The sequence below is a fragment of the Musca domestica genome, unplaced genomic scaffold (assembly GCF_030504385.1).
Source record: "Musca domestica strain aabys unplaced genomic scaffold, Musca_domestica.polishedcontigs.V.1.1 26, whole genome shotgun sequence".
Lineage (NCBI taxonomy): Eukaryota > Metazoa > Arthropoda > Insecta > Diptera > Muscidae > Musca > Musca domestica.
In genome coordinates, this window is record NW_026712283.1 from 6,615,140 (window position 1) to 6,668,656 (window position 53,517).

The following is a 53,517-nucleotide window of genomic DNA, read 5'->3' on the forward strand; positions in this document are numbered from 1 at the left end:
TTTTTATCTCACCCTGTATATGGATCTTCCTATCTCGCCGAGCTGAGTCGATCTAGCTATGTCTCTCCTTCCGGCTGTCTGTCCATGTTAATTTGTAATCACGAAATTGAAAATGGAGGTGGAGTTAGGATCAGAATAGCCTATTGTATTTGAAGATGATCGCAAAATATTTAGGGGTTGAAAAACTGAAAAAATTTGTGATTTGCTGCTGCTTTACAGACCACAATTATAAACCAATCGACGGAGAATTTTGCATGAAGTTAGATTTTAGGGCTGGGCCGAAGCCTACTGATTTAGACGGTTATCGGACAATATTATCAGCATTAAATTTTTTGTCAAAAAATTCGAAAATATCCAACACTATGTCTTGAAGGCATTATATACACGTCGCAATTTCCGTCTAATCCTCACGAAATTTTGCATGAGAATAGGATTAGCGTCAGAATTAAAGCCTATTTTTTTGAAGATGTACATTTATGGATTCAAATGGACCAAAAAATTAAAAGTTTCCTGATTTTGCAGTCGCTCTACAGGTCTCAATAGAAAACCAATCGACATGAAATTTAGCATGAGAAGAGAGTTAAGGATGCATAAGAAGTCTAGCATTTTAGATTTGGATAATATTTAGCCGTAAAATGGACCACAACTTTCGTGAGAAGTTGGTTTGAATATCTAACAACACAAGGGAGTGCGTAACTATTGGGCGAATGCCCCTAGTCAAAAAGCTAGTATAACATATTTTCAGAAACGAAATCTTCCAAATGAATTTGGACACAATGGAGGGGGCTCCGCACGGCTATAGCCTTTGCTTACTTGTTTTATTTAGAATTAATTTGGCCTGAAAAAATTTCGAACATGTGTGGAGGAGGAGGAGTGGGCCGATTTTGCCCATCCTAACACCAGAGCTTGGTTCGATAAAATTATTGGGATGTGTGAAATTTGAAGACAATGGGACTCTACACAAATCTCAATACTGAAGGGATGGGTTTATATTGACCGTTTTTCCACCTGAGATGTTACGATGCTTCAAGAGATATCAGAATATGTCATGTTTGTACCAGCCCGGTTACTTTCTTGGAGAGCTATTGGGTACAACATTCAGGACTCAGAATGGACAGGACTTCAACCAAAGAGACTTAAAGTCCAAAACCATTATTTCGATGAGGTCCATCTTGGACATTTCGAATAATAGATGGCCATATGTGGCCATAGGGTAAAACGTTTTTGAACCCAATCATAATATTGTCCTACTCTTTTAAATATGAACATTTAAAGTCCATTTATTTTAGAAAGCTAAGCGTCTGTACATTACCACACATTCTCTTCTACCCTCATAAGATTTTAAGCCGCAGGCTGACATGTTTAGCCTGTTTCCTGACGTCTGCTTTTCACGTAACACGTTATCGCACATAACAAATATGTTACGTTTCCTGTAACATTTATAATCGTTAACATTTAAAATACTCACACACATCCACAAATCAAATTGTAATTCGAGCAAAACGACCTGTTTTCGAATTTAATTTTAACTTTACAACAATTGCCACAATAATAACAATGTTAAAATATGGCCTCCGTTTTACAGTCGTATATTTAGAATTTTCATTTAAGTTTTGCTTTTCATGAAATACAATATGAAGAAATATGACTTTAAAGTTAAGAGAAAGTTAAAATTTATAACTGCGGAACATGCAATATAACGTTTGAGGATGTTTTATTTTTCAGATGAAGGACTTTTTTCGGAACCAAAAGTCAAGTTATAAAAATAATTGTGGCCATACGACACGAAAAGGTTAATGAAAACAAATATTTGAAATTGGGTCAGTTAATTAATTTTGAAATATCATCGATGACATCAGGTAATAAACAAGGAAATGGCAATCGTATGGCATTAAATATAGTAACTTTATCCTTGAAAAATATTCTTTAAAAAATCCACGTTTCTTTTGGAGCTTGAAAAAATATTTTTTAAAAATCCACGTTTCTGTTGGTCCTTTTGAAAAATATTCTTTAAAAAATCCAAGTTTCTTTTGGTTCTTTTCAAAAATATTCTTTAAAAAATCCAAGTTTCTTTTGGTCCTTTTCAAAAATATTCTTTAAAAAATCCAAGTTTCTTTTGGTTCTTTTCAAAAATATTCTTTAAAAAATCCACGTTTCTTTTGGTCCTTTTCAAAAATATTCTTTAAAAAATACACGTTCCTGTTGGTCCTTTTCAAAAATATTCATAAAAAAATCCACGTTTCTGTTGGTCCTTTTCAAAAATATTCTTAAAAAATCCACGTTCCTTTTGGTCCTTTTCAAAAATATTTTTAAAAAATCCACGTTTCTGTTGGTCCTTTTCAAAAATATTCTTTAAAAAATCCACGTTCCTTTTGGTCCTTTTCAAAAATATTTTTAAAAAATCCATGTTTCCTTTTCAAAAATATTCTTTAAAAAAATCCACGTTTCTGTTGGAGCTTGAAAAAATATTCTTTAAAAAATCCACGTTTCTGTTGGAGCTTGAAAAAATATTCTTTAAAAAATCCACGTTTCTGTTGGAGCTTGAAAAAATATTCTTTAAAAAATCCACGTTTCTGTTGGAGCTTGAAAAAATATTCTTTAAAAAATCCAGGTTTCTGTTGGAGCTTGAAAAAATATTCTTTAAAAAATCCACGTTTCTGTTGGAGCTTGAAAAAATATTCTTTAAAAAATCCAGGTTTCTGTTGGTCCTTTTCAAAAATATTCTTTAAAAAATCCACGTTTCTGTTGGTCCTTTTCAAAAATATTTTAAAAAAATCACGTTTCTGTTGGTCCTTTTCAAAAATATTCTTTAAAAAATCCACGTTTCTGTTGGAGCTTGAAAAAATATTCTTTAAAAAATCCACGTTTCTGTTGGAGCTTGAAAAAATATTCTTTAAAAAATCCATGTTTCTGTTGGAGCTTGAAAAAATATTCTTTAAAAAATCCACGTTTCTGTTGGAGCTTGAAAAAATATTCTTTAAAAAATCCACGTTTCCGTTGGAGCTTGAAAAAATATTCTTTAAAAAATCCACGTTTCTGTTGGAGCTTGAAAAAATATTCTTTAAAAAATCCACGTTTCTGTTGGAGCTTGAAAAAATATTCTTTAAAAAATCCACGTTTCTGTTGGAGCTTGAAAAAATATTCTTTAAAAAATCCACGTTTCTGTTGGAGCTTGAAAAAATATTCTTTAAAAAATCCACGTTTCTGTTGGAGCTTGAAAAAATATTCTTTAAAAAATCCACGTTTCTGTTGGAGCTTGAAAAAATATTCTTTAAAAAATCCACGTTTCTGTTGGAGCTTGAAAAAATATTCTTTAAAAAATCCACGTTTCTGTTGGAGCTTGAAAAAATATTCTTTAAAAAATCCACGTTTCTGTTGGAGCTTGAAAAAATATTCTTTAAAAAATCCACGTTTCTGTTGGAGCTTGAAAAATATTCTTTAAAAAATCCAGGTTTCTCTTGGTCCTTTTCAAAAATATTCTTTAAAAAGATCTACGTTTCTGTTGTTCCTTTTCAAAAATATTCTTTAAAAAATCCAGGTTTCTTTTGGTCCTTTTCAAAAATATTCTTTAGAAAGATCTACGTTTCTGTTGTTCCTTTTCAAAAATATTCTTTAAAAAATCCAGGTTTCTTTTGGTCCTTTTCAAAAATATTCTTTAAAAAATCCAGGTTTCTTTTGGTCCTTTTCAAAAATATTCTTTAAAAAGATCCACGTTTCTGTTGGAGCTTTAAAAAATATTCTTTAAAAAGATCCACGTTTCTGTTGGAGCTTGAAAAAACATTCTTTAAAAATCCACGTTTCTGTTGGAGCTTGAAAAAATATTCTTTAAAAAATCCACGTTTCCGTTGGAGCTTGAAAAAATATTCTTTAAAAAATCCACGTTTCTGTTGGAGCTTGAAAAAATATTCTTTAAAAAATCCCCGTTTCTGTTGGTCCTTTTCAAAAAATATTCTTTAAAAAATCCACGTTTCTGTTGGTCCTTTTCAAAAAATATTCTTAAAAAATCCACGTTTCTGTTGGAGCTTGAAGGAATATTCTTTAAAAAATCCACGTTTCTGTTGGTCCTTTTCAAAAAATATTCTTTAAAAAATCCACGTTTCTGTTGGAGCTTGAAAAAATATTCTTTAAAAAATCCACGTTTCTGTTGGAGCTTGAAAAAATATTCTTTAAAAAATCCACGTTTCTGTTGGTCCTTTTCAAAAAAAAATTCTTTAAAAAATCCACGTTTCTGTTGGTCCTTTTCAAAAAATATTCTTAAAAAATCCACGTTTCTGTTGGAGCTTGAAGGAATATTCTTTAAAATATCCACGTTTCTGTTGGTCCTTTTCAAAAAATATTCTTTAAAAAATCCACGTTTCTGTTGGAGCTTGCAAAAATATTTGTTAAAAAATCCACGTTTCTGTTGGAGCTTGAAAAAATATTTGTTAAAAAATCCACGTTTCTGTTGGAGCTTGAAAAAATATTCTTTAAAAAATCCACATTTCTGTTAATCCTTGAAAAAATATTCTTTAAAAAATCCACGTTTCTGTTGGTCATTTTCAAAAATGTTATTTAAAAAATCCACGTTTCTGTTTGTCCTTTTCAAAAATATTCTTTAAAAAATCCACGTTTCTGTTGGAGCTTGAAAAAATATTCTTAAAAAAATCCACGTTTCTGTTGGTCCTTGAAAAATATTCTTCAAAAAGCAAATTTTAATTTTTTATTTATTTTTATTTTTATTTATTTTTTTTATTTAGTTATTTTTTTTTTGTAATTTATTCACCATTTAAGAACTACTTATATTAAAATTCCTTAACCCAGACTACATCACAAAATTCTATTACAACTACATACTATTTACAGACATATATACATGATCTATAATTAATTTGAGAAGATTTTGAAGTAATCCATTTTTTGTGCACTATTTTCCTGAGCATTTAATTCTCGAGTCTCCTAATCAGTCTTTTTGCTTTCATTTGTTTTATCTTTCTCCGAAATTGTATCGACAGTTGTGTCCTTTTCGGTTTTTGGTGTCTCTTCTGGTGGGTCTTCTCTCACAGTTTCCGCTGGGGAAGAGGATTCCTCGGAAATTTCTGTTACCCTTGTTAGGGTTTGAATATTTTCTGATCCAGGCGGAGTTTCATTGGTATTTTCGGTGTCACCACTTTGGGTTTCCTTGTTGTCAGTTTCGATGGCAGGACTTTCTGTGCTTTCGCCAGGATAAGAATCTCCACGCCATTTATGCGTTTTGGTTACATAAATACCAACAACAAGCATGACAACACCAATTGTCAGAAATGCCGCACCTATATACACACCGATAGAGGGGACATTTAAGAGAAGCTGTAAAAAAGAGGGGGGATGTTTGAAATAAATTTTAAAAATTTTAAAAATTTTAAAAACTTTTTATGTCCAAATTTAAATCCTTACCTTGACCAAATCCAACATTTCATCATTGATTTCGGCATCCAGAGATATTCTCAAAAGCGGAGCATAGAAATTGTGACCCAAATCCTTGAGAATTCTGGAAAATATTTTCAAAATTATTATCAAAATTTATTTTTTGTTTGCTCTCCTCCTCAAAACTCACTCCATCTGGTCGTCCTTTTCATACAAAATACTGGCCATCATTTGACCCTTCACCTTCATGGGTATACCCCATTTGGGTTCGAGTACAACATAAGTAGCATGCTCCGGCACTGGTTCCAGACCTGTTATATTTTCCCTATATCTCTCAGATGCCATATAAAAATGAGGATGTGACATATAAACAGGGGCTCGAAAAGCCTTTGGCGAAAAATCCAGCACCCCATTTTCGGGACACTCATTGCGTTTGACACAAAAACATTTGGTATCCTCCACAATTTGGCCATTATCAAGGGTCCGATTTGTAGCCTCATAACGCCGTACATCAATACCCCGATAGGTTTCATTTCTAATGGGGAAAATATTAAGGAAACGTCCTGCATCGTAAAGGAAAATTGAGGTAGGATCATCCCATGATTTTCCAGGAGCCCATAAATCGCCCAGACTGCCATTGACACGACCACATTCGCCTTCCCAGAATTTGGTGTGATCAGAGCCATTCCACATCTTCGATTCACCCATATCCTTTAGATTACCCTTGCCCGTGTAAATGGTATACGAACCCTCCGCCTCCTTGGAATTGTTGCGATCATAGAACCAGCCAAAACGATTTGAATCCAAAGCAAACAATGGTGAATGTAAACGATAAACAAAATCCAACAAATTGTCAATGAAACCATCAAACAACCACTCCAAAGCGGTATGGGTCATGGTCATGGCCCCACCTTCTCGTTGCAGGCCAAAGTTGACAACTTTTCGAATTATTTTATGCCATTTGCGGGTGATTCTGGCAGCAGCCTGAAAAATAATTTTCATAAAAATTAAAATGTTTTTTAAGAAAAATTAAATTGTATTCCACTCACCGCCGTTGGAAAGTGTGGCATTCTTATGACATCATCCAGGCCACCACTGGATTTTTCTGGTACAAATGTCCATGTATTTGTTGAAAAGAAAGTCACCGTATGATCTTCATTATTCCATTTTAAATCCTCCTTAACTTTGACATTCTTAAAGGTATAGGGACCAACTTCTTTAAAATTAGGTTTTATTCGGGTATTATTGACTTCTTCCGGATTCGTCCAATTGTACATGTAAAAGCTCATATAGATTGGTAGCGGTGTAACAACCCATTTGTTATAGATAACCGATCCGGGAGACAATGGGAGTATCTGAAACATAAAAGAATTATTAGAAAAATTTCTAAAATCGGAGGAGAATATATATAATGGCTATTTCAAAATATGTGTCCCTTTTCAAATATTTGCTAGGATTTTTATACCATATTCAAATATTGTAGGGCATACCTTTTAAGTAAATTAAGTCCTTGAAAAAAATATTCCTTAAAAAAATCCATGTTCCTGTTGGTCCTTGAAAAAAAAATGTCCATAAAAAATTCAAGTTACTGTTGGTCCTTTTCAAAAATATTCCTTAAAAAAATCCACGTTTCCGTTGGTCCTTTTCAAAAATATTCTTTAAAAAATACTGAACAAATATTCCTCAAAAATATTCCTTAAAAAAATCCACGTTTCTGTTGGTCCATTTCAAAAATATTTTTTAAAAAATCCACGTTTCTGTTGGTCCATTTCAAAAATATTTTTTAAAAAATCCACGTTTCTGTTGGTCCATTTCAAAAATATTTTTTAAAAAATCCACGTTTCTGTTGGTCCATTTCAAAAATATTTTTTAAAAAATCCACGTTTCTGTTGGTCCATTTCAAAAATATTTTTTAAAAAATCCACGTTTCCGTTGGTCCTTTTCAAAAATATTCTTTAAAAAATACTGAACAAATATTCCTCAAAAATATTCCTTAAAAAAATCCACGTTTCTGTTGGTCCATTTCAAAAATATTTTTTAAAAAATCCACGTTTCTGTTGGTCCATTTCAAAAATATTTTTTAAAAAATCCACGTTTCTGTTGGTCCATTTCAAAAATATTTTTTAAAAAATCCACGTTTCTGTTGGTCCATTTCAAAAATATTTTTTAAAAAATCCACGTTTCTGTTGGTCCATTTCAAAAATATTTTTTAAAAAATCCACGTTTCTGTTGGTCAATTTCAAAAATATTTTTTAAAAAATCCACGTTTCTGTTGGTCCATTTCAAAAATATTTTTTAAAAAATCCACGTTTCTGTTGGTCAATTTCAAAAATTTTCTTTAAAAAATCCACGTTTCTGTTGGTCCTTTTCAAAAATATTCTTTAAAAAATCCACGTTTCTGTTGGTCCTTTTCAAAAATATTCTTTAAAAAATCCACGTTTCTGTTGGTCCTTTTCAAAAATATTCTTTAAAAAATCCACGTTTCTGTTGGTCCTTTGCAAAAATATTTTTTAAAAAATCCAGGTTTCTGTTGATCCTTGAAAAAAAAATTCCTTAAAAAAACCACGTTTCTGTTGGTCCTTTTCAAAAATATTCTTTAAAAAAATCCACGTTTCTGTTGGTCCTTTTAAAAAATATTCCTTAAAAAAATCCACGTTTCTGTTGGTCCTTGGAAAAAAAATGTTCTGTTGGTCCTTGAAAAAAAAAATGTTCCTTAAAAATCCACGTTTCTGTTGGTCCTTGAAAAAAAGTTCTGTTGGTCCTTGACAAAAAAAATGTTCCTTAAAAAAATCCACGTTTCTGTTGGTCCTTTTAAAAAATATTCTTTAAAAAATCCATGTTTCTGTTGGTCCTTTTCAAAAATATTCTTTAAAAAATCCACGTTTCTGTTGGTCCTTGAAAAAAATGTTCCTTAAAAAATCCACGTTTCTGTTGGTCCTTGAAAAAAAATGTTCCTTAAAAATCCACGTTTCTGTTGGTCCTTGAAAAAAAATGTTCCTTAAAAAAATCCACGTTTCTGTTGGTCCTATAAAAAATATTCCTTAAAAAAATACACGTTTCTGTTGGTCCTTTTCAAAAATATTCATTAAAAATTCCATGTTTCTAAAAAAAAGTCCACGGTTCTGTTGGTTCTTGTAAAAAATATTCTTAAAAAGATCCATATTACTGTTGGGCATTTTCAAAAATATTCTTAAAAAAACCCACGTTACTGTTGGTCCTTAAAAAAATAATCTTTAAAATCCAAGTTTCTGTTGGTCCTTGGAAAAATATTCTTTAAAAAAGTCATGTTTCTGTTGAATCTTGAGAAAAAAATTCTTTAAAAAATCCACGTTTAGAAGAAATTTAGTTCCTTCCATACATTTTTTCGCTTGGATGTTATTTAGGTACATTTTTTGTAGGTTTCAAAATATTATTATGCATTTCAGGGACATTTTTAATCAAATTTTAATCTTTCAAGCATTTTAAGAATTTTATGAAAGACGAACACCGTTCAGATTAAGACAGTTTTAATATGTTTGGTTTATCAGTTTCGCGTATTAGCCAAAATAAATTTTATAACAACATATTAGTAGATTAAACACTTTCAAATCGCATATTTCTCGGAATTTTATATACACCTGTTTTCACTTATTTCCAATTATTTCACATATTTTTATTTTATGTCTAGGATTTGTTTTATTATTTACCGATTTAATAATATCCTCTGACCAAATGGGCCACATCGGTATCAGTATAGCACCCAGGACCGTTAGAATAGTTCCAATGGAGAACGCCCATATTTTCTGTTGTCTCACACTACAACAATTGCAACACATTTTTTTATTTAAATATTTCAGATTTTTCTTCGATTATTTCACCACAATCTAAAGAAATTTTCTTTAGTCCACACAACACTTCAAAATTATTATTTTTTTTTTTTTTTGGCTCCTCCTTTTTGGTTCTTGCTTGCCAAAAAGTTCTTAGCCAACTACTAATCTTTGTTATTGGGTCGTTTAGTTAAATATATTCTTCAAAATTGCAATATTTGTTGATAGTGGTCGCCTATGTACGTAGACCCCACCGGGTTTATTATTAGCAGATCTTTATCGGATTATTTGTATTTTCAAAATTAAAATATCTCAACGGGCAATTGATTGAAGGTGTATGCATTGTGTTTTTCGATTTTTTATTTATATGCAGAATAATCGACGACTGTCACACTTTCACTTTCCACGACTTGCTCAATGCCCTACTAAAAAGTTTGTGAGCAATTAGTTTGAACAAAAACCTCAACATAAGCTCAACCACTTCAAACTTTGTTTGGAAAATACGCATTTGTTGTTACAACAGCCAAGTGGTTATTGTTTAGATTATTTATATCAATCGTCGCGATCTCGAAAAAAGTTTCCCATTTAAAGTCCATATGATAATACAGCACGGGTACCATTTCACTTAGATTCACGAAATAATTGAATTTGAAACTATCGGTCGACATATATTTGATAAAATTCAAGGTTAGCAACTTGATGGGAATTCCAAATCGAATTTTTATTGTTAAGTGTCTGTCTCACCACCGAAGCTATTAGAATCGTGGAAAACATAAAATCTGATATTTAGAAAAAAAAAAAAAAAAACAGAAGTTGTATCCAAAAAAATTGTCATAGAAAAGAAATGCTACTATGGGAAATAAAATTATACACATCAAAGATTTTTAGATATTCGTAGAGATACAATGTCGAGACCATTGGTATCGAAAGATCGAAATAAACTGGAATTGTAAACTTTTGTATGAAACAGGCAAACACACGACAACCTCATATAATTCTGAAAAAATACTAAAAGGCTCTAAATCATGTACGTACAGGGTGAGATAAAAAAAAAAAAACTGCAACAAAGTCACGGACCATAAGTTTTACATTTTTTTAAAATTTTATTGAATGAAAGCAAAAAATGTCGTTAATGGCATCACATTTTAGAATAAGTTTAGATTTGTTCGAATTGGTCACCTTTGGCACGAATTATGGCCCCTTGACCTGGGGTTATTGACCTTGACCTGAGAGAGGAAGAGGGAGGGAGAGAGGGCGATAGAGGGAGGAAGAGAGATAGAGAGGAAGAGGGATAGAGGAAGACGGAGAGAGGAAGAGCGCGAGAGGAAGGGGGTCTTGGGAGAGTGAGAGGAAGATAGAGAGAAAGAAAGATGGAGAGGGTGATAGAGGGAGAGCGAGAGAGGAAGAGGGAGAGAGGAAGAGAGAGAGGAAGAGGGAGAGAGAGGGGGAGAAAAAGAGAGAGAGGGGGAGAAAGAGAGAGAGAGGGGGAGAAAGAGAGAGAGAGGGAGAGGAAGATGGAGAGAGAGGGAGACTGAGTAGAAGAGGAAGGGAGAGAGGAAGAGGGAGAGAGAGTGAGTGGAAGAGGAAGGGAGAGAGAGAGGAAGAGGGAGAGAGAGAGGAAGAGGGAGAGAGAGAGAGGAAGAGGGAGGGAGAGTTAGTGGAGGAGGAAGGGAGAGAGAGGAAGGGAGAGAGAGGAAGAGGGAGAGAGGAAGTGGGAGAGAGAGGGAGAGAGAGAGGAAGAGGGAGGGAGAGAAAAGAGAGAGGAATAGGAAGGGAGAGAGAGAGGAAGAGGAAGGGAGAGAGAGGAAGAGGAAGGGAGAGAGAGGAAGAGAGAGAGAGAGAGGGAGAGAGAGAAAAGGTCAATGACCCCAGGTCAAGAGGTCATTGACCCCAGGTCAAGAGGTCATTGACCCCAGGTCAAGAGGTCATTGACCCCAGGTCAAGAGGTCATTGACCACAGATCAAGAGGTCATTGATCCCAGGTCAAGAAGTCATTGACCCCAGGTCAAGGGGTCGTTGACCCCAGGTCAAGGGGTCATTGACCCCAGGTCAAGGGGTCATTGACCCCAGGTCAAGGGGTCATTGACCTTTTCTCTCTCTTTCTATCTTTCTCTCTCTCTCTCTTTTTTTCTCTCTCTCTCTTCCTCTCCCTCTCTCTTCCTCTTCCTCTCCCCTCTTGATCTGGGGTCTCCCCCCTCTCTCTCCCTCTTGACCTGGGGTCAATGACCTTTTCTCTCTCTTTCTTCCTCTCTCTCTCTCTTCCTTTCTCTCTCATTTCTGTAATTTCAAAACACATACAATAACAAAATAAAAACATGCTATAAAAACTTTTGAGTTTCTCTGCCTACCCCTGCTCTGTAGATAGAACACATTTTAGTACTCGTCTATAACCTACTTAAAGCTCTCCAAAAAGCAAAGACTGACTGCAGGTGTTACACTGTCTTAGCATGACTTTTAAAACTGATGATTTTCTATCAAATCTTCTTTGAATAGAAAATAAATCATATGACTTCCTAAAATTGGTAACATGTGGGAGTTCCCTTTGACACCATTACTTTGAATAATGCCGAATATAGGGTACCAAATAATTGATGTCTCTTACTATATTGTCATGCTTTGCATTGTTATCTAAATTATCCATACAGTTTATTTTTCTTTTCGAGTAATTTTTATCCCAAAATTGAAAATTTTTATTGGAAATAAATTTTTTGAACAATACATTTAGCGAGATTTTTTTTTATAAGAAATTGATAAAAAAAACTATAACTTGTTCATAATTTGTATGATTATTTGTATTCAAATACGTGTAAATTCAGTTAATAATCTCTCTTAAATCCAAATAATACCATTAAAAAATCAATTGAATATAAAAATAGGCAATTAATTGTTCTACTACATAATAGTTTATTATTATTTTTTTTACTTTTTTTGGAAAACTACATTTATACACCATTCCATTCCAGTCCATTTCTGGTCCTTCTGTCCATTCCTGGTCTTTCGGTCCATTTATTTATTTATTTTTTGCATAGGGTCTTATGTTGAAAATTCTGAAAGTTAATTTAATATAATTTTAGGAGACAGCAATGTCACAAGGGTATTAAAGAGTTGGGGAAGAAAAAGTGTGTGGCGGCTAAGTACCTTTTAAAATTCCAGGAATCGGCATTTGCAATATTATTTTGTTTTTTAAAATTTGAAATTCTGTAGGTTCCCGAAACAACGCCAAAAAGAGGGTGAGAAAAAACTGCAACCAATTTCAGACTGCTGTCATTTCTAAGCCACTCGTGCGACAGCTGTTTCAATTAATCCAGTGACAGCTCATTATGTTGGCTACGCGCGTACAAAAGCATTTTGGTGAGAATTTTCCAGAAAAAAATTTATTCGTGATAGAATTGAAGCCTGATAGTGTGATTTATATTTGGCTGGAAAACCACAAGTGACCAACGTTAGAGCACTCCAGCATTTAAATGTGAATAAATCGTTTGTGTCTCGTACCATCGCTCGTTACCGTGACACTGGTATCGTAGCCCGACATCAAGGAAGTGGACGGAAGAAAGCAGTAACATCAGCAGAAATGGTTCGAAAAGTAAAGAAGCGACTTGATCGAAACCCGCGTCGCTATGTACGATTAATGGCTCGTGAGCTGAACATATCGCAATACTCAATTCGGCAAATATTGAAAAATGAGCTCGGGGTAAAGCCATTGAAACTCCAAAAAGTGCAAGAACTTACACCGCAACAGAAATAATATAGACTCAAAGGAGCTAAAAAGTTGCTTCGCTTGGGCGCAGAGAAAATACCAGAAAGAGGTAAAATGACGAATTTGGTTTCTCCGATGAGAAAACATTTGTTGTCCCGCAGTTTGTAAACAAACAAAATCATCGTATTTGCTTGCCAAGAGGTCAGCTGAAAATGTGCACCATCGGTTGGCCATCAGAACTCAAGCGCCGGCCATGATGATGATGGTATGGGCCGCCATAACAGCCGATGGTCGCTCTCCGCTTGTATTAATCGACCGTGGCATCAGAATAAATGCCGAATATTATCGCGAAAATATTCTGTAGGGTGTATTAAAGCCTTGGGCACGCAAACATTTTGGCCGCAGACCTTGGACATTCAAGCAGGACTTAGCATGCGCCACCCAAGAATGGTTACAAAATGAGATTACTCGCTTCATTTTCAGCGAACAATGGCCACCAAAATCTCCGGATACCAATCCGTTGGACTATTGTGTCTGAATTATTTTGGAAAGCAAGGTTGGCACTAAAAATACCAAAGTGTCGATCACCTCAAGCAAGCGCTTCGCCTGGAATGGGCAAAAATACAGCAGAGCAGAATTCGGACAGCGTGTGACGGTTTCATTGGCCGTTTGAAGACCATAATTCGTGCCAAAGGTGACCAATTCGAACAAATCTAAACTTATTCTACCATTTGATGCCATTTCCGACACTCTTTCCTTTCATTCGATTTTCTTGCAGTTTTTTTTTTATCTCACCATCGCACATTAAAATTTTTTATAGGTGACACAATTATGTTTCAAGCTCCAATCAAACGATAACAGCCTTTCAAAAATTTCACAAGTGCAGGTGCAAATTTAACCGAACTAAACTCTGTAGAGCTTTATCAAAAAATAGTAGCAGATTGCATTACCACATAATCTTGAATTTTTTTTCATTTATTAATTAATCTAATCGCTGCAATAAATTGTTAATGGTCCTTATGTCTAGGCTAGTGTTTTTTGGTAATCTTTATATCTGGAATGATAAGAAATAAATGTTTTTCTCGACACCAACATAAAGATTAGGCGGATTGCATGCATCCCTCTGTAACGCATAAACATTGTAGTTGCTTGGAGCTGATAGGGGATCAAGGTGAACATATGGGTAAAATTGAAAGCACATATGAAGCTCCTGCACCCATACCATAAGTGCTGTAGAACCAAAAGATTTACAGATAGGCGAAGGGCATACAGGTGGATATGTCTTTATTAAATTAGAATTTTGTTTTATAAAAAAAACATTATTGTTTTTTGTGTAAAGTTATTAATAGAAATGCTGCAAAGACCGACGTTTATGGAAAATATTGATTTTTCTAGTGTAAGTGCAATTTTTGTTTTCTAAACATATTTAAAAAAATAATTCTATATTCAAATATACATCGAATTTTCCCTTCCGCTTTACACGCAGTAATAAAATCTCGCAATTTGTTTTAAAATTAATAACTTTCTTGTGTCCCAACTATTAGTATGTACTGTAGAAACACCAGTACATTTTTGTTTTGTTAAAGCATACCATTAGGCGAAGAAATTTAATGAACGGTATGAAAAAAATTTGATGTTTATTTAATTCACAGGGTGGCCCAAAAATACAAATTTATGCATTGATATATTGTGACCCTGTTTAGAAAATATCTGCTCATCTATAAAATTTGCGAAAATAAATCCGAGTATAAAATAATATTTCTCATCTTTAGAGTCAACAATTATTATAACCTCCACCATTCTATGGAGGGTATATTAACTTTGTCATTCCGTCTGTCTGTTGCAATCACGCTATCTTTCGAACGAATTGAGATAGAAGGCCAATATTTTGCATACAAGCATAGTTTACCAGTAGGCAGGTTAAGTTCGTAAATGGGCCATGTCGGTCCACGTTTTCGTATAGCCCCAATATAACGGTAGCTCCCGATATTCGGTATTTTGATGATTTCAGCAACATTATTCACCGGAATCGTTTCAAATTTCGAATTGGGAGATCTTAATGGTTACCACAACCTATGGAAAGAAAATTTGTATCCAGGTCCACGTCTTCGTATAGCTCCCATATAACGGTACCTCCCGATAATGGGTATTTTCATGATTTTAACGACAGAATTTACCAGAACTATTGCAAATTTCGTATTTGAAGTTCGTAATGGATACTACAGCCTATGACAAACATTTTTGTACGTAGGTCCACGTCTTCGTATAGCCTCCATATGACGGTACCTCCCAATATTCGGTATTTTGATGATATTAGCGACATTATTTAGCAAAGTAGTTTCAAATTACGCATTTAGAGTTCGTAATGGATACTACAGCCTATGACAGAAAATTTTCTGAGCAGGTCCATAACTTCGTTTAGCCCTCATATAACGGTACCTCCCAATATTCGGCATTTTCATGATTTTAGCGACAGTATTTATGGGAATTTTTGCAAATTTCGTATTTGAAGTTCGTAATGGTTACTACTGCCCATGACAAACATTTTTGTGTGCAGGTCCAAGTCTTCGATAGCCTCCATATAACGGTACCTCCCCGATATTCGGTATTTTGATAATATTATCGTCATTATTCACCGGAGTAGTTTCAAATTACTTATTTAGAGTTCGTAATGGGAACTACAGTCGGTGACAGAAAATTGTCTATGTAGGTCCTGGTCTTCGCATAGGCCCTTATATATCAGTACCTCCCTACATTCGGTATTTTGACGATTTTAGGTACAATACTCACCGAAATTGTTTGAGATGTCGTATTTGAAGTTCGCAATGGATGCTACAGCCTGTGACAGAAAATTGTCTATGCAGGTCCAGGTCTTCGTATAGCTCCGATATAACGTTACCTCCCCAAATTCGGTATTTCGAAGATCTGAGCGAAATTATTCACCGAAATTTTTTCAAATTTGGTATTTGAAGTTCGTAATAGATTCTACAGCCTATGACTGAAAATTCTCCGTGTAGGTCCACGTTTTGGTATAGCCGCCATATAATTAATGGTACCTCCCTTTAATCGATATTATTAGCTACATTATTTATTCACCGATTTTTTTCAAGTTTCGAATTTGAATATGGTAATGGCTTATGATAATGGCCTATGAAGGTCCACGTAGTACAGAACCAAATATAACGGCAATATTCGGCACTTTTAAGATTTTAAGCAAATTCTTAACGGATTTTATTTTTTGAAAATTTCCAAATTCTGTCCAAATGGTGGAGGGTATTCAGGTCTTTTTTGGTATTGAAAATGGGTCATGTAGGTCCATGTTTTGGTATAGCCCCCATATGGTATGTCCCTCTTTTCAGCATTTTAGTGATTTAAGCGACATTATTCACCGGAAATCCTTCAAATTTGCCATTTGAAGTTCGTAATGGATACTAAAGCCTATGACAAATAACTCTCCGTGCAGGTCAGGTATGGCCCATCTATAACGTTACCTCCCGATACTCGGCATTTTGGTGATTTTAGCGACATTATTCACCAAAAAATTTTCAAATGTGCTATTTGAAGTTCGTAATGGATATAACTGCCTATGGCAGAAAATTGTACGTGCAGTTCTACGTCTTCGTATACCTCTCATATAACGGTACCTCCCGATATTCGGTATTTTAATTATTTTGGGCTACATTATCCATCGATTTTTTTTTTTTTAATTTTCGCATTTGAATATTGTTATGGCTTTTGACAAAAGTTGCCTAAGCAGGTCCACTTCGTCGTATAGACCCTAAAATAACGGCTATATTCGTTATTTTTAAGATTTTAACAGAATTTTTAACGGATTATATATTTTTTGAAAATTGCCAAAATCGATCCAAGTTTTTGAGGATATTCAAAGATCGGCCCAGCCGAACTCACAGCTTTTTTACTTGTTATTTTTTTTTTATTTCTTGTTCTTTCGAACAGAGATCTTATGTAACAATAGTATTTCATTTGGCAAGGATACAAAAAAATTAAACTATAAAATAATAATTAAAAAAGCGGTACAAAAACTCTTATGACTAACTTAAAACTATAAATTTGTTCTTAACTCCTGCAAATGCTTTAGCCCTAGTAAATGCTTTGGTGCAGAGTTGGGAATTGTTGATCCTTAAACTAGTGATTATTAATGATGGTGTTTTCATCACCGATGGGTTCATACCATCGCTTGGTAACCGTAACAAATATGCCCACAGATGCTATTAAAACGGCCAGGCATGTTATGCCGATGCCGGTGTATAGGCCAATGTTGGGGATATTGAGGGCGAGCTGGAAAAGAATTTTTAAAAATTAAAATTATTATTTGAAAAAAAAAAAAATATTTATTTAAAAATTAATACCCCATACCTTAACTTCCTTGGCAATATCGGGTGTAATTTTGGCAATACTGTTAATGGTGAACAGAGGGGCATAAAACGAGGGTATGCCCCTGAGTAGTCTGCAATTAAAAATAAATATATATTTTACAAAATTTAAGCATTCAAAATATACACCGCGAACTTACGATATATCCCTATCCGGTTGAATGTACAAACTAATCTGTATGGCCACATTTACATCCAAGGGTACACCCAATTTCGGTTCCATTGTTATGAAGAATACATCCTTTTCCGGATCTGCCTTGGTTCCCGTTGTGGTATTGGCATAGCTTGGATCGGCATATAAAAATCCGGGATGTGACATAAACATTGGGGCACCGTCAGCACAACTGCGTATGTCTGTAGCACCATGCTTCGGGCAATTATTTGGCATCAACTCCCGAGGACAATAACACTTCATATCCGGATTAAGGGTACCACTATCATATGTATCCGGTTTTGTTTCATAGCGTATACCCTCAATACCCTCAATTGTAGTCCGACCTGATGGCACCAAATTGATGATGCGACATGTGTCTTTCATGAAAATCGTTATCCACTCATCGGGCTTGCGATTGGGTACAAACAAATCCGATGTGCTGCCATTCACCCGACCACATTCGTCCTTAAAATATCCTGTGTGATTAACACCATTCCATAACTTTAATTCACCCATTTCTCGTAGATCTTCGGCACCGGTGTTGATCGTAAAAATTCCCTCGAAATCTGCCGAACCATTACGATGCAGAAACCAGGCGAAATGATTGTCCTTAATGTCACCCGTCATTGAGTTGTTCAGTTTCATGGCATAGTCCAGAAATTCATCATAGAAACCCTTAAACAGCCACTCATCGGCTGTGTGCGTCTGATACAGGGCACCACCATTGCTATTTAGAGCAATGTTGAAGAAGACTTTTATAACTTTGGGAAAGTCGCGAGCTATGTTCGAGGCAGCCTGAAAATATGAACAAAGACAGATGATATTTTAGGATTATGGTTTTCAGGAACATAGTTCGTACTATAATTAAAATGACAAATATTTTCAATAGTTGATTGATATCAACAAAAATTGGTGATTCGAAAATATTAGTGCAATTTTGGACCCATTCGGTGATTTTTGAAAAATAACAACCCTATCACAAAATGGAGCGTATATTAAATTTGTCATGCCGTATGCAACATCTCGAAATATGTCGAAATATCTATCCTCGGAGAATAATTATGATTAACGTTAATTGAAGTCTCGATAGAGTTCCACCTTGAAAGATAGAGCTTTGAAATTTTGTACAGACATTTATATTATCTATAGGAAAAATCGATTCGGGCTAAGGTATAGCACCTTTCTATTTTTATTTTCGTTTTTGTTTTTCAGGTTTCTGTCCATATTTCAACAAGAGCAGACACAATTCAAGATTTGGGGGCCTCAGTAAGAAAATTAAATTTTACGTAAATATTCAATTTTGCTATAGCTCACTTATTACAGTGGCTCCTGATTTGTTGGTATTTTAAAGGTGTTGGCCCACTTTTGTAGCTTATTTTAGCCAATGCATTTAATATAGGTTCACGTATGGTTTAGTCCCCTTTAAGCGGTTCCTCCTGATTTTTGAAGAATTTTAAAGACTAGTTTTCAACCAAATTAGTTCTCGATGAGAGTTTTATAAAAAGTTCGGACCGACGGAACTTAACGTCTCTTTTATTTGTTTTTGAGAAGAAAAAACTGCAACCAACTTCAGACTGCTGTCATTTCTAAGCCATTCGTCCGACAGCTGTTAAAATTATTCCAGTGGCAGCTCATTATATATTGTTTACAAGAGTACAAAAGCATTTTTGGTGAGAATTTTCCAAACAAAGTTATCTGTGATGGAATTCAAGCGTGATAGTGTGATTTCTTTATATTTTGCTGGAAAACCACAAGTGGCTATCGTTAGAGCACTCCAGCATTTAAATGTGAATAAATCTTTTGTATTTCGTACCATCGCTCGTTACCGTGATATTGTAGCGTAGCCCGACGTCAAGGAAGTGGACGGAAGAAAACAGCAACATCAGCAGAAATGGTTCGAAAAGTAAAGAAGCGACTTGATCGAAACCCGCTTCGCAGTGGCTCGTGAGCTGAAGATATCGCAATATTCCATTCGGCAAATATTGAAAAATGAGCTCGGGAGCTATTGAAATTCCAAAAAGTTCAAGAACTTGCATTGCAACAGAAAAAAATTTGACTCAAATTGACTCAAAAGATCTAAAGAGTTGCTTCGCTTGGCCAAAAGTGGTGAACTGCCGAATTTGGTTTTCTCCGATGAGAAAACATTCGTTGTCCAGCAGTTTGTAAACAAACAAAATGATCGTGTTTTCTTGCCAAAGAGGTCAGCTGCACCTTCGGTTGGCTACCAGAAAACAAGCGCCGGCCATGGTGATGGTGTGGGCCGCCATAACAGCCAATGGTCGCGAAAATATTCTGGAGGGTGTATTAAAGCCTTGGGCACGCAGACATTTTGGCCGCTGACCTTGAACCAAGCATGGTTACAAAATGAGGTTCCTCGCCTCATTTCCAGCGCACAATGGCCACCAAAATCTCCGGATACCAATTCGTTGGACTATTGTGTCTGGAGTATTTTGGAAAGGAAGGTTGGCACTAAAAAATACCAAAGTGTCGATCACCTCAAGCAAACGTTTCGCAGGGAATGGGCAAAAATAACGCAGAGCAACATTCGGGCAGCGTGTGACGGTTTCATTGGCCGTTTGAAGACCAAAATTCGTACCAAATATGACCAATTCGAATAAATCTAAACTAAATCTTAAATTTGATGCTATTTTTGACATTTTTTGCTTTAGTTCAATGAAATTTAAATAAAATGTAAAAATAAAAAAAATGTAAAAATTGTAGCGTTTGACTGTGTTGCAGTTTTTATATCTCACCCTGTATAATTAAAATGATATATATTTTAGCCTATTATTGATATTAACAAAAAATGCTGATTATGATAATCTGATAATAAGTAAATATACCCTCAGCTATATATTTGTATGGGCAAAATTACAAGAAATTATCTAATTTTACGCGAAATTATGAATTCCGATAAAATCCATATTCATCCCACGTTTTTGGTTGAGAGAAATATATTTAAATATAGCTACGTTGTAAAGAATCGCTGGTTTAAGATGGGATATATCGGTCCACTCCTTTTGGTACCTCCCCAACATAGGGTCAAAATTTTGAGTATCCATGAAGGTCATAAAACGCGAAATTAAAATCCGATTCCATTCAGACTTGGCACATGTCAATATATCCATCAACACAAGATCTGTTATAAAGACGATAGAGATCGGACAATTTCTTCTGATACCTCCCCCACATAGGGTTCAAGATTTTGAGAAACCAAACACTGAAAGAAAACGAAATAAGCATCCAACTCTGTTCTAATTTCAGACATATAAACCTGAGATGAATTTGGATTTTATGATTTCGAAAAAATTGGATATAAATATTCGATTTTCTTTTTATTTTGCTCATACCAATATTTTTATCTGTATTAGATGAAGTATGAAAATGGAATACTCCGGTCGACATATCTCGTACGTCATGCACATTTTAACATTTTCAAAATTTTTTAACATTTTTTCTCATATAAAGTTAAGGAGGCGGTTGATGTATTCGAAACCTGCCACGTCGCAATATTTATATCGAATTTATTTAGGTCCGATACGAAATTGATAATATTGACCCATGCCATCGAAACCTACTCCATAGAATATATATAATCATAACAGAAGTCAAAATATATTTAAATAATCGAACATTGGCTAAGGGTATACATCTATCGGCAAAACCGCCTGATACTTTTTAATTTGTATTTAAAGTGATTTCAGCATAGCACCGCTGTAATTTTTTAATTCTGTGAAATCCCAGCAGATAACAAGCTTTGATTCAAATCTAAATGAAGCCGTCTTTACAACTTTTCGTTTCTTAAATACTGATATATTAAATAATGTCATTTCTGTTTTTGATTAACATCTTAACTGCCGGTTATTATTTTAGAAACGTGACCGCAAAATTTCACGTAATAAAGTTAATTATTTTTATAATTATTTTAATGTAATTGCTAATTGAGAAATACAATGTTGTAATTTCAAAGATTTTGTGGACTTGGAATTTCATCACGATTTTGTGAATTTTAATACAGCAGATTGTAAGTATACCCACACACACAACTGTAAAAAAATAAATTTTGGCCAGAATATAAGCTTATCGCATAATATTTAGGGGTTGAAATGGACCAAAAACTGAAAAATTTCCTGATTTTGCAGTTGCTCTGCAGGTCACAATTGTAGACCAATCGATGCTGAAGCTAGTATGGGGCTAGAGCTTAGGGCTGGGCAGAAGCCTTTCAATTTTCATGGTCATCGCGTAATATTTAGTGGGTGAAATAGACCATAACATTTGTGTTAAATAAAAGTCAAATTTTCCATTCAACCACGAATATTTTTAATCCCGGCCAAATCACAAATAGACGAACAGGTCAATTCTGACCGTTACGTAGATGCCGATAGTAAATATATATATATAAAATCGCATAAAAATATGCCAGTAATGATGTTAACATAGATTTTTTAGTATTTTGTGAATTTTTTTATTTTTTCATATTTTTTATCGCATGCGATTTTTTCAATTTGATTTATAACATTGAAGTGTATATTTTGAAATGTTTTTTCACCTTACAACACAGGTTGGGGTTATATACAGATTGCAATTATCGTCCGATCCTCACGAAAATTTTCAAAAGAGTAGGGTTACGCTCAGAAGGGCTAGCCCTATTGTTTCCAAAGATGTCCGCAATATATTTAGAGGTTGAAATGAACAAACAACTAAAAATGTTCCTGATTTTGCAGCCGTTATAAATCTCACAAATAGAAAGCAAAGGATACCAAATCTCGCACGAAGTTAGAGAATGTGAAAAATACCAACACTTCCATTCTAGCGAAACGCTGAAAATAACTTACAGACAATATCCAAAATACACAAAAAGGCGAACTTCTGGCTTTTTTATGCTGATTTCGTTGACGAATATAGCCAAATATCACAAACAACAAATCATATAGATGAGTCTAAATTAAAGGGCCTCTTGCTTTTGGAGATGATCCCAAAATATTTAGGGGTTCAGTCACCCAATAACAGAAAAAATTTCCTGATCACACAATTGAAACCAATCGACACGGAATTTTCCCTGAGAAAAGAGTTAAGAACAGGGAAGAAGTTTAGTTGTAAAATGGACCAAAAGAAATAGCATCACGACGGAGTGCGTAAATATTGGGCAAATGTCCCTGGTCAATATGTTAAGGGTAATATCTGGGCAGTGTTCCGTGACATAATTTCGAATGCGAAATCTTACAAAATGGATTTGGACATAAGAGAGCTTCTAACATATTGTAGTGTTGTAGGGTATCACATGGTCGGCCCCACAAGGCCTTTGCCTCTTTTCTTATTACATAGAGGTACTAAAGTTCCTTTCCTAAATTAATATTTGGATGCGTTGGTGCAGCAAATTCAAATATTCGATTTCAATGATGATAAGCAATATTGTGTGAAAAAATGGTCTATGGCCTATGACTTATGTCTCCTTAGTTAATTGAATTTATTTTAGCCATTTTTTAGAAATCTATCCCACTGTACAATTTTAATTTGCTTTGCAAGATAAACTCAGTTTCTGGGAATCCCATGAATATTGGGATTTGTAGAAACTTAAATGCATTGCTTTCTATAATTTCAGTTTTATAGATTTTCTCAATGTTCAAATGACACAATTGCAAAACAATGTAATAACTGGTTCTTAATGAGTTTTGCTGTGTCGCCGACATAAAGAATGACAAATTCAATATCGACAGCACACATTTTCCTAATATTGACGAACAATATTTATAGTTTATCAAAAGCTTTTTCTTATGCAAGAAAGTTCAATTGAACAACACATTTTATAAAACATCACAATATCGTTTCTTAGGAACACCAGAGTCGTTTATGAATTTTGTAAGTTATTTAAAATTTTTCGCATTATCAAAATTAAAAATCATGACAAAAATCTAATAGGGTCTTGCATAAATTGATCTAATGTCATTAGCATATTTTTCATCCCCCAGTCCGAGTCTGATAATCGTATTTATTAATGTTAATATGCAATTCTATGTCATTCACAAATTTCAAACAATAACAAAGCCTAATTTATAGATAATTATTGTAGGACAAGCATACATCTCAATTCATGGGTTATCATCTACAATAGCTTATGGTATTTTTCATTGTGATTTCATAAGAATACTAGTATTTTCTGTATATATGTTTATAAACATGATTTTTTTATTAATCAATGGCTATAGCTATGCTGTGTTAAGATTTCATTCACAAAATATTTATATTTATAAATATTTATATTATATACAGGGTTGCCCATATTCGACGGACCCATGATGACTCTTTGGGCCCATTCCAATCGACGAGGCTTGTCCGCAGGCAACATTCTTTGCGTCAATTTAATTTTGTATGGGAACAAATGCAAATCAATGCGAATAATCCGTTGTAAAGTGGACCGAGCCATGCCCAACTGCTGAGAACGGCGTTTTTGGGATGTTCTTAGGGATCTCTCAACACTGGCTCGTACGGCAGCGATATTCTCGGCCGATCGCCCTGGTCGACTTTCAAATGGCCTCTTCGGATTAGAAAGAGCCTTACCAGTCGAAAAAAAAACGCTTAATGGTGTTCTTAGAAGGCGCACTTCTCACATTTTTTAAAAGCACGTTGAGTTTTCACTTCTTCTGTTGAATGTAAATTTCTACTATTTCAGAGCGCTCGCGTGGCGTGTATTGGTTCATGGTAAAAATCTGCTTGGACTGACGCTTCAAACGCGGTATGTCATTAAGCGATGTGACATCTCTGTCAAAAGTTATGGCGTTGCCAGATGGGTCCATCGAATATGGGCAACCCTGTATAATATTTAAGTTCAAAATGTACTTGAGGCATTATGAGTGTTATGGAAGCAAATTTTTGGTAATGAGAGGAAAATAAGTTAGAAAGTACAGGGTGAGATGAAAAAACTGCAACTAACTACAGAATGCTGTCATTTCTAAGCCACTCGTCCGACAGCTGGTAAACTTAAACTTATTCCAGTGACAGCTCACTATATTGTTGACAAGCGTACAAAAGCCCTTTTGGTGAGAATTTTCCAGAAAAAAGTAATTCGTGATGGAATTCAAGCGTGATAGTGTGATTTCTTTATATTTGGCTGGAAAACCACATGTGGCTATCGTTAGAGCACTCCAGCATTTACATATAAATAAATGTTTTGTGTCTCGTAACATCGCTCGTTACCCTGACACTGGTAGCGTAGCCCGACGTCAAGGAAGTGGATGGAAGAAAACAGCAACATCAGCAGAAATGGTTCGAAAAATAAAGAAGCGACTTGATTGAAATCCGCGTCGCAGTGGCGGAAAAATGGCTCGTGAGCTGAACATATAACAATATTCCATTCAGCAAATATTGACAAATGAGCTCGGGGTAAGCCATTGAAATTCCAAAAAGAGCAAGAACTTACACCTGCAAGAGAAAGAAAATAGACTCAAAAGAGCTAAAGAAATGCTTCGCTTGGCCGAAAGTGGTGAACTGCCGCACAATGGCCACCGAAATCTCCGGATACCCATCCGTTGGACTATTGTGTCTGGAGAATTTTAAAAAGCAAAGTTGGTACTAAAAAATTCCAAAGTGTTGATCAGAAAAATTGGATGAGGGTCCACTGTGCGATGGTTTTTCTAATATCTTCCAAAAAACTAAAGATTTTCAAGACTTTTTGCTTTGAAGGTAAATATTTATTTTTTTCGAAAAAGGAAAAACTTAAAACTTAAAAAATTGAGCTTTTGAGTACTAAAAAAGCCTTACATTAACTAGTGAAAATAATCTGAAATGTTAAGGTAGATTTTTCGCTAATGAAGTAGATTTAAACTAGACGTATTTCGCCGGTGAAATGTGCGTTATCGAAACAATAGATGTATTTGGACCAAATACCTTTTAGGATATTTAAAGTATTCAAATTAGTCCACATTTGGTACATCGTAATATTTTATCCAAATTGGGATCGGAGATCAGAAGCATTGATCCATCTTCTCAAATGTTTATAACGTTTGGAGAAAATTAATTTCCCATAACTCAATACTTCTACTTGAGGGTAAAGGTCTTCCGAAACACCACTGAAACCTACATTTTTTTTCTTTTTTGATAGAGCGGTAGAAAGTCTCGTAACTTCTATCTTTACTATAGATCTAGCAGTGGTAGAAATATTGAAATAAAAATTTTCAAATTTGGAAAATTTTCGGAACAAAAGAAATTAATTTTAGATCCTTTTTAAATAACCGACCTTCGGTCAGATCTTGTGATTTTCTTCTCTGGGGTATGTCCGGCTTTGCGAGCCAAAGTTCATCTAAATTGAATATTTTTTAAATAAGCGACAAAACATAAGGAACATTTTTTTAAAATATGAAGCCTGGAAGTATGGACCCACATCCCCCAACAATGTTTTGTTTTTCTAATCAGGATACAAAAACCTACCTGTAGTGACATTTTGAAGTTTTTATTCCGATTATTAAACAGCAAAGTAACAAGTAAAATGTAGCGGTCGGTTTTGCCGACAGATGTATAACCTCAGCCAATGTTCGATTATTTAAAAATATTTTGACTTCTTTTATGATTATTGAAATGTTTAACCCCTTATACAGTAGGTTCTAAAGGAATGGGAGGTACCAGAAGGAGTGGAACGATATTGTCAATTTTCGCACCAGACCTAGCACTGACGCAAATATTAGGATATGCAAAGTTGGAGCAAAATCGGATTATCGTTTTTCTTCCTGTGCAAAAAATATGTATTTTTTTAAAAAATATCGACCACTTGTGGGGAAGGTACCAGAAGGAGTGGACCGAGATATTCCATCTCAACACCAGATCCTGGGTTAATATAAATATTGGGATGTGCGAAATTTGAAAACAATCGGACTCTTACATCACATTTTATGAGAGTTGTAATTATTCAAAATTTTGACCATTTGTGGGGGAGGTACCTTATGGAGAGGACCGATATTTTCACACCTGACCTAGCACTGACGCAAATATTAGGATTCTCAAAGTTGGAGTAAAATTGGCTTATTATTTCTCTTTCTGTGCAGAAAATATTTTTTTTTTTTTTGAAAATTTCGACATTTTGTCGGGAAGGTACCAGAAGGAGTGGACCGACATTACACATGTTCGAACTCGATCTATGTTTGACAAAAATATTACGATGTACCAAGTTTGGACCAAATCCGATACACCCTTCGAGAGTTATCTTGCGCACCAGCCAGCCTGACAGGCAGACAGATAAACGGACGTACATCGCTAGATCGACTCCAAATGTCCTGAAAGGATTTGATCCAAAGAGACATAGTGCTAAAACCGTTATTTTGAGGGTATAAAAAAGGGACATTTTTGTAACTTTGGAACCTTATACCTCGGAAAGAATTGATATAGTTGTGATTAGGACAACAAGAGCTAACGTCGGTAAAATTTTCAGAATTTTCAATAGCTGAAACTAAACTCAATTTAAGCCAAATTTTCAACTGCATTGGCAACATTTCAAAAATATCAAATTTGATCTCAATATTTTTTTAAGGCACAGAACACTGAAATTTCTCCCAATACCTGGACTGCAGATTTTGAATCTTTCGAGACGAGTTAGAATTTTTACTTGTCAAAAGAGTTTAACTATTTAAAGGATAGATGTAACTTAATTTTTTGGTTAGCACGGTTTGCATTTCTAGGTACACCTTCTTTAATTCTTTTTAAGATTTATTCAGATTTTATATGACGTTTTCCTTTTTATGGTCAGTCCTTATATTTATAATTTGCTTTTTTTTAATTTGCCTATTTTTATACCCTCCACCTTGGAAAGGAGGGTATATTTATTTTGTCATTCCGTTTGTAACATTCTTAAATATTCGTCGTAGACCCCATAAAGTATATACACTGGTGGCCAAAACTAAAGCAACTTAAATCGCAAAGACAATAAATGTCCTGTAACTTTTACAAAAATAAACAAATCGTAATTATTTTTCCAGTTTTAAATGAGGGGTTTAATTCACTTTTAAGAAACTAAAAATAAAAATACAAAAATAATTTTGAACGAAAAATAATATGTGGAAAACTAAAATGACCCAATTTTTGTTTGGTCAAAACTAAAGCAACTTTTGATTTTTTATTTTAAAATAATTAAATTTTGGCTAGTAGTCGATAGCATAACCATTATTTTTGATAGTAGCTGCACACCTACGAGGCATTGAATCTATAACACGCTCAATTTGATCCTTGGGTATGCTTTCCCAGGCACCCCGAATTCTTTGGAAAATGTTGTGCTTATTTCTTTCCGAATCTCGCTTGATCTTCCTGTCTACGATACTCCAAAGGTTTTCTATGGGGTTTAGGTCAGATGATTGTGCCGGCCATGACAAAACAGTGATTTTTGACTCCCGCAACCAACCTTTGACAAGTTTTGATGCATGTTTGGGATCATTGTCATGCTGAAACACACAAATCAGCCCAATATTTTACTCAGCGTAAGGGAACAACGTGATGTCCAACACATCTTTGTAAACAAACGGATCCACAACTTCCTTTATTTTATGGATAGACCCAAGTCCATAGATAGAAAAATAGCGCCACGCCATTTTTGACCCTCCCCCATGCTTCACTGTACCTTTGCAACACTGCGGCTTGAGTCCTTCATTTTTTGGTCTTCTCACCGTAAAATTTTTCACGTCTGAGCCTTTAATATTAAACGTAGACTTATACCATAAATAATGTTTTTTCCATTGAGCTTGATTCCACTTAATATTATCGTTTCCGAAAGCCTTTTTGATTTTTTCAGATATAAATGGTTTTTTGATGTCTTACGGGCACGCAGACCAGCTGCCACTACTCGTCTACGCACTGATCTCGAGCTTATATCCAATGATTGCTCTCTCACCAATCCTGTTGAACTCTTAAATAGTTGTTTTTTTATTTCTCTCACAATTTGTGGATCAGTATGGGCTGAAGTTCTTCACGGCCTTCATCCGTTATGGACTGTTACTACTGATCCAGTTTCAAAAAACCGACTTAGTGCACAGACATAATTATGAAATCACATAAATATTTATGAAATACTTCTCGGAAATCATTTTCTGTGATATGTTGTTTTGATAATCACTGATAATTTGCTGTTTTATTCAGGTACAGTATTTGCTTCTAGCCATTTTTAAATTTTTTTTGGCAGTACTTAAAAAACGAAAAGAAAAACATATGCTGTTGTAAAAAACTTCCCAAAAAGGATTTATGACAAGCGAAATTGTCGAAGGAAGCAAAAAGCGATAAATATCACAGTAAAAACCACTGAAATTGCAGCGGTTATATGAATGTACAACAGAGTTGCTTTTGTTTTGTCCAAGCCAAAATCGGGTTAATTGACTTTACCAAACATAATTTTTTATATAAAAATGAATTTTGGTTTTATGTTTTAGGTTTTTAAAAAGTGAATAAAGTACCTAATTTAAAACAAGAAAAACTTTCTCATTTTCTTAATTTTTGAAAAAGTTACAGGGCATTCATTCTCCTTGTAATTTCAGTTGCTTTAGTTTTGGCCACCAGTGTATATTCATAATCAGCATAAGAAAAATAAAAATCCGTCTGTCTGTCTGTCCGTCTGTCTTTTGATGGTTTTTGCCACATCTTTTCGCTAATTTATACGGATTTAGCTGGAAATTGGTATTTGTTGGTCTTAATGGGATCTAGCTCTTTTGGCGAAACACTGTATGTGTATAGCCCCATATAGCCGTATTTCCCGATATTCGGTATTTTGATGATTTTTGGCACATTTTCCCATGAATATGTCTAAAAATTGGTATATGTGGGTCATAATGGGCTCTAATGTTTCCTTTATCCTAAGGTGGAGTGTATTAAAAGTTTGGCCCGGCCGAACTTTTACTTGTTATTTTTGTCGATTTCATTGAACCGATTCACATTTTTAACTTTCCTTTTATGTTTCTCTTTCTTCTATGTTTGCGGTTTTTTAGAACATTTTCGAATTAGTTTTACTTACAATTGTTGGCAAATGCGGGCATGTAATCTTATCCTCCAATGTGCCACCGGACATATCGGGCTCAAAATACCAAAAACGTTGCGGCATAAATGACACCGTATTATTCGGATACCAGGTGATATTCTGTTTGATTCTCTCCTCACGGAAAACATAGGGTCCGACACGTTCAAAATTTGGTTTGACACCCTTCACTCTTACATCCTCGGTGTTGGTCCAATTGTAAAGATACATGGCCATGTAGATTGGTACTGGGGTATTGGCCCACTTGTCATAGGTGCGACCGCCCTCCTTTAGGGGTAGCATCTAAAAGGAAAATTTGGTTAAAATTAAAAAATAAAAATAATTTTCAAATTTAAAAAAAAAAATTGATTATTACACTAACCTTATAAATCATATCCATAATCAAGCTGGGCCCACAAATAATGCCCACAAGTCCTAGTACCAGGAACACCGTTGCAGTGCCAAAGACCCATATTTTTTGCTGAGTCTTCGAACAGCAGCGACAACACATCTTGAGGCGGGTAATGTTTGAATGGAAATGAAACAAATTGAGATTTATTAATAATAATCATGTTTTTCTATTGTTTTTTTTTTTTTTTCGCTTCGTTGTATTACACACACTGCCCGTAATTAACAAACAGCCGAACAAATTTGATAGGAATGTCAATAGTAGTCGTTTCGGCGGAGCTTTCGCAGCGATTAGAAGGCAACAACAATAACAACAGCAACAATGATAAAACTTCTAACTCATGTTGTTGTTATTGAATGAAATTGTTCGATGTGTGCATTTGAAGAAGAAATATCGGCTTTGTTCAACATAATTCATTGCATTTAATCGCAAATTTTTTAGGGCCTGCAATTGGCAGTAGCGTAGAAGTAGAAAATTATTATCAGTTGATATCATGTCAAGACAGATCTTGATTAGCGGCAGTCGTAAAAATTTCAATGGACAACAAACAGTTAAATAGATTTCCAGTCATAAAATTATTCGATAGGTATTGCTAATTAAATTCGAGTAGTTAATTTTTATACATAGGCTGAAAAGACAAGAGCTATGGACTCAAATTATTGCACCCCACACCACTATCTGAAGAGGGTATTATACGTTTATTTTGGCCTATATCGAACTTCGACAAAAAAATATTAAAGTTGTACTGAATTTTAAGAGAATAGGTTGAAATTCGGTGTAGATGGACGAACAATTGTGCTAAGTGAGCACAACTCAGCAGAATTTAACACTTCTCGATATTTGTTTTTTTACAAAAAAATTAGAGAGATTTTTTTCTGAAAAATGGTTGTTTTAAGTTCGACCGGGCCGAGATTTTAATACCTTTCACGTTTGGGTAAAAAAAAAAAAATTAGTTGTTGCAAAATGGTCAGGCTTAATCCCTTTATTGTTGTTTTTATAAAAACAACGTTTGTTTATTATTGGAGAACGATGGTAATTTTTATCAGGGGGAAAGGCAGGAAATACCTAGGTTTCCCCCTGATAAACATTACCATCGTTCTCCACTAATAAACAAACGTTGTGTTTATAAAAACAACAATAAAGGAATTAAGCCTGACCATTTTGAATCAACAAAATACTATGGTATCCCGAACAAACAAGCCAACACTGTACTGAAAACAATCTATAAAAAAGTATATGAATTCAAACGTGTTCCACTGCAACATACAAATACCAGTAAGACAGTTTGGATAATGCTGTTAAACTTTTCAAAAGGCCATACAAATCGAGCGAGGCCTTTGTATGGGGCCATACCAAAACGGGAACCTCCATAGACAACTTCAAGGATTGTCATCTACCAAATTTTCTTAAAAACCAAATTTGAAACAATTTTGTGAGTAAATCGGATTGTCATAATACTGAATATCAGTGGGTATCGTTATATGTACGCAATAGGAAAACCTGGACTTAAATATTAAATTTTCTGTCACCGGAGCTAGAGCCCAATATGAACTACAAATACCAATTTTTAGACAAATCTGTGGAAAAATGTGACAAAAATCATTAAAAAAAAAATCTGAAATTCCGAAGGTACCATTATGTGGAGCTGTACGAATCCGCGGACCTATACATACAATGTTTCTCCATCGGGCTAGAACACATTATGATCTACAAATACCAATTTTTAGACAAATCTGTGGAAAAATGTGGCAAAAATCATCAAAACACCGGATATCGGGAGGTACCGTTATATGGGAGATATACAAAAACGTGGACCGATATACCTCATTTTTAATACCAACCATCCTAGACACAATACAAATTGTTCTGCTAAAAATGTTCAAAAAATCTGGTCTGTATCGTGATTTCAATTGGCAGACGGATAGATAGGCAGACTGACATCGTTAAATCGACTTGGAATTTTATGCCGATTATGAATATACAGAGTGAGATAAAAAACCGCAACAAAGTCAAATGCCATAATTTTAATATTTCCTTTTTTTAATTTTTAGTGGATGAAAGAAAAAATGTCGGGAATAGCATTAAATTTTAGAATAATTTTAAATTTGTTCGAATTGGTCACCTTTGGCACGAATTATGGCGAATGAAACCGCCACACGCTGCCCGAATGTTGCTCTACGGTATTTTGGCCCATTCCTGGCGAAGCGCTTGCTTGGGGTGATCGACACTTTGGTATTTTTTAGTGCCAACCTTGCTTTCCAAAATACTCCAGACACAACGGATTGGTATCCGGAGAATTTGGTGGCCATTGTGTTTGTGTGCCCAAGGCATTAATACACCCTCCAGAATATTTTCGCGATAATATTCGGCATTTATTCTTTATTCAAATTTTTGAATATTCGTGACGCTTATAAAACACGAAACTAACATGGATACTTCCCATTTCATTCAGACGTAGCACATTTCAATATTTCCATCAACACAAGATCTGCTATAACGAATTTTGAGATCGGACCATTCCTTCTGGTACCTCCACCACAAAGGTTCAACATTTCGAATAACCAAAACGATTATTAAATCCGTAATAAGCATCCGGTTCTCTTCATATTTCACACATCTCATTATTTCTACTAACACAAGATGTGCTGTGAAGATGGGATACATGGGGACGGTTCACTCCTTCTGCCAACTCCCCCACAAAGGATCGAAATTTTGAATATCCATGAAGCTCATAAAACGCGAAATTAACATTTGATTCCATTCAGACTTGGCATATCTTAATATTACTATTGACACAAGATTTGTTATAAGAATGGCAAAGATCGAACTATTCCTTCTGGTACCTCCCCCACAAAGGCTCTAAATTTTGAATAACCAAAACCATAATTATAACAGAAATAAACATCCAGATTTATTTAAATTTCACACATGCCATTATTTTTCGGAACCTACTCTATAGAGGGTCGACAATTTGAATAATCATAACAAGTGTCAAAATATATTTAAATAATCGAACATTGGCTGAGGGTATACATTTGTCAGCTAACTCTTGACGTTTTAACTTGTTTATTGTCACATATCTACGCGATTTTCTTATATTGTATCCTTTTCTGGCAAGAGACCATTCCGAATTGATGAGAATTGTGAAAATCAGTCCAGCGGCTCTTGACTTATGTGCGGAATAATATGTATGTAATTTTAACTATAGGTTGAACCAATTTTGCTATATATCTGATATCTTGGTCAGAAGTGGTATTTTAATACATTTGTAATTTCTCTTTGATTAAAAATATTGGTAGGTCTGCCCAGCCCTAAACTCGAACTCCATGCTAAATTCTGCTTCGATTGGTTTATAACTCTGACCTGTAGAGCAAAAAAAACAAGTAAGAAAAGGCTATAGTCTTGCAAGGCCGACTATGTTATGCCCTACAACACTACAATATGTTAGAAGCCCCCTTATGCCCAAATTCATATTGGAAGATTTCGCTTTTGAAATTAGGATTTTGACTAGGGACATTTGCCCAACATTTATGAACTCCGTCGGGCTGTTAGTTGTTGTAGTCCATTGTACCCGCTGTCCTAAATGCGAGATTTCGTGTCATCTGGTTTCTATTTGGTTGCAAAATCAGGAAAATTTTTAATTGTTGGTCCTTTTCAACTCCTAATATATTGCAGACATCTTTGAAAACAATAGGCCTAGCCCTTCTGAGTCCAACCCTACCCTTGTGAAATTGTTCGTGAGGATCGGGCGATATTTGCAATCCTTATATAATTAATCCAACCTGTGTTGTAAGGTGAAAAAATATTAAAAAATCTTATAAGTCAAATTGAAAAAATCGCATGCGATAAAAAATATGAAAAAATAAAAAAAAATGTCACAAAATACTACAAAATCTATATTAACATCCATTACTGGCATATTTTTCTGCGATTTTTTCGCATCTACGTAACGGTCAGAATTGACCTGTTCGTCTATGTGTGATTTCGCCGGGATTAAAAATATTCGCGGTTTAATGGAAAATTTGACTTTTATTTAACACAAATGTTATGGTCTATTTCACCCACTAAATATTACTCGATTACCATAAAAATTAGAAGGCTTCTGCCCAGCCCTAAGCTCTAGCCCCATGCTAACATCCGCGTCGATTGGTCTATAAATGCGACCTGTAGAGAAAATGCTAAATCAAGAAATTTTTCTGTTTTTTGTCCATTTCAACCCCTAAAACAATAGGCTTGTATTCTGACCCTATCCCGCCCTCCATTTTCAATTTCGTGATGATCGGGTCATAATTGCGACCTGTAGAGTGATTACAAATTAACATGGACAGACGGACGGAAGGACATACATAGCTAGATCGACTCAGCTCGGTGAGATGGGAAGATCCATATATACTTTCCTATGTGGGAAACCAATATTTCGAGGTGTTACATAATTTTTAGCCCAAACAAACTTATGATACCCCCAACACCTAGTGTTGTAGGGTATAAAAACAGTTGTTCTCAACGTTTACCATGATTTTCGACAGATCAATAATTTTCCATTGTTTGCTAATACTCATTATATTGACACCTATCAATAAATTCAAATAAAATGGCCTATCGTAAAAAGGCTATAGAAATTTCCAAGTATCTCGTGTAAATTGTATTTGTTAAGAGATAATACCCCAGGCTATATCTGCCAACCACGGTCTGTGGGCGTTTGATTTTTCGCAGAAAAATGATCGTGATTACTGCAACTCAGTGCACAAACGCCGATGAATTGCAAATTGTTGTGGTTGTAAAGTCTAAATTTGTAGGTATGTCCAACAAATACACTATGGTATTTAGACGTTTAATCCAACTGATATATCAACCTCCAAGTATTCAGCCTTGGCCCCACAAAGCACCGACGAGACCAGGGGACCCGAGCCCCCTCCGAAAAGGTAATTTTTTAGATTTTTTTTAGGGTTTTTTTGCTTAAAAATCACATTTTTTGCTGGTGGAAAGCCTCCCTCCCCCCTCCTTTAAGAACAATTAAAAATAATTTCGAATATCCTTTTTGGTTACGTCGGTTCCATAAGGTTTATATATTCCTCTGGATTTTCCTCGTAATTATTCCAAAAATTTAATTTTGCGGCCCAGTGTAATTGATTCGAGAGCCACGCAAAAAACCCGTGTTTTTAATAGATCCCACCGATTGTAGAGTGCTTTGTAGATACGTTGTTGTCACTAACCCAGTTTAAACTTTATTTATTCTTTTGTTTCTTAATCTTTTTACTAGTGGTGCAGGTGCACCATTTCACTTATTAAAGTTATCAGGAATCCGATGGTATCAGCAAGGCTCGTATTTTTTTTCCCATGAAATTAAGAACGTTTCCACTCGTTTGCTTTGTGGGATAATCACACAATTTTTATTGCATTTTGTGGTGTCTAGGGTAATTGTAATTGTTTCAATGACATTTAATTTTTTTTTCAAAGTAGGTGAAGTAATTTCAATGCCTAACTGCCGATTTTTTTTTGAATCCACCAATCAGTCAAGAAATTCAGTGCCTTACATACCTCTGACCTTATAGCCATGATTTTGTACGATGAAAAATAGAAAAAAAAACTACAACAACAACAGCAATTGTTCTACTAATCTCACTCACGCACAGTGCGTAGACCGATTATTTGAAGTTGCGCGATGCCGTGGATTCTAATCAAATCGCACTGGCTGTAATAAAAATGTGCACAGAACTTTTTCGAATTACTCTGCTGCTGTTGTTGTTTTTTTTTTTTGTCTTTATTTTTCTTATCTTTCGTTTTTGCCAACAACATTTTCTAGATAAACATTACAATAATAATAAATACGCAGTGAACAGGCTGTGATCGGCAATTAATCGGCCTATCCAGCTGGCCCGATTATGTATTTATTTATTTCGATTGGGTAGAACTATTGTTGTTTTTAGTATCGTATTTATTTATATTGGCGATAAATTTAGCAAATATTTTTTTTAGAAAATTTTCCAGAAAGGAAAGCTTATTTTCGGCCCACTCTTTTGTTTAGTAAATATTATCAATACCCCCAAAACGTGCCGGGTGATATCTCAAGTGTGTTGTTATTTATGTCTTTTTTTTCAGCAACAATTAAAATAGTTTTCAAATGTCTAATCCAGGTGGTTGGGTGCGGGTATATGTTTGTGTTGACCACCCAAAAGGCCTGACCAGCCATGATGTGAATCACAACCTTAGGTCCAATTTTATGCCAATCTTTGTGAAAAGTGTGTTAGATTCTGATTGCGCTCTAAAGATAACTTTATTAGGTGTCGGTGATAAAATGTCACAGGGTTAGTTTGAACTTCATGGTGCTCTGTTGGGGCCTATAAAAAACAGTTCCTTATCTACTGGAAAAGGCAATTAACGTCATTTAGGTAAACATATCTTATGATTTATGATTCATTAGCCTCCTATCCATAGCGTAATACCTTGTGACATTAGAATGGGAGATTATTACAGAAATAAATTGAAAAATAGCTATGGAATTTTTCGCCATGAAATTTGTCCTCGTCAAGTTATGGGGATTTATGATTTTTTAAAGTTTCAGTTGTTATACCCTCCACCATAGCACGGAGGGTATATTAACTTTGTCATTACATTTCTAGCACTCGAAATATACATTTTAGACCCCACAAAGAATCAGCATAAAATTCTATGTCGATTAAGCGATGTCCGACCGTCTGTGGAAATCATTCTAGCTTCCGAACGACATGAAGAAGGTTGATAAAATTTTACTTAAATGTATATTATGTCTGCAGGACTTTTGGTATTGAAAATAGGCCATGTAGGTCTACGTCTTCGTATAGCCCTCATATAACGGTACCTCTCGATATGCGGTATTTTGATGATTTTAGCGGCATTATTCACTGAATTTTTTTCAAGTTTCGCATTTGAATATTGTAATGGCTTCTGACAAAAGTTGGCTATTCAGGTCCACGTCGTCCCATAGACCCTTATATAACGGCTACATTCGGCATTTTTTTAATATTTTAACAGTATTGTAACAGATTTTATTATATATATTTTTTATACCCTACAACACTATGTTTTGGGGGTATTATAAATTTGACTGCGCCAAAAATTATGTAACACCTCGAAATATTGATTTCCCACATAGGAAAGAATATATGGATCTTCCTATCTCGCCGAGCTGAGTCGATCTAGCTATGTATGTTCGTCCGTCCGTCTGTCCATGTTAATTTGTAATCACTCTACAAGTTGCAATTATGGCCTGATCCTCACGGTGGGGTTATGGTCAGAATAGAAGCATATTGCTTTTGATGATGATCTCATAATATTTAGGGATTGAAATGGACCAAAAAACTAAAAAAAATTAAATGGTCATCGGGTGAAATAGACCATAAAATTTGTGTTAAACAAAAGTCAAATTTTCGAGCGAATATTTTTAATCCCGGCGAGATCACAAATAGACGAAAAGGTCAATTCTGATTGTTACCCAGATACCGATAGTAAGTATGTCGGATATGTAGAATGTGAGATAAAAAAACTGCAACCATCTTCAGACTGCTGTCATTTCTAAGCCAATCGTCCGACAGCTGTTAAAATTATTCCAGTGACAGCTCATTATATTCTTTATAAGCGTACAAAAGAATTTTGGTGAGAATTTTCCAGAAAAAAAGTTATTCGTGATGGAATTCAAGCGGGATAATGTGATTTCTTTATATATGGCCGGAAACCCACAAGTGGCTATCGTTAGAGCACTACAGCATTTAAATGTGAATAACTCTTTTGTGTCTCGTACCATCGCTCGTTACCGTGATACTGGTAGCGTAGCTCGACGTCAAGGAAGTGGACGGAAGAAAATAGCAACAGCAGCAGAAATGGTTCGAAAAGTAAAGAAGCGACTTGATCGAAACCAGCGGCGCAGTGGCCGAAAAATGGCTGGTGAGCTGAACATATCGCAATATTTCATTCGGCAAATTTTGAAAAATAAGCTCGGGGTAAAGCCATTGAAATTCCAAAAAGAGCAAGAACTTACACCAGCAAGAGAAAGAAAATGGACTCAAAAGAGCTAAAAAGTTGCTTCGCTTGGCCAAAAGTTGTGAACTGCCAAATTTGGTTTTCTCCGATGAGAAAACATTCGTTGTTCAGCAGTTTGTAAACAAACAAAATGATAGTGTTTACTTGCCACTCGGTTAGCCACCAAAACATAAGCGCCGGCCATGATGATGGTGTGGGCCGCCATAACAGCCGATGGTCGCTCTCTGCTCGTGTTAATCGACATGGCATCAGAATAAATGCCGAATATTGTCCCGAAAATATTCTGGAGGGTGTATTAAAGCCTTGGGCACGCAAACATTTTGGCCGCAGACCTTGGACATTTCAACAGGACTCAGTACCATCGCACTCAGCCACCCAAGAATAGTTACAAATTGAGGTTCCTCGCTTCATTTCCAGCGCATGCAATTGCCACCAAAATCTCCGAATACCAATCCGTTGGAATATTGTGTCTGGAGTATTTCGGAAAGCAAGGTCAAAGTCTCGATCACCTCTAGCAAGCTCTTCGCCGGGAATGGGTCAAAATACAGCAGAGCAACATTCGGGCAGCCTGTGACGGTTTCATTTGCCGTTTGAAGGCCATAATTCGTGCCAAAGGTGACCAATAAGAACAAATCTAAACTTATTCTAAAATTTGATGTTATTTCCGAATTTGATAAAATTAAAAAAAAATGTCAGAATTATGGCGTTTGACTTTTGTTGCAGTTTTTTTTTAATCTCACTCTGTATATTCTGGATTAGCGTAAAATTCTAAGACGATTTAGTGCTGTATATCGGGCTGTCTGTCTGTTGTAATCACGCTATCTTTCGAATGAATTAATATAGAAGGCTAAAATTTTGCACAATAGGCAGATTAAGTTCGTAAATGGGGCATGGAAACATAGTCCCCATATAACCGTACCTCCCGATATTCGGTATTTGATGATTTTAACGGCATTATTCACCGGAATTGTTTCAAATTTTGTATTTGAAGTTCGAAATGGATCTTAAAGCCTAAGACAATATATTGTTTGTATAGGTTCACGCCTTCCAATAGCCCCCATATAACGGCACCTCCCAATATTCGGTATTTTAATGATTTTAGCGACAACATTTTCCGGAAATGTTTCAGTTTGGTACTTGAATTTCCTAAAGGATACTACAGCTTAAGACGGAAAATTGTCTGTGCAGGTCTAATATATCGTACACTGACTTAAATCGATACTCAAAAAACTTTCCTTGTGGCCAAATTTCTAAATACTGGTCACATAACAACAATATACACAATTTAGTTAGTTTTGCACTTAGATCGAACTATCACTGTAATTTGAGCGATTTGGTTCCAACTCTAATTATACCCTCAGCCATATGGCTACAGAGGGTATATATCATTTGATACGGTCAAAACGCGCCTAGTCGAAGTAACGGTTTAGGCCCTAGGTCTTTTTGGACCAAATCCGTTTCAGAACATTTGGAGTCGATCTAGCGATGTCCGTCCGTCCGTCTGTCTGGCTGGCTGGTGCGCACGATAACTCTCGATGGGAGTATCCGATTTGGTTCAAACTTGGTACATCGTAATATCTTTGTCAAACTTAGATCGAGTTCGGAGATGGGCAATATCGGTCCGCTCCTTCTGGTACCTCCCCCACAAAAGGCTGGAATTTGCAAAAAAAATATTCTTTGCACAGAAAGAGAAAGGATAATCCGAGTTTGCTCCAACTTTGCGAATCCTAAAATGGGCAATATCGGTCCGCTCCTTCTGGTACCTCCCCCACAAATGGTCAAAATTTTGAATAATTACAACTCTCATAAAATGTGATGTACGAGTCCGATTGTCTTCAAATTTCACACATCCCAATAATTTTATTAGCCCAAGGTCTGGTGTGAAAATGGAATGTATCGGTCCACTTCTTCGGGTAACTCCCCCACAAAAGGTCGAAATTTTCAAAAACAAAAAAATATATTTTTTCTTTTTCTGCACATAAAGGGAAGCAATAATCCGATTTTGCTCAAACTTTGCAAATCCTTATGTTTGCATCAGTTCTAGGTCAAGTACGAAAATGGACAATATCGGTCCACTCCATCAAGTACCTCCCTCACAAAGGGTCAAAATTTTGAATAATTACAACTCTTAAAATAATGTGATGTAAGAGTCCGAACGTCTACAAATTTCACATATCCCAATATTTTTATTAACCCAAGGTCTGGTGTTAAGAGGGAATACATCGGTCCACTCCTTTTGGTACCTCCCCCACAAAAGGTCGAAATTTTTTGCACAGAAAGAGAAACGGTTACCCGATTTTGCTCTAACTTTGCAAATCCTAATATTCGCGTCAGTGCTAAAATGGACAGTACCGGTCCACTCCATCAAGTACCTCCCACACAAAGGGTCAACATTTTGAATAATTATAAAATGTGATGTAAGGATCCGAACGTCTTGAAATTTCACACATTCCAATATTTTAAAAAAACCAGGATCTTCTGTTAACATGGAATGTATCGGTCCACTCCTTCTGGTACCTCCCCCACAAAGTGTCGAAATTTTGAATACCCATGAAGCTCATAAAACGCCACATTAAGATCCGATTCCATTTAGACTTGGCACATCTCAATATTTCTATCAACAAGAGATCTGTTATAAAGGTGGTATAGATCCAACCATTTAGCGTTCAAGATTTTGAAAAACAAAACGCCCAAATAAAGCGAAATTGGCATTCAAATATATTTATGATATCGCATAAAATTGGACATAAATATCCTTTCTTGTAATTTTGCCCCATATTTCGCTCAATATTTTTTATTTGTGTCAGATGAAGTATAAAAATGGAATATTTCGGTAGACTCTATATTGTACATCACGTACATTTTAACATTTTCTAAAAATTATAACATATTTCATAAAAAGTGAAGGAGTGAGTCAATATAATCCATACCAGGAACGTTGAAATATTTATATCATATTTTTGGGTCTGATACAAAATGGACAATATTGGCTCATTCCTTTGGAACCGGCTCCATAGAGGGTCAAACGTTTGAATAATTGTAACACTAGTCAAATATATTTCGATTATTTAATCGAACATAGGCTGAGGGTATATAGCTGTCGGCAATACCGACTGATACTTTTTAACTTGTTTTTAAATAGGAGTGACTAGGGAGCGCTTCCACACAAAACAAAAAAAGGAAAACTAAACTCCCTATAAAGCTCTCACTTTTCGAGAAATCCCACTCGCAAGCATGTTTTACTCCCGAGAAAAAAAAGTAATTATTAATATTAAATATATGCCAGCTTATCACATTGTTTCCCATGCAAAAACAAACGCTTCTATATTGTTGCTTTTATTGTATTTTTAATTTTATTACTTTATCTTCAATACTAAAACTAGTTTTCGAACTAGAAAACAAGCAAAAAGTGATGCATTAAGTCATAGTAGAGATGATACCGCCAAAGATCGCAACAAACAAAGAAATATTCGATTGGGTGGTCTGGTAACTTTGCCATTTGCGCTCATTCACTCTCTCTTTCAATTGCTATCTCTCTCCCTGCCAGTATCATTAAAACTCTCTCTCGCTCATTTAATTATCTTTTGATTTAATTTAGTAGCTCTCTATGGCACACTTTGGGTTGTTGTCGTCGTCGTTGTTGTTGTTGTTCAAGTACTTATTTTGTTTTGTTTACAAATTTGTTGTTGTAGCTACATTATTTTGATTTGTTTCTATTGCTGAATAAATAAATACATTTATTGACAACAGAAAAACCATGTGCTGCTCTTATCTTTCAATTTGGTGAGTAAGGGTGTGTGTGCGAAAAAAATGCATTACTTTGCGGCGGGGGAGGGAGAGGTTCTTTGTTATTATTATTTTATGGTGGCACAGTGTTGTGAAAAAAGAATTGCGATGATGCGATGTTTATATTTGTATCCTATGTGTTGGGGTATAATTATTAATTATAAGTGTGATTGACCAACAAGTTTGTAATACCTCGAAATATTAATCCCAGCCACATCCTGTAGTGAAACCATCTTCCAATATCGATGAGCTGAGTCGATCTAGCTATCATTCACTTATCTGCCAACGTTCACTTGTAATCAAACTAAAGGCCGATTATCGCGAAATTGATAAGGTTTAGTATCAGGATAGACGCCTATTACTTTTAAAGATATTTGCAAAATATTTAGAGTTGAAATAGTAAAAAAACAGAAACAGAGATTTCTCCTGATTTGCATTTGCCCTAAAGAAAATAATTATTAACGGAGTTTTTCATGGTGTTTATGAAGGCAACCATTTTAGATGGTCATCGGAAAATATTTTGCAAGTGAAAAAGATCATAACTTCTGTATAAAAAATATCAAAATTTCCATTTAAATTCCGAGTGCTTTTGATTCTGAAAAACATTTTCCAACGAAAGTCCAAATACATAAAAGTGCTTCTGATCTTGACAATGATGCTAATTTCTTTCACTTTCTTTTTAAGAATCCAAAATTTGTATTTAATTCTCATTATAAGGAAAGGGCAATTAGATATATTTCAGGAATCCAATGTACGTTTTATTTATGTAAAGCAAGAAACTTTAACTATACTTTCAGTCGTATGCCTACAGAAGGCATATATCATTTGATACGGCAAAAATGTCTATCTGTCTCTCTGGACACATAATAACTATCTCGAGCTTACTCCTTTTAGTACCTCCCCAACAAAAGTTAATTATTTTCTATAAAAAAATACAAATCGAAGACTTTGGTGCGAAATACAAAATTTTTGCCGTTTGTAGGGAAAGGAAAGGACCATACCATATTTACATTAGATCTCTGGTTGGTAGAATTAAAGAGGCATAATAATTTTGAGAAAAATCGCAAACATGTTCATAAGCAGATTAGAGCTGAAAGGGGAAAGTACGTGTTTCGGCGTTTTGAAATTTTACATCCCAATGTAACAAAAAAAAAAAAAAAAACAAGTAAGCAAAGGCTATAGTCGTGCGGGGCCGACCATGTGATACACTACAATATGTTCACAGTCTCCTTATATTCAAATCCATTTTGTAAAGTTTCGTTTTTGAAATAGAGTCAAAGAGCCCTTCCAAGATGTTAACCTGCCTTACCCTATTCATGTACTCCGTCGTGTTATATTCAAAACAATTTCACACAAAAGTTGTGGTCCGTTTTATAGTTAAATATAATCCAATAGTCATCCAAAATGCTGGACTTCTTCATTGTCCTTAACACTCTTCTAATGCGAAATTCCGTGTCGATTAGTTTTCAATTGTGGCCTATAGAGCGACTACAACTTAGAAAAAAAATAGTCAATTTGAACCCCTAAATGTACATTTTAAGAACAATAGGCGTTAATTCTGACCCTAACGTAACCTCATGTAATTTCGTGAGGATCGGATGATAATTGCGACATGCATGACAAAAATTTAAAAAATGGAACAACAATTATTCACTCATTTATTGGTATATTTTTTCGCGATTTTCTTAGATTTTATCCTTTTCTCGCCAGAGACCATTCCGAATTGAGGACATTTGTGACAATAAGCCAAGCGGTTCTTGACTTATAAGCAGAATAAATAAGATATCTTTCTTTTACATACATATTGTTCCTATTTTCCTACATATATCCGATTTCTTGACTATCAGCATCGCTTTGATGGTCAGGAGTGACCTTTTAATGTATTTGTGATTTGGCTGGCGTTAAAAAATATTCGCGGTTTAACGGAAATTGTTCTATTTTCTTACATAAAAGTTAGGTTCTATTTTACCCGCTAAATATTGGCCAATGGCCGCCCAAATGGTAAGCTTCTGCCCAGTCCTAAACTCAAACTCCATGCAAATGTCCGCGTCATTTTGTTCATAATTGTGGCCTACAGAGCAACTGCAAAATCAGGAAAATTTTCTGTTTTTGGTCCATTTCAACCCCTAAATATCGTGCAATCATCTCCAAAAACAATAGGGTTCTATTCTGACCCTAACCCTACCTCCATTTTCAATTTCGGGAGGATCGGGCCAGAATTGCGACCTGTAGCGTGATTACAAATTAACATGGACAGACGGAAGGACAGACATACATAGCTAGATCGACTCAGCTCGGCGAGATAGGATGATCCATATATACTTTCCTATGTGGGAAACCAATACTCAGGGGTGTTACATAATTTTTGGCCAATCAAAGTTATTACATCCAAAACACATAGTGTGTGTTTGCTAATAGACTGAATTTGGTCGGATGTGCCAAAATTGAGGTCATTTTGGTGCACAATTGACCTGAAATCGGTTGAAGATATATATATATATATGGTAGCTATATCTAAATTTGAACCGATTCTCACCAATTTCCTTGGGCCACACAAATATTTTTTTTTGGAAAATTTCATATGAATCGGATAACTAATGCGATCTGCATTTTGTTCACATAAATATATGGGCAATATGAAACGGACAGACATTCGGACTGAAATGCATAAATCGATTCAGAAAGTGATTCTATGAAGATCCTCAAAAGTAACTATGGGTCTATCTCGCTTCCTTCTCCATGCTATAAAAAAATGCACAACGACATAATACCCTTACCACTATGTGGTGTAGGGTATAAAAACCTTACCGGTCTTACACTACCCTCCAACATGAGGTGAAGAAAACGTTTAAAAACAAAAAAATCAGGATTGAGTATTGAGTCCACTTGCATTTTTGCCAGTGAAATTGGTTGGTAAAAAGCCTTAAAAATGCCTTAAATTCGTTGGTACCGGTTTCCTACTAAGGTGGTTGTTATCTATTGCTAGTTTCGATAGTTAAGAAAAAATCCGCTAAAAATGTGGCTAAAATCACCAAAATACCAAATATTCGAAGGCCAGATAAAGGCTCTGGCCTATATACCGGCTAGATGATGTCCAGGGGTTTCATACAGGCTAAATAAGAAACAGCCTCTATGGAGGGCCTTTATATAGCTTACCTTAAGGGCCAGGACTTTTTCGAGTCGGTATGAAGGGTCAGGTTCTGACTACGACTAGGCCCTTAAGAAAAAATCTGCTAAAAAATCACCAGAAAATATAAAATATTCGAAGGTTCCGCCTCATGAGTGAAAGTGTAAGAAATAATGAGCCTATTTCAGTAGTCTTTTGTCACAAGAGACCGAACCTATTAAAACTCCAGTTATCGAATTTTAATCGATTTAAAATTTAGTTAAAATCATTAGAATAATAATTATTGGAAAGTACCGAAACGTGAACCTATCTCAACAATGATCTTCCACAGGTTTTAGAACCCGTTATGAACCTTTAATTTCGAAATTTTTAATTACCCCATTAAAAAATGCATGTTAAATCATCTGAGTACGGAATGTCAGAACGTACCGTTTCATAGGGACTATAGGAAAACGTGAAACTATGTTCACGTACTTATCCTACCACAGGAGGGGGAACCCGTTACAAACTCCAACTGCTGAATTGTAAATAATTCCGTCTGAAAATGTGAACTAAATCGTCAAAATACCAAATATCCAGAGGCACTGTTATATGGGGGCTATTCGAAAACGTGGAGCAGCATGGACCATTTTGGAACCTAACCTGCCTACTGACAAAATACACATGTGTGCAAAATTTCAAACTTTATTCGTTCGAAAAATAGAGTGATTGACGAAGACATACATAGAATTTTACGCTGAAAAAGAGTTTATATATACTTTGTTGGGTATAACATGAGTTATAAACGGAATGACAAAGATAATGTACCCTCCATAGGAAAGTGGAGGGTATACAAAAACACGTAAATAACCTGTAAGTCCGGGCCGGGCCGAACTTTGAATACCCTCCATCATTTGGTACAAATTTAACAATTTTCAAAAAAATAAAATCCGTCAAAAATTCTGTTAATAGCTTGAAAATACCTAATGTAGCCGTATATTAGAGTCTATACGACGACTTTTGTCACAAGCTATTACAATATTCAAATGCGAAACTTGAAAGAAAAAAATCATCAAAATACCGAATATAGGGAGTTACCGTGATGGTCATAAAACGGGGATCTGCACACACAATTTTCTGTCATAGGCTGAAGTATTCGTTACGAACTTCAAATACGAAATTTGAAACACTTCCGGTAAATAATGTCGCTAAAATCATCAAAATACCGAATATCGGGGGGTACCTTTACATGGGGGCTATATGAAGACGTGGACTTACATGGTCCATTTTCTGTTGTATGCTGTAGTATCTATAACAAACTTTAAATACCAAATTTGAAACAATTCCGGTAAATAATGTCGCTAAAATCATCAAAATACCGAATATCGGGGGTACCGTTATGTGGGGCTTATACGAAGACGTGAACCTACATGGCCCATTTTCAATACCAAAAGTCCTGCAGATATAGTACACATTTGAGTAAAATTTTATCAACCTACTTCATTTCGTTCGGAAGCTAGAGTGATTTCCACAGACGGATAGACGGACGGACATCGCTAAATCGACATAGAATTTTATGCTGATCAAGAATATATGTACTTTGTGGGGTCTAAAATGTATATTTCGAGGTGTTACAAATGGAATGACAAACTTAATATACCCTCCATACTATGGTGGAGGGTATAATAAAAACTATTTTCCCAATTTCTAATTGAACAGTCTTTTGAATCATTTCTGATTATTCTATTTTTTCAGCACACTGTGCTCAGGATGTTATTACGATGTTATGGCCTTTAAAAATAATACACCAAAGTAGTGCTTTGAATATTTCGACTCATAATGAAATTCAGTTCTATACACCCAAACACACAAACAGCCAATAATGAGTCAGATTAAATGACATTCAATATTTATTTACTCTTTTTTTAATATATATATTTTTTTGTTTTATTCCAGTTGATAATAATTTCTATTGTTTGCAAATTATTTTAAGCTCTTATTTGCGATTATAAATATGCAGCAACAACAAAGGGTAGACAGAGAACAAATCTCATCTCAAGTTTCATCTAACGGAAATCGTAGACAAGCAACGACATTGTCTTATATAACCAAAAATATCCCCTTTCAATAACCATTAATTTTTCCAATCTATGAACTTTTAATTAAATGTCAACTGGCGAATGACAGTCGGAATAAATCACAAGACATTTTGAAAAAAAAAACAATCAACCCAATACTTTAATCGATTTCAATAAATTGTTCTTCAAGTCAATTGTTTGCCGGTGGTCAATCAAACTATCAATGTTTATTTGGGCGCTATAAACCGCATCTATCTCGATCTTGGATTACATGACAGAATGGCCAACTGATGTATCGACAGATAGATTGTCTCATGAATGCAGATAGATACATATGTATTTATGTACGAGGTACTCACATATTTCAAATGTTCTCGGGCCGCAATAGAACACATCTTGCACGAAGTAATGTCACCAATCAACTGGGCTTGCATTCGGTTTCGTGGCGATTCTCTCTTCGTTTGTAAACAAATGAATTTTGATAATTTTATTTTATTCTCTCACACAGATCTCGCAGTTGATTATGAGAATTGTTTGCTGCATCGAATTTGTTGTCTGTTATGAATGTTTGGGTGACGATGTCTTGAATTTATATAAATTTTGAAATTAAATATCTATTTCTTGTTAATGACTTTCAACTTTGAGTAATTAGGGATTTTACATGAGTTAAGCTTTAAATATTAAAAAGTGACCTCGTATGGCATAGATAAACTGTTAAATACCTATAAAATGCTATGGAGCGCTTTCACAAGGGTTTTATATGAATTGCGATTTTTTATACCCTCAGCCATATGGCTGCAGAGGACATATATCATTTGATAAGGCCAAAACATGCGCAATCGAAACAAAGGTTTTAGACCCCAGGTCTCTTTGGACCAAATTCATTTCAGGACAATTTGGAATCAATCTAGTGATGTCCGGCCATCTGTCTGTCTCTTAGGCCGGTGCGCACGATAACTCTCGAAGGGAGTATACGATTTGGTACAAACTTGGTACATCGTAATATTATTATCAAACTTAGATCGAGTTCGGAGATGGGCAATATCGGTTCACTTCTTCAGGTACCTACCCCACAAAAGGTTGACATTTTTAAAGAAAATGTTTTACTGCTCAGAAAGAGGAAGGATCACTCGCTTTTGCTCCAACTTTGCAAATCACAGTATTTTCATCAGTGCTTGGTCATGCGAGAAAGTGAACAATATCGATCCACTCCATCAAGTACCTCCCCCACAAAGGGTTAAAATTTTGAAAAATTTTACTTTTATAAAATGTGATGTAAGAGTCAGATTATTTTCAAAATACACACATCACAATATTTTTATTAACCCACGGTCTGGGTAAGGTGGAATATATCGATTCATCTCTTCTGGTACCTCCCCAAAAGGGGTCAAAATAAATATACATCCGATTCCATTTAGAATTGGTAGAGCTCAATACTTCCATCAGTGATCGAACCATTTCTTTTGGTGGTATGGTATTTTTTTTATTAACACAAGATCTGCTGTGAAGATGGGATATATCGGCGCACTCCTTCTGGTACTTCCCTACAAAGGGTTCAAAGGTGTCAAAAACAAAACGCTTAAAAAACGGCAACAAAGCTTAACGGCATACTTTTTACAATTTTTTTTTTTAAATTTTATTGAATGAAAATAAAAAATGTCAGAAATAGCATTTAATTTTAGAATAAGTTTAAATTTGTTCAAATTGGTCACCTTTGGCACGAATTATGGCCTTGAAACGGCAAATGAAACCGTCAAACGCTGCCCGAATTTTGCTCTGCGGTATTTTGGTCCATTCCCGGCGAAGCGCATGCTTGAGCTGATCGACGCTTTGGTATTTTTTAGTGCCAACCTTGCTTTCCAAAATACACCAGATACAATAGTTCAACGGATTGGTATTTGGAGATTTTGGTGGCCATTGTGCGCTGGAAATGAAGCGAGAACCTCATTTTGTAACCATTCTTGGGTCGCGCGTGCTGATTGCGATAGTGCTGAGTCCTGTTGGAATGTCCAAGGTCTGCACCCAAAATGTTTGCGTGCCCAAGGCTCTAATACACCTTCCAGAATATTTTCGCGAAAATATTCGGCATTTATATGGCGGCCCACACCATCACCATGGCCGGCGCCTGAGTTCTGGGGGCCAAACGAAGGTACACATTTTCACCTGACCTCTTTGGCAGGTAAACACGATCATTTTGTTTGTTTACAAACTGCTGAACAACGAATGTTTTCCAATCGGAGAAAACCAAATTCGGCAGTTCAACATTTTCGGTCAAACGAAGTAACTCTTTAGCTCTTTTGAGTCTATTTGCTTTCTGTTGCGGTCGAAGTTCTTGCACTTTTTAGAATTTCCATTTCGAAATGGAATATTGTGATATTTTCAGCTCACGAGCCATTTTTGGCTACTTGCGACGCGGGTTTCGATCAAGTCGCTTCTTTACTTTTCGAACCATTTCTGATGATGTTTCTGTTTCCTTCTGCCCACTTCCTTGACTTTGGGCTACGCTACCAGTATCACGGTAACGAGCGATGGTACGAGACACAAAAGATTTATTCACATTTAAATGTTGGAGTACTCTAACGATAGCCACTTGTAGTTTTCCAGCCAAATATAAAGAAATCACACTATCACGCTAGAATTCCATCACGAATAACTTTTTTTCTGGAAAATTCTCACCAAAATGCTTTTGTATGCTTGTAATCAATATAATAAGCTGACACTGGAATAATTTAAACAGCTGCCGGACGAGTGGCTTAGAAATGACAGCAGTCTGAAGTTGGTTGTAGTTTTTTCATCTCACCCTGCATATCATTTGATACGGCCAAAACGTGCCTAATCGAAATTAGGGTTTTAGACCCTAGATCCAGGATCTGTTATAAAGATGGTACAGATCGGACCATAGCTTCTGGTACCTCCCAAACAAAGGGTCAAAGTTTTGAATAACTAAAACGATCACAAAATCCGAAATAAGTATCCGATTCTCTTCATATTTAACGCATCCTATTATTTCTACAAATAAAAGATCTGCTGTGAAGATGGAATATATCGATCCACTCCCTTTGGTACATCCCCCACAAAGGGTCAAAATTTTGAAGCTCATAAAACGCGAAATTAACATCCGTTTCCATGTAGACTTGGTAGAGCTCAATACTTCTATCAACACAAGGTATTTTATAAAGATGGTTGTGATTGGACCATTTGTTCTGGTACCCCTTCCACACAAATGGTCCAAGTTTTAAATAAACAAAACGATCATAAAATTCGAAATAAGCATCCAATTCTCTTCATATTTCACACATCCCATTATTTCTACTTACACAAGATCTGCTATGAAGATGGGATATATCGGTCTACTCCTTTTGGTACCTCCTTCACAAAGGGCATAAATTTTTAATTTGAATGAAGCTCATAAAACGCGCAATTAACATCCGATTCCATTCAGACTTGGGACATCTCAATATTTCCATCAACACAAGATTTGTTATATAGATGGTAGAAATCGGACCATTTTTTCTAGTACCTCCCCACATAGGATTCAAGAAGAACAAAACGTGCAAAGAAAGCGAAATAAGAATCCAACTTTCTTAAAATTTCATACACCCAAATATTTTTGTTAACGTAAAATATGTTGTGAAGATGATATATATCTGCGAACACCTTCTAGTACCACACCCACAAAGGGTCACACTTTTCAATTCTTTTATCTGTCATAACATGCGAAACAAGTCGGCGATTCTTTACAACTTTCTGTATCTAAATATTTTTTTCTTAACCAGAAATCTGATATGAATATGTAATTTATCAGAATTTATGATTTCGAATAAAATTTGATAAAAATGTTCGATTTCCTTTAAATTTTGCAGATACCTAAATTTTTATCTGTATCAGATGAAGTGGAATATTTCGATCCTCTATTCCTGATACCTCACGCATATTTCCACACTTTTCCCAAAATTGACATATATTTCATATTATGTATAGGAAGTAGACGATAAGGTGCCAGTACAAATTGGACATATTGGCCAACTGCTTCAGAACCTTCCTTATAAAGGTTAAACAGTGTGAATAATCATGACTCTAGGCTGGAGATATCTTCGATAAAAATATTTTCATGTTCAAAGTTTATGAGGGTTTCTTTTTCAAAAAAAAAAAACAAAAAAAAAAATCCGGAGAATAAATTTACAGATTCCATTATTCTTCTAATATTGGTAAAAATATTGGAATTGCTTAGGAAAATCGGAAATGAATTTCATACTTTTTACTGGCTGTGAATATTCAAAATTGTCACCTCTTTTAAAAGGGTCCACATGGAGTTTGACATATACTTGATATTCACGGAGTTATGATTATCTGGAAATTTTCCGTGAACTTTTAAGGTAACAGGCATTGCTTACTCCGAAGAGTGTGTGCCGAATATGTTCTCACCCATCCACTAATTTATAATTACACACAATACTAAAACATAACTTTAAACAGACTATTCACTGCAGCATGAGAACTTTATTCGAAAAACGCCAAAGTTTCGCACATTATTAAAATGACCCCCACCAGACAGTGGCAGCGGTGGTTGCAATTAGAGGAAAACATCCAACAGATATGTGTTAAACTTGCAATTTGATTCAATAGAAAACGTGTCGAAATTCTATTGTAGGGTTGAAAAGTTTTTGCTAAACGAATGCAATAAAAATTATAAGAGGGATCAACAGAAAAATACCCTACAATTTTAAATATAAAAAATTGAATTGTTGCAAAAATTTTCTTGATTTGAAAAAGAAATAGTAAAATTTGATGACGAACATTTTTGATATTTTGATTTTTATGACCATTTTTTATATTAAATATTCTGGCGTACAAAGGAATTACATGACAAACAAATGAGCAAAGGCTATAACCGTGCGGGGCCGATCATGTGGTACCCTACAATATGTTGGAAGACCCTTAGGTCCAAATCCATTTATTTAGGTTTCGTTTTGTGAATAATACCACACAACCCTGCACAAATGTTACCTTTGGTTTTTGACCGGTTGCATTTACCCCATATTTACGCTCTCTGTCGTGCTGATAGGTATTGAAAACAATTTCACACGAAAGTTGTGGTCAATTTTACCAGCTAAATGTAATCCAGTGGTCATGCTAGACTTCTGCCCTGTTCTTAACTATCTTCTCATGGCAAATACAGTGTCGATTGGTTTTAATTGTGACCGATCGACTGCAAAATCAGGAGATTTTTAATTTTTTTGTCTATTTGAAAAATTTTTTGTATTGACATATTTTTAGGCGATTTTTTCTAAATTTTATTCTTATTTGCCAAAATGCCATTCTTAGTTGGTGGAAATTGTCAAAATCTGTCCAGCCGTTTTTGACTTATAAGCGGAATAACTAGCAACAATTTATTTTACATACAGGGTGAGATAAAATAACTGCAACCAGACTGCTGTCATTTCTAAGTCACTTGTCTGACAGCTGTTAAAATTATTTCAGTGGCAGCTCATTATATTGTTAGAAGCGTACAAAAGCAATCTGGTGAGAATTTTCCAGAAAAAAAAGTTATTTGTGATGGATTCGAGCGTCATAGTGTGATTTCTTTATATTTGGCCGAAAAACCACAAGTGGCCACCGCTAAAGCACTCCAGTATTTAAATGTGAATAAATCCTTTGTGCCTCGTACCATCGCTCGTTACCGTGATACTGGTAGCGTAGCCCGACGTCAAGGAAGTGAACGGAAGAAAACAGCAACATCAGCAGAAATGGTTCGAAAAGTAATGGAGCTACTTGATCATAACCCGCGTCGCAGTGGCCGTAAATGGATCGTGAGCTATACATATCGCAATATTCCATCCGGCAAATATTTAAAAATGAGCTCGGGGTAACTCCATTAAAATTTCAAAAAGTGCAAGAACTTATACCGCAACGAAAAGAAAATAGACTCAAAAGAGCTAAAGAGTTGCTTCGGCCGAAAGTGGTGAACTGCCGAATTTGGTTTTCTCCGATGAGAAAACATTCTTTGTCCATCAGTTTGTAAACAAATAAAATGATCGTGTTTACTTGCCAAAGAGGTCAGTTGAAAAATGTGCACCTTCAGTTGGCCACCAGAACTCAGGCGCCGGCCATGGTGATGGTGTAGGCCGCCATAACAGCCGACGGTCGCTATCCGCGACCGTGGCATCAGAATAAATGCTGAATATTATCGCGAAAATAATCTGGAGGGTGTATTAAAGCCTTGGGCACTCAAACATTTTTGCAGCAGATCTTGGACATTCCAACAGGATTCAGGATCGCACTCAGCACGCGCCACCCAAGAATGGTTACAAAATGAGGTTCCTCGCTTCATTTCCAGCGCACAATGGCCACCAAAATCTCCGGATACCAATCCATTGGACTATTGTGTTTGGAGTATTTTGGAAATCAAGGTTGGCACTAAAAATACCAAAGTGTCGATCACCTCAAGCAAGCGCTTCACCGGGAATGGGCAAAAATACCGCAGAGAAACATTCGGGCAGCGTATAACGGTTTCATTGGCCGAGGGCCATAAGATGACCAATTCGAACAAATCTAAACTTTTTCTAAAATTTGACGCTATTTCCGACATTATTTGCTTTCATTCAAAAAATTAAAAAAAAAAATGTTAAAATTATGGCGTTTGGCATTGTTGCAGTTTTTTATCTCACCCTGTATGTACCCATATGGCTGAGGGTATGAAAACTATCAGTCG

At 35.3% G+C, this 53,517-nt stretch overlaps 2 protein-coding genes across 4 annotated transcripts; both read right to left on the minus strand.

Annotated features, from left to right (window-relative positions):
- Positions 1-4,892: 4,892 nt before the first annotated feature.
- On the minus strand, positions 4,893-9,606 carry LOC101893097 (protein croquemort). Of its 2 annotated transcripts, none has more exons than XM_011296284.3 (5): positions 9,069-9,606; positions 6,432-6,737; positions 5,573-6,366; positions 5,413-5,506; positions 4,893-5,325 (listed from the first exon to the last, which is right to left on the minus strand). In XM_011296284.3, the coding sequence occupies exons 1-5, from the start codon at positions 9,195-9,197 to the stop codon at positions 4,936-4,938; spliced, it is 1,713 nt and encodes a 570-aa protein (XP_011294586.1). In that variant the 5' UTR covers positions 9,198-9,606; the 3' UTR covers positions 4,893-4,935. The 2 variants fall into 2 exon arrangements, with proteins under 2 accessions (XP_011294586.1, XP_058979921.1); XM_059123938.1 differs by lacking the exon at positions 9,069-9,606 and adding an exon at positions 6,873-6,947.
- A 7,191-nt stretch (positions 9,607-16,797) lies between these two features.
- Positions 16,798-47,335, minus strand: LOC101892920 (protein croquemort). 2 transcript variants are annotated; one of them, XM_005188546.4, is made up of 6 exons: positions 47,165-47,335; positions 29,793-29,921; positions 29,411-29,713; positions 17,420-18,228; positions 17,263-17,353; positions 16,798-17,184 (listed from the first exon to the last, which is right to left on the minus strand). In XM_005188546.4, the coding sequence occupies exons 1-6, from the start codon at positions 47,237-47,239 to the stop codon at positions 17,032-17,034; spliced, it is 1,560 nt and encodes a 519-aa protein (XP_005188603.2). In that variant the 5' UTR covers positions 47,240-47,335; the 3' UTR covers positions 16,798-17,031. The 2 variants fall into 2 exon arrangements, with proteins under 2 accessions (XP_005188603.2, XP_011294585.1); XM_011296283.3 differs by lacking the exon at positions 47,165-47,335 and adding an exon at positions 35,358-35,492.
- Between the last annotated feature and the right edge of the window lie 6,182 nt (positions 47,336-53,517).

Excerpts from the sequence above, each read along its gene's own strand:
- LOC101893097 (XM_011296284.3), bottom strand. The coding sequence starts at position 9,197 with ATGTGTTGCAATTGTTGTAGTGTGAGACAACAGAAAATATGGGCGTTC. Across the intron at positions 6,738-9,068 it reads CAGAGGATATTATTAAATCG|ATACTCCCATTGTCTCCCGG; the intron begins GTAAATAATAAA and ends TTTATGTTTCAG. Across the intron at positions 5,326-5,412 it reads AAATGTTGGATTTGGTCAAG|CTTCTCTTAAATGTCCCCTC; the intron begins GTAAGGATTTAA and ends TCTTTTTTACAG.
- LOC101892920 (XM_005188546.4), bottom strand. The coding sequence starts at position 47,239 with ATGCAAGCCCAGTTGATTGGTGACATTACTTCGTGCAAGATGTGTTCT. Across the intron at positions 29,922-47,164 it reads CCCGAGAACATTTGAAATAT|ATGTGTTGTCGCTGCTGTTC; the intron begins GTGAGTACCTCG and ends ACCCGCCTCAAG. Across the intron at positions 18,229-29,410 it reads GCCCGCATTTGCCAACAATT|GCTGCCTCGAACATAGCTCG; the intron begins GTAAGTAAAACT and ends TCATATTTTCAG.